Here is a 60,948-nt window from a genome sequence, read left to right as displayed (position 1 = left end):
TTACGTTGCTTAATGCAATAAACTCAGTTTTTAACTATCTGTTAAAGTATGTACTTGTTTTGTTTAGAATTTTGAGCAAAACTTAATAATAATTTCTTGCATCAATGTTGTTGCTGTTAGGTCGAGAGTTTGTTAAAACAATTTTGAATTATGTCAATAATTATAGATAAAACATTGTGAAGAGTAGTTTGTGCTTTTCAATTATTTAACTTAGGTTGAGTTTGTTATGCATAAAACTACTGTCGTAGATATATATACGAATAGCCTTTTAGTATGTTATAACAGTTCAACCCACTGTAGTTTGTAATTAAACTAATTTTTAAAGATTGCCATTATTTTTAATTGAATTTTAATGAAAAGGTTAGAAATTGATAAAATCAATGAAATGCCTTGCATTCACAAAAACTTTCGAAAAAATTTAGAAATAAAATATTTCTATAAGCAAAATAAATATAAAAGAACAAGTAATAAACTTGTGAAGAAGTTTAATTAGTATAATTTTTTTTAACAATTTTGTTTTTTCTGATTAGAAGTTAACAGTTTTCCTTCAAAAAAGTTGTTTTGAGTTTTTAGAATATGTAAAAAGCACCCTCCCTATGCCATTATACTAGAGCAAGATTTTAAGATTAAAATATATTTAATGTCAAGTGTGTTTTAGCATTATTAGACAAGTTTTGTTTAAAATTTTTGGGTAAATTAGTTGTTTAAGTTTAGAATATTTCACATTTTCCAACAATATCCCTTGAATAAAAGTTTTTAAAGATCGTAAAGGGGAAATTCAAAGAAAAAAATAATTTTTAGTTATAAAGGTTTAGTATTTCTTGAACTTTTAGTAAATTACGAAAATGTTGACTAAAAGTTAATCACAGTTTAATATTAATGTTCTAAAGCTATTATTGGCAGTAAATTTTTCTCGTGCTTAAAATTAGTTAACAAATAGTTTTACTGTGGCCTCAGATGCACAAAAATTAAATAAGGTAAGTATCAAATGTTTTTTAAGTATTATAGCTTTGTAGTATTTACAATGTAAACCAATCTACAATGTATGACTTAAGTAAACTTATGATTAGGTAATTCAAAATATTGCTTCGTTTACTTAGATTGTCTCATTGAAACATCTCGTAAAATTAAATTCTTATAGGAAAAAATATGTTTAAGTAAGCAGGTTAATAACTAAAAAGTTGTCTAATTTGTACCTAAGCAGGTATTAGAAGGCTTTGAAATTATTATTTGTATTGTCTAATACGGTTTTTAAATAATTTAAAATCAATTCCTTATGACAAACTTTCGACATAAAATACTGTGGTCACAAAGCAACCAAAGTTGGTAATAATTTCTACACAATTTGAGTGGACGGATTGAATTAAAAAAAAAGTGGCAAGTTTTATATGGAACTAAATTTTTTTGATTTTTTGGCCTTTCAGGGTTGTCGGTAGTTTTTTTTTGAACATTTCTTCCAGGTTTTTGATCTTATTTTACTATAAAATCAAAATTAAGCTAAAAGATGTATCAAATACTATAAAAACATTGAAAAAATACTTAAAATATGTTTTTTGATAACTAAGTTTTTAATAAAACAAAAAAGAATTATCTTTTTGATAGATTTTTTGCATTTAATCGAAATTTTGATACTTTGAATGTAAAGTAGTTTAAAATTCCAAGTTTTCCCAAATTTCCCTTTTTTGTTAATTGTAAAATTCTACGTTTAATTTTATTGCAACCCTGTTCTTTGACATTTATTATCGGTTAAAATCTACAATGAAAGTTTCCACAAGTGCTCAAATATTGACCTTAAAGGAGTTACGTAGCAAGTATGAAAAAATTTGTAGTGCAGCTTTTTATTTACTTTTAGTTGAAGCATATGATAATCAGAATTTCTTTAAACCTAATATACTAGTAAGTAAATATAGATGATTTTAAACTGTTTGTGATTTATGAATATAAAGATATTTTTACTGACTGAGTAGCATTTGTGAAATTTTTACAGTGTTAAAAGAAAGTTTTCAAAATTAAAAAACTTGTCTATCTAAATAGGGACTTGTCATAACCTTTCAAGTATTTAGTTTAAACAACTTAAGTTTCTAAAACTGTAAAAATAAGCTTTTGTACTAAAATATTTATGTATAAGTTACTGGTGCTTTATTATTGCATATTTTATCACATTAGGGATTTAACTTATTTAATTTTAATTAATACAACAATTTTAATCAACTACGGAAGACCTTTTTCCTACAGTGCGGTCAACGACATATGAAACGGACATCTGGTTTTCACAAAAAAAATCCTCGCTAATCCGGCCATGTTGGGCAAGCTTTTTTGTAATTATGGCCAGAAAAAAAATATCGTTTTTTTTAACACTCTATTATGCAATGTGTATATACAAAAACTCACATAAAATATAATTAATTTTTTAGTGTGTTTTGCAATTAGTTTGCTACTAAGTTGTTGAAATTGGAGATATATTAATTTGTAACTAGAACTTTGTTTTAATTACGGGATTTTAAAATGAAAATAATGACTAAAGCTGATTTAACTAAATCTGATTGTCAACTGAAGCCGGATTAGCGAGGAACTGACGACTAAATGTAGTTTTTCCAGGCAGAGTTGTAAGAAATCTGTTTCAGTTGTAGAAAATCACTTACTAGTCGGTCAAGTAAATTCCATTTAATAAAAATAGTATACATTTACAATATTTCATACTTATTATTTCATAGGTAAATTAGAGCTTTAACAAATATATTTCAGTATAGTAATTTACGTTTATATATAATCAAAAAGTAATAAAAATGGTTTTACAAAAACATAATTTAAATCAATCATACACTTGTAGTTATTTAAGTTAAGAAATTGAGCGTATTATATTTGCTAACATAGAATAAAACAACCAATCTATACTTTCCTAAACGTTTAATAGGAACAAAAAGAATGAAAACGAACAAAATACAATTTATTTAAACACAAAAATTTCCTATTAAAGCTTTTGAAAAAGCAAGCTTTAAAACGTAGAAAAGGCTAACAAAAAAGTCAGGAAAAATAATGTACTTTGTATGAATTAAGAATGTCTTGAATAAAAAAGCTTTTAAATAAAATTTCAATACAAAGTCTGTTATAATTTACAATCAAAGTAGATCATTATAATTTTTTTTATAATATTTGAGTTTTAAGTTTTTGTAGAAGTATTAAAAACTACCTTGGAATAAACTTTACAATTTCTTATAAAAAATACATATAAAAAGTTTAAATAATTTTGTAAATATTTAAGCAATGCTAGTAAATCGCTTCCAAACAAACTCTTCCAACAATTGGAATAAAAAACTATTTCAATTAATACTTTAAATGGACGAACTTAGATAGTATTTGGCTAAACAATGACTTACTTATGAAAAATAAATATTTTGAAGTAATTTCTGTTCTTAAACATTGAAAAAATTTAGTATTGACATGTCTTCTACAACAACAAAAAACTTAGTACAGTTCAACTAAGTTTTAAAACTGCATTTAAAATGTTTTTGAATTTCTAATTTAATCTATTTTTATTTAGTAAATGCATTTTAGGACTTTTTTTTTCAACTCATTTCGAAAATTTCGACGTATTGAAGTTTATTTCTAACTTTTCATTAAACTAATTATTAAAGTTCGGTAATCATAATTTACCTTAAAATCTTAAGAAGAATTTTGGTCAATTTCAGAGTAATAGTTTTAGATATTAGAAAATTGGAATTTATTTTTTAAAAATTTAATATCTAGGAATTAAAACAAAAAAAAACATTAGTTTTCACTTGATCGAAAAAACAACTCTAATCTTTTCAATAACATCTATTTAAAAAATAATTACTTAAAATTTCAATAACGACTTATAATAAAAATTATTTGAAACAGGTAGGTATTACTGCAAAACAGAATATTTTGTTTAGTTATATTCAGAATGGAAATTCTTAAATAAATCTAAATAAAACTGCACTTTGAATTTTTTCTGTAAATTCCTGTAAAAATTTTACTAATTTCCAGGAATATCTTCCAATAGTTGATCAAATTCTTCTTTCTATTCAAGATTTCCTCTTAGAGTGTTGACTAATTCTTCTCTGAAATATTTAAGTTTTATAACATAAATAAATTAATTTAGTTTAATCATGCAACTTTTTTTTATAGTAGATAGTTTAACTTGTCTATTATGTTTATTTAGTACAGCTAGTTGTATCTTTTAAATTTTAGAAAAAAAAACTAAAACAAAACAGTAATACACTTTTAATATGAGAATAGTAATTCACTTAAAGCTTGTATTTTGCACAAAACTAGCTCATATAAAAGAATAAAATTAATTATCAAAAAAACAAATAACTAACTCGGTCATGAATTCGTTCATATTTTCCTGAATCACTTCTGTTTCAACGACTTCGCTCTCGCATACTTCCTCATTGTATTTATCAAACTGCACATTACCACCGAAATTCTGATCAACTTCCATCGAGCTTTCTTCTTCAATATTGTTGCTATTTTGCTCAACTTGAATCGAATTTTCTTCCAAAATGTTGTTGTTGTTTTGTTCAACTTCCATTGAATTTCCAACTTGAATGTTGTTCTGTTTTGACATCAACTCTTCGAAGCTCTCTACTTTTCTCACTTCCATATTAGGAGCGTTGAACAACTTGCTTGTTTTCAGTTCAACTTTTGGACTTTCAGAGTGGTTGATGGTCACGTGCCTTTCCGCTTCGCTGACTTCTGCGGGTTTTTCCGCTTCAGTTGTTTTGGCGGGAATCTTCACCTCTGAACTTTCAACCGCTCGAGTTTCAGCTGCTTGGTGGTTTTCAGCCCTGGTGTTTACCACCGCAGCATTATTCTCACTCGTGGGGATTTCCATTTCAGAGTTGTCAGTTGAGTGGTTTTCCTGGAATGATTGCGACGACAGGAGCTTTTTGGCGATGTTGTCATGGCGACTAGGGGTCTTGTTGCCATGAGCTTCTTGATGTGATGTTGTTGTATCTGGGTTGAGATAAAAGTTGTTAGTTCAGCACAGCAAACTATATAATGAATGTTACTGATTGCATTTAAGATGCAAAATATTTTTTTTGATGAATCCTGCACTCGTCAACAATTAAACTTTATAATTTAATAAAACATTCAAAAATTTTAAAGAAAATTTAAATTCTAATTGAATTTCACATATAACAAACAATACATGTCATGGTTTTAACAAATATGTTTGATTTAAACAACTTATGACATCAAATAAATTAAAATATACATTTGTATGATAAACCAACCACTTGCTTTCGAAGCATTCATCTCTCCCTGAGGTTCAACAATTTCCCCTGTTCTCGTGTTAATCTTGTAAACTTTCGGCTTGTTCGATCTTATGAACGACTTCTTTACCGGGATCATCTCAACAACTTCGTCACCATCCGACAACTCACAATCGTTCTGAAACTGAAATGAGAAATATTTTAAAATATTTAAACTGTTAGAAATTTGGTTTTACAGATTGAAAAAATGAAAAGAGAGCTGATGATTTCAAAGTTCCTAGAAAATAATCCTTGGAAATACTTGATTCCATACGGTTGTAGCGATTTTTTTTTATAAAGCTTGTTATATCTCAAAAGTCTTTTTTTTGTTCAATAAAAAGTACCTTTTAGCTTTGAAATTTTAGTTTTTGTTCAAAAAACTTTGGACTCCCCTATGTCTTTAAATATTTTCAACTAGTGTGTAAGGGATTTAGTTGTAGATGAGGTCAACAGGTAAGGATTTATAATTCAAGATTAGACCTAATTTAAAGTCTAATTAGATTTTCAATTTAACTAAATACAGGATGAGTCATATATTTATTATTATTTATACATTTTTCATTTATACTAACCACAGGGTGGGTGATGTGTTTCTTCTTGAACCTGTGTATCTTGACTCCTTCTTCCAAAACGAAATCACCCCTGGTCAGATTCTGATCTTCTAAAACGTGCTGTAGGGGGTAGAAGTTCGTCGACCTGCAATTTGGAGAAATTGATATTTAACTGTTGTTATGTTTACTATGTATTCTTATTAAAATACCATTTTATCTGAATTCAACTTGCTTATCAGTCTCTAACACAGGAATTTTTAAAACGAAATATTATGAATCTACATATAATGATTGAGACACAAATAATAATATAAGAAACTAACTTTAATTCAATATCAACATTGAAAAACAAACATTAACTTTTTGTACTGATTAAACACTTATTTTTGGTACTGGAAAACATTAAAGTTTATATATATAAGAAACAAACATTAATTTGCTTTATATAATAAAAACAAACATTAATTTTATCTACTGATATTTCTACTATGAACTGAATAATAAAATAAACAAACTTTAATTTTTTACTGATATTAAAAACAAACATTAATAAACTAAAAATAACAAAATAATAATTCAAACATACATTAATTTCTTGTACTGAGATTGATGTACCGGATCCACATACGAAGATTGAGATACCGGAGCGTCAAACACCAATATCTCGCATTCGAAATCTTCCTCTCTAGAATCAGGTATGTTTTCAACCGTGTCATAGGGATGGTACCCGTATTCAGTACGCGGGGTTTCTGTTTAAATTTTTTGCTAATTTAATTTTATACTTTTATTCTATGTACATTTCACTTTTAAAATGTAGAAAGCAAAATTTTATTTTAACTAAGCAGCTGCTAAAGTTTCGATTACAATTAATCAAACATTTTTATAGTATTTATAAACAAATAAGTGCTTGAATGACTTTTATTTTTATTTTAAATGACACGTGTACATGACTATATGACGTCAAAATAAAAAAGTTTAAAATATTTCGTCCCATAGCTTATTAGGATTTATCACGGGGTAATCACAGGCTTTTATGGGCAACGGGCAAACTTTATTTTTTTAATAAGCAAAATAATTTTATGTTATATGTGGTCTGTTGACTAGAAAAGCTGGCCTGCCCCAATGCAAGTTATATTTAAAATTAAAAGTTATATTTTATTTTGTTAGTACCTAATAACTTGTTAGGTTTTTATGAGATAATAGACTTATAACGCTTTAAGTAACTACAAATTTTGCTTTGAACAATGCTTAAGAAAAACTAAAAAATCTACTTAACTCACAATTGAGAGCAAGCTTTGTCACATAAGGATCCCTAACAATACAAAATAGCAAACTTTACTTTTTAATACCCTAAAACAAATACATTTAAAAAAAATTACACTTAATGCTTTGTAAATAAAATATACAAACCATCATCATCAGATGGGAAGTTATTTTTCCACAATTCAGTGTCATTGAGATCTTCTAACGTCAGTAATCCCAACTTTTTCAGGTATTCTGTTAAAGATTCAATAGTTTATATCTAGAGTAAATAACAAGTGTTCTTAAAAGATATACAGAAAATTAAATATTGTATCGAATAACAATCTAGAAAAAATTCTAACAACAGGACTTATTATAAAGATCAGACAAACAAAGATATGCAATTATTTACATTAAAAAATAACACTTAAACTTAACATCAAGGATTTTTCATAGCTGTTCTCTTTTTGGTACAATAAATACTTACAATATTTATAAAAAGTATATATAAAAAATTCTATATAAAATCAAACTAACGATCGAGGAAGTTTTTCATGGCAGCAGACTTGTACAACTCCCTGACGCTGATTCCTGAATATTTGGCAATGCTGGGGTCCGCACCGCAACTTATCAGTAACCTGACAATTTCCAGCTTGTCAGCGTGTACCGCGTCGTGGATCGGTCTGTGGTAATTTTATTTAATTTATTATTTTTTACCAATAATTATTATATGTTTTGGTTTTTAGAAAAAAATAAAGAGATCTTAACTACTAGAGGATGTAATGAGTTTATTCTTTCAAGACTTTATTTTACAAACTAAGTTTCGGTCAAAGACCTCGTCAGTGCTTAAATAAATTTTATTCAAATAGAAAAACTATATAGTACTCAAAATTGCCACCCTTTACAGTAAAAACTTGCTAAATTCTTCTAAAGTTTTTCAAAAAATCTAAAAAAGTTCGAGCTAGCCTACATTGTACATAGTATGTTAATTATTTCAAACAAAATAAATAGTTATACACAAACAATAGTAAAAAAAAGGAATAATAACCTTCCACCATCCTCAGTTGATACGTTTACATCAGCACCGAATTCAATCAGGCACCTGACGCAATCTAACTTCCCGTACGCGCAAGCCTCGTGCAACGGCGTGTACCCCGCGTTGTCCGGTTTGTTCACGTCTATCAGCTTGTGTTGCAGGTAGTGACGGACGTTGTTCTGTTTATTATTTTATTTTTTTTATTGATATTCCAAATGGCCAAGGCTTTATGACGACATAAAAATAACATGTTTTTTTAATATAATACATAAACTAACAACTAATCCGAGTTTAGCAGATTTGTGAAGAGCTGTTTCACCATGAGATTTGTTGCATGTCACTTTCTCTGTAATTGTTAATATTTTGTTAGTTTTGAAATAATTTACTAAACAAAGCTTGCAGTAAATTTAAGATACTGCTTACTTTTAACAACTTTTTTTTCAAAAGTTGATGCTTAAAATAATATCATTTAAGGTTGTTTTTATTTAATTGAACATATAAGTTTAAAGCGAAGTCTAATCGATATAAATGGAATCACAGGTAATATGACAAATCAAAAAAAAAACAACAAACTAACTGCAATCGGGCGGCAACTGCACGTTTATCGAAGTATTCTTTCTTCCGCTGTAGGGCGTGTGAGAGCTGGAATGCACTGAACTACTTCTCCTGCTGCTATTCTTGCTCGAGTAAGATTTCCCGTACTGCTTCTTGTACATGTTGGACGTGTCGTGGTGCTTGGATGACGACCCTTCCAGCTTGATCTTCTTCGGCTTGGGCGGGGCGAATGGTCCCTGGACGATGGTTGAAGGCTGCGGTGTGCTCTTCTTTGTGTGCTTTAAAACGTATTGAAAAAACTATTAATTGATTATATGTTTTATTCTAAGTTAAACCACTTTTAAAAGTTATTTAAAATTTAGTTGAAAACAAGTTGAAAGTTTGAAACTCTAACATTTGAAATATTAAAAATAGTGTTATTATATTAATTTGATAATTGGCCTTTTCAAATACTTTATTTTATATAATCGTATGTAACGTTATCCTTTATAATGTTAAAAAAAGACCACAAGTTCTATAAAACTTTTAACAAATCAACTTATATTTGAAAACACAGCTATTATAAATAAAACCTAATAACAGGCCAGTCGATAACCGAATGAGAAACCGACCAAACGCTTTAAAGTGTAAAAACCCAAGCGGTAGAATTCGCTTCATTTTTGACAAATCAAACGTTCTTGTATCGCGTTTTAAAATATATTTTTATCACTTAACACATAACTTGAGTTTTTTTTAAATTTATTTCATAATCTACACTGTGTTTATTAAAGCATCTTTAAAAGTAAAAATAACTATTACAGACAAAACTTAAGATAAATAAATATAGAAACAGTTTTAACTCACATCAAACTGTCCCTTGTAGTGGATGAAGCTGCTTTTGCTCGGAGCCGACGTGCTCGCATGTTGTTGTTGGGGTGGAAGTATTACGGGGGTCATCGCTTTCGTGGGGTCCCACCCCTGCTGCAGCTTGCCGATGGGGGTGATCCCGGTTGTCATGGGCGACGATTTGTTGGAACTGGTTGGCGTGTCGAGTTCGTACGATTTCTTTGGTGGTCGGCCGATACGTTTGCCTTTACTGTTGAAATAAACGTTTTAGTTTACTTGATGCATAAAACTCATATACAACAACATCAAGTAAAAATACATATTTATTTAGTTATTTATGAAATAAAAGTGTTATTTCATAAATTGGATGAACAAATTGAAAATATTTGTTATTGGACTACTATAAAAACAAATCATTTTTTAAATACTATGCCTTACTCTAATAAAAACTTTTGTTTTTGCCAAGTAATATTTTCGATCATAACATTTGAGTCCTTGCAAATTTGAAAAGTTTTAGATGTGTTCTAATACTTTACTTTAAAAATTGAACTTTTTATCTGATAAGCAATACACCCATGTACAAAAACTGTATTTGCAATTGTGTAGTGTTACAAACTTAAGTGACTTTAAAGTTAGTTCTGTTTTAAGCCATGATAAAAAGAGCACTTTATACTACATACGTAGTGAAAACGTTATAGTAGTATTTGTTTTTACTTGCAAAACTATTGCAGTAGTGCTGCAATACATATACACTCAAACGTTTATTTATGACGTGAGTAATATATTGAACATTTTTATTATTATTTGCAACCAGTTCTTATTAGAAGTTAGATAATAAAAACATAATGTTATTAAAGTATTAATATTAGTAAAAAAACATAATTAACAAGCTTACAATGTTTACACCAAATAAACATTTTGTAAGTATTTTGTAAGCATTTAGATAATTTCACTTATCCAATATATTTTTATTTAAACTGATTTTCAACTGGACTTAAACTTTATTAAGTACAAAAGCATAGAAGTATGTATATATTTGATTTTATGTTGTAGCTAAAAAGAAAAAAAATGTTTTTAAAGTGAATTTAAAAATATTTTCTATTAAGCCGTTTCTTCTTATAATTACCACAACAACAACTTATATGAAATTTAAAGAGAGAAGATTTAAAAATCAATAATTTTCGCAACTTATGTTTAAACACTGAAGTTTGTAAACTCATTTCTACTTTCTTAGCGATAATTTTTTCAAGTGTGTGTAAATGCAATAGCCTTTGAACAAATTTCTTAAATGTATGAAATCTTTTAGACTTTCTTAAAGAGATTGTTAAGTTAATCTAGAAAAAAACACTATAGTTTATCCTAACTTTTAAGCCTGTGTAGGTTATTTTTTTTTATAAGTTTGAGCCTAATTTAAATAAATTCTTTAACTTTTTTATAACATAAGAAATACATTTGCCGTTTAAATCATATTCAAATACTGACTTATTGCCTAAAATTAATTAACATTATACTTGTAGCTTTTCTTATCTATTCAATATACCAGAGTTGATTATTTTGCATGTAATTAATTCATAAATGATTTTATTAAACCAAACCTAACGATTACAAATTAATACATTAACTATATTACACTGTAATATTAAATATCAATTCCGAAATAAAACATGCAAGTGCAAAAACTTACAACGTTTTAGTTTACAACTAATTACTACTTAATAGTTTTTTAAAATGGTGTTTTAATTATTAATGTTTTCATAAAAAAATACCATACTTAAAGTTACATACTCAATGATTTTTAAGCAAATATTTGATTTAATAGAACTTCATTATACTTTTATGAACCAAACTAACTCAAAAATTATGCTTTTGAGTATTAATCAAGTGATAAATAATACTTACTCGGAGATTGTGTTATTAAGTATTTTTCCTCTAAATCTATGTATATATTAAAATATATCAAAGTTAAATTACTAACTCGGAGAATCTGTTTTTCAATATTTTTCCATTGCTACCCTTCTGCGCAAGGTACTCATTATTGGGCACGCATCTTATTTTGAGTGGGGCTATTGCCGGTTGCTGATTTACTATGGGTGGTTCGTCTTCGTACCCTATTTAATAAAAACATCAAGTATTGTATGCTGTAGTGTATGCTATATTTAATCAGTATAAAATAAAACTTCCGGTTACTGGTTAAATAATGGTTTATAATCATACTCCTTTTGGACAACGCAATGGTATACTTTATTTAAAAGTACGTTTTAAAGGTAAATAGCAGGTCTACTTTATTTTGGTTCATTAAGTAAAGAAAAATAAACAAAAATTAAAAAGTGCAGTATTTAATGAATATACCAGACTTACCATAAAAAAGTACTTTTACTGCAGTATTGAATTAAATTTAAATTACTTTAAATTTAGCTTCTCCGATTAAGACAAAAACGAAACTATTTGAAAATTTTAAAGGCAGCTGTTTTCCGTCTTTGATAAATGAGTTATAAGATCATTTAAATCAGGGTTTTCAATGGTTTTTTCAAAAATTTTTCTAGGTTTTCCAAATTTCTCCAGGTTTTTATAAGTACAAATTTTTGGGTCTATTTTTAGTTTAAAGTTAAGTTTAAGGTAAGAAGCTGTGTTAAATTGTATAAAAACATTGAAAAGATACTGTAAAGCCACTTAAAATATGTGTTTTGATGAAACATTTTTTTGATGATTACAAATTTTTTTAATTTATATGATAGATTTTTTGAGTCAAATTGAAATTACATTATTGAAAACAAGAAAGTTGTTAAAATTCCAGGTTTATCCAAGTTTTTCTAGGACTCTAGGTAAAGTGGCAACCCTGTTTAAATTAATAAACTTACACTCAACAACCAAAACAAACCCTTCAGGTCGATCTGGAGTTCTCCGTCATCGCTGCTATCTTGTTGTGACGTCATAGTGGAGTTGAGAGCGCCCGACGAACTCTTGTTGGGGCTGAGTATCAACGACTTCAGTATTGACGACTCCCCGTTCATGCTCCCGTTGCTAGGGGTGGAGGGTTCGCCCTTGACGACGGGCGACGACCGGTTGCTGGTGGTCATCCACTTTTTCAGGTGAGCAACCGGCGTGGTGGGTACACTGCTGCTGAAATAAAAAATAATTTAAGAAATATATAAAGTAATATAACAACTCCAGCTGTGATATATAAAGTGGAAGTAACTTTTTTACTATAATATAAAAGATAATTAATTGTTCATAACTGTTTTGAAATACATCAAGTACTATTTTTATGCACTATTATTTTATTTTATAGTGTTTTACAATTCGTGAAATTTAGTTACAAAAACAAACTTATCATAACGTTTGCTTTCAGTTTGAACAGTCTACAATTTTATCAGAGTTATAATTAAAATAAAAACAATTAACAAAAACAAACATATTATAAGGTTCCTCCTTGATATCAGGTTCTTCTTTATGTTTGAAATCAATATTCGCCTTTGCACCCGGTTTCCTTCCCTGAAAATGAAGAAAAAGTTTTAACTATAAACAATAATTTAATTTATATTGACTAAAAAAATATATATAATGGAATTTAAACTTAGATATAAAACTACTAAAGTTAATAACGTTATTTCTCACAATAAACAAGCAAATTTATATTTACTGGCTTTTTTTTCTTGGCCAAAATGAAGGTGTTGGTAAAAGTTTAGTATTTAGATTGGAAATTTAAATTGTTTTGAAAAAAATAAAATTACATTGGAACTTTAACACTTGAAGCTTGTTTCCAAAACCATACTTTAAAACTCAACATTGTTAAATTATTACTGCTGTATTAAAAAACTGTATGTAGATTTAAAAAAATAATACCGACCTTCTTTCTGTAGGCCCACTTGAACTTCTTAGCACACAAGTTGGCGTAATCCGATAGCTGCTTGATGTAGTCGGGATTCGACATCTCGACCCACAAGTCCCTCTTGCCGGGTTGTTGAGGGAAGGACACCTTGTTGACCAGCGGTTCCAATTTGATCTGTTCGCAATCATCCTTACAAAACTATTTTTATTTGTAAAAATTTTTGTATTAACACTTGAAAGATGATGTTTATGCTAAGGTGATTGTAATCAAATATTCAGTAATTTGAAATCTAAAAAATCCTATACATTTAGGTGTTTGAACTTATTTTGTTAGCGGTTCCAATTTGATCTGTTCGTAATCATCCTTACAAAACAATGTTTATTTGGTTAAAAACTTGTATCAGAGTTTGAAAGATGATGTTTATGCTATGGTGATCGTATTAAACACACAGCAATCGGTAGGTAAAAAAGTACTTAGCTGTGGAATCATATTTTTTGTAGTTGAATAGATAGCAAAAATTAGTTGAGTGATCTCAAAATTCTACTTATGAAAATCATTAGTGAGCATTAAAATATGTTATATTGTTTAAATTAACCTCTTAAAAACCAAAGACTTTATTATTTAGTTTATTAGGTCTATTATTGTGATGAAAGAATAATAAATATCTTTAACAATTTAAATAAATTATTTTCAAAAACCTCTTCTTCCTTTTGTCTTTTCTTTCTTGTTTTTTTCGGCTTACTAGCGCTATCAAGCGGATCTTGTAGAGTTATGTCGTCAATTGAGGCGTTTATCGAGGACACATCAGTGTTGTTTGATTGTGGACTGAAAAGTTATTTATTATTAAATTTTTTATAATGATATAACTTTTTTTGTTAAAGATACATTGGCGTTGGTTGATTAGGAGCTAAAAATTTTATTACTATTTATTTCCACTTAGTAATATTTTTCTTTTTTATTTAAGAAACGTCCGTATTACTCTATGTTGAGCTGAAACTCAAAACACAATAATCCATTACCTACTAGTTGTCAATATACTATTAAAGACTAAACTGAAAAGGAGATATAATTTTAGTAAAATAGTCCTTTTTTGCCTTCAATATAGAAACTACTCAAGCAAACAAATTTGACCGCTTATATTTGATAGGTTACAGAGAATTATAAACTGATATATACAAATGGTAGCTTATCAATTCAAAAATAAGACTAATATGAAATAAATATAATTTTTCGCTTTGGTCTTAATTAAGATGTAAAAAGATATGACTTTTAAACAAACTATTGGGTTATATAAGTTTTTGGCCGTGCGAAATATCATGTACAATATTGAAACTTGTGCTTTTTTTTCAAAGTTATGATCGTAGTTAAATTTATAAAAATAAAAGAAAGCATACTTGTTTAGTGTTTATTTCATATGTTTGTTTTTAAAATTTACCATCGCTGTAATAAATACAAATGCCAACCAATATTTTTGTTTCATTCTTAAGATGCTGAATTTTAAATTAGTATGTATACTTTTTTAAGATAAACAAAAAAAAAAATTACTTCCAAAAATGTGTTTCATTGTTAAATGTTTGTTTAATGTGTGAACTTGAAACATAAAATTTCACATTCTAAAAAACTTTAGGACTTCAACAAAATTTGTTTTATTATCAAAATTTATGTAAAAGATCAATCTACCAACATTTGTAAGCCCATGTAAATCAACTAACTAAACACACAGGTCAACTAAATGATCATTTCAAGCAATTACTTGTCAAAACCGTAGACTTATTTGACATATTTACCGATACTTAAGCTAATAAAACGATTTACAAGAAATCAAACTTGTTCTAAAATTTTATGAAGTAACTAGTTTCTTAAGTAAAAAAATTTAAGGGCTAAATTCAATTTAACATTGTTATTTTCAATTTTGAAATATGTTAGTTGTGTATATTAGCTATTCAAAGGTTTTTTTTTGTTTTAGAAAAAGTATATAATAACTTGTTATTCAGCAAGGCACCTAATTGTATTTGTTTTATACTAAAAAAACGAAGTATAATTGCTTAAAAGAAAAGTTTTACTCAAAAAAGCAACGTGTACAAAATATGTTTACTTGAAAAACACCAATTATCTAAAATAAATGGGTCAAATGAATACTTTTTTTTTATAATTACTTGTTGAAACTTAAGTTGCGTCTAAATTATTTATTTTCGTCCTTTTAAATGAAAGGTCATCAGATTTATTTTATTACTTTCAAAAGTTTTTATTTACTTCACTTTTGGAACAATAGTTTAACTTTTTAAAAATTTTATTATTTAATTTTTTCAAGTTTGAAGCTCTTTCTTATGACATCTTTTTTACTGTCTTTCTAATTTAGGCTTTTTTTACTTTAAAATAAACTAAGTTGAACAAACTATGCCCTACTATATAAAAGCTGAACACATATTAAAATTTGAATATATACTTATTTATTTTTAAATTAGTTTTACAAATTCAATAAGTTACTTTTAAATTTTATATTTCACTTTAATCTATATATGTAAGTTTTCACGATATAGTAGTGCCTGCATTAGATAAGGAATTTATACAAAACAGCTTTATAAAAAACTAATCGTAAAACTGACTTTTAGGGTCACTTTATACATAATAAAACATTAATAAACTATAAAATTGATTTACAAGTAGATTCCTTTCACAATATAGTATTGCTTACTAGCCACGCTTAAATAATTGCACGAGTTTTAACTTTTTACTAATCAAAATCTACTAATCACTGCTAATACTAAGTTATTTTTCTAATTACATTTTGCTGGACAAAAACATTGATGGATTTTAATTTTTTTAAATGCCTTTAAACAGTTGTTGTAAACTTAATTTAAAATTTCAAGAGAGACTTTGTTTAAAGTTATTTAGAATCACATCAGCTTTTGCAGTGGTGGTTTCAAAACAAATAAAATTACTTTAAGTTGAATAAATAGACTTTTTAAAGTTTAATAATGTTTATGGCAAAAAAAAAACAAGTAGAACTTAGTTATTGTTTTTCATCTTACAGATTTAATCTTAATTATAACTTTAACACTTAAACATAACTAAGATAAAAAAAAAAAAAATTACACGTAATATGAAGTATTTTACTAATATGTTTTTAAAGTGTTTTGATACCTTGATTTATAAACTTTAATAAAAATAAAAACAAACTTAGTTCTAGTGAGGTCCATTGCTTTAACACTCGGAGAACTCGATACAGATGAAGTATTTGTCATCATGTGCTTTGGTTTATCTATAAAAAATTAATATATATATAATAACCTGTTATTAAAAACTATTATATTCTATGTTAACATCTTAAATTAAAAAAAAAAAACTTATACAGATGAAGTATTTGTCATCATGTGTTTTGGTTTATCTATAAAAAATTAATTAAATAAATCTGTTGAACAAACTATACATCTCATTTAAAACTTATTTTACTTAACTATCTCTAGTAAAATTCTAACGATTATCAAAAAAAAACCTAACTATTTGATTACATTTTAAAAGCTATATTTTTATTAACAAAATTGATAAATTATTTTATATACCATAAAGCTTATTCCGGCTTTATATAAAGCAAATACAGTAAAAGGACTTCTATTATTAAAAGCCAAAACCAGACATATTGTTTGAATTGCTTTAATATATCTAATAATATAATATAAATATGTTTTTATACCATTGATATAAGTGTAAGCTTAGTGCATTAAATTACTCATATATTAAAGAAGTATAAAAAAGTCGATTTATAATAAACAAAAATGTTTAAAATACTGTTTATTGAGTGCTTTAATTACAAATAAAAAAAGAAAAACTGTATCACAATCATTTCTTAATAAAAAAATGATGACGATGCATTTGTCATCATGTGTTTTGGTTTGTCTATAAAAAATTAATTAAATAAACCTGTTGAACAAACTATACATCTCATTGAAAACTTTATTTTACTTAACTATCTGTAGTAAAACTCTAACGATTATCAAAAAAACCTAACTATTTGATTACATTTTAAAAGCTATATTTTAATTAACAATTTTGATAAATCATTTTATATACCATAAATCTTATTCCGGCTTTATATAAAGCAAATTACAGTATAAGGACGTTTATTATTAAAAGCCAAAACCAGACATATTGTTTGAATTGCTTTAATATGTCTAAAAATATAATGTAAATATATTTTTATACCATTGACATAAATGTAAGTTTAGTGCACGAAATTACATTTAGATTACAAAACTTCAAAATAATCAAGTTTTAATAACCAAAAATATTTTAAAATACTATCGAATGATTTATTATTTCATCAAAAACATATAAGAAAAATGTATTACAACCCTATCTTAGCGAAAGTTTTAATCATAGCTGTATTTTAATTTAAGGGCTCTTAATTTAAACTTATATTTTAATCCAGTTTAACCTATTATTGAAATAGAGCCAAAACTAAATTTACCATAAAAAATTTAGATGGACAAATGAAAAATTTTTATAACTCAATAATTTTTTAATATTAAACTAATTCTAAATATTTGTTCAAGTTTACAACAGTTATTTTTTTTAATATTTTAAACTATTAAATTTATTTTGAGTGATTTATAGTAGCAATACTTTAAATTTATTTTAATTAAATGCACATTTCAATCTCTTATGCTCGCAGTTTATATATCAATATCTAGCTATGGCTTAAAAACTAAAATTAGATCAAAGTATCATTTAGTCTGCAACTAATCCATGTTTAAAAATATGTTAACATGAAATATTTTCCTGACAAATTAAAACCCAGTTAAAATCTAAAACGAAACAAAACTTACTTTAACAACTTCTGATATAAATGTAAGTTTAAGTTTTGGATATTAAACGTTTTAAATAACAATACAATAAAACACAGTTAATTACTGTGCAAAAATCACATGGTTTATTGTAGTTTTTAAAGCAAATGAGCTTTTATTGTTTGAAATTTTAATACTCGAATTACGACATAGCTGGTTTTCAACTATAAAGAATTACAATTCAAATGGTAAATAATTGATGTGTGAGACTTTATGTACCTTCGAAACCATACAGCTTAATTTTATAGAAAACTACCCTAATCTGAAGTGTAATTTATAAATATTTAAACTTTGTTCTGCAACAAAGAGCTTTTTTGTAAAAGGTCACCTAATCCTTACTTTCATGTCTAAAATAAATTTAAAATAAACCCAAAACCAAAATCACACCAAATTGTTAAAAATTCAAAGTTTAATCGACTGGTTAAATGGCATTAAGTTTATTTCGGCGAAAACGTCTTAGAAAAACCGACACAAAAAAAACTTTAACTTTTACCGAGGCAAAGTTCAACTTGAATAAAAAAAACGAACTTTTCACAAACTTTCATAAAAAAGCAGCCCACTATGAAAAGCACAGCCCAGAAAACGAGAGAGATGTGAAAAGCGAGAGAGGCGTGACGTATTTTTGAGAAAAAAAAGAAAAAAATGAATTCCTCACCGCTTGCGGCAGTAGAGAGCCGTCAAGGAAGTTTATGTAATGAGTTAAAGTTGAGCTGTTTTTTTATTCAATTTTTCAACTTTTTGTGATAAATTTTTAACTTTTTTCGTGTTTTAATTAAAAAACCCACCGCTAAAAGTTGTAAGACAATGTCTCATTGTTTATTAATTACGAGTTTAATTATGAAAGAGCTAAAAACGTAGCTTTAACTGGCAAATATTAATTGTTTCAAACTTTCCTGTTGAACAGTATTTTAATTAATTTTTTATTTGAACGCATTTGACTAATATTAAATCAAAATCATCAATTTGAAAGTAAAGCTATCAACTCAATTATTTCTCTTCTAAGAGATTTTTTTCATTTAATACTTAAATCAAGTTAAAGAAACGTTTAAACTCAAAACTCAAATTAACTAACATATCTTAACTTAAGTCAAAAAGTTCCTAAATTTTTGACTCTCTAAAAACTATTCTGATCAAAACTTGTTTCTAAAGATCAATTACATTGTTTCAATCATAAAGCACTTATAAAACTTATGAATCATTATTTAATAATATATAACTAGTATAATAATTTTCAAGTCATATGAATACTGAACATTTTAACTTAAATAAAACAAACAGTTATACAAATTCAAGGCAGTCTAATTATATTATAAACAAACTTTAATTACAAAATTATATTTATATTCTGATAACTTAAAGGTGCTAACTATTGAAACATATTGATTATCTGAAAAAACATACTTTTAAAATTAAAACACACAACAAACAGAACTATGTAAATAATACCTATTATAAAACTTTACAAATAAAAAACATACTTTTAACTTACCTACAATATTTTCAATAATTTCTGTACGAAACTCAAAACTGTTGCTCTCATCTAAAGCTCTTTTCGACAAGTCTAGCGCTAAAAAATAAAAAATAACATATTTTATACTTCTAACATTAACTTGTTTGTTGCAAATAAAGACTTGATCTAAAATTCTCAAATAAAAAGTAGAATTTTCAACAAAACCTTTTCAAAATAAAAATCAAATTTAAAAGTATCTGTAAAAACACGTATGCAAAGCTAAAAATAACGCTTAATTACATGAATAAAAACTTAATTACATCTTGTTGCATAAATTTTGTGTTTTTAATTGATTTAACCTTTAATCTACACTTACTACATCTTGAAATTTATCTAACTCATAACTGAAGTTATAACCAACTATTGACTGACATATTATTATAAACCTGATAAAATTTTATCTTTGTTACTTGCAGTTAAAACTAACAAAAGCGTTTAAAAATAACATAATAACTGAAATACTTATAAATTTGTTACTTAAGGTTCTTTTTGAATAATATTTTTATTTAAGCACTGACGAGGTCTTTGACCGAAACTGAGTTTGCATTAAAAAGTCTTGAAAGAATTAAACATTGTATTTAATCTTTATTGCTTGCTTAATATCTTGTACATCTATATAATAAAAATTTTTAAAAGATAAGTAAACCAAATATTGGTTAAAAATCTTAAGCTATGTTCAAAATAAAACACCTGACATTTTCCAACAACTGTAAAATTTGTAGGTTACAAAATAACCTTTTCTTTTTCTATACTAAATTAATTAAAAAATATCCGTTTGGTCAGATGTACCGAACTGACCTACAAACTTTGTATTGCTTTTACAAAATAACATTTGTAAAAAATAATATTTAAAAACTTCACCTTTTTACTTAATTTATTTATTTTTCTGACTTAAAATATAATCTAAAGAAACTTAAACAGAAAAGCTGTGCACAATATGCAAAACCATTGAAAAAATAAAATAAAAATAGCTCAAACTGTTACAAACTGATGGCTTAAATGAAAAAATAAATTGGTATTGTATTAAAAAAAAAGTATAATTGTTTCTGGAACGAGGAAATACTTCTTTGTTTTTTTAGAAGAAAAAATTATTACGTGCTGTATAAAATTGTATTTTAAATGTAAGACAAAATTTAATGAAATATTTCTATACTGTAATTTAAAACATATAACTAGTTTGATAGACAAACAATAATTTATTTCTTTTTTTTATCTCTAATTTTGACGCTCCTAGTTTAAATATCCGTTTGAGATATGCAATTAGTTTAATTTATTACCATTTTATTTATTTTAATTATCAGATTTTCAGCTAATCACTGCGTATTTTTCATGGATTTATTTGTTAAAAATATTTGCTTTTAATGACAAACAATCTGAAGATAAGCTAAAATTTAATTTATTAGATATACTTAGAAAGTATTTTTTATAGTTAAACTGAGTTAATATTTTTGTTGTACGGAGATTTAAAATTAATAAAATGTTTAAAATATACTTTGTTATTAAGTCCAACTAAATTAAATTCATAAATTTTAAATATTAAACGTTTATAACTATGACAGGATATTTAAATAAATCGTGAAAATATATAAGCACATTTAAAGAAATTTAAAATAAAAATCAAACTTAATTCACTTATCTATAAAAACGATATATTAATAACAGTACTTATTTTAAGATTTACTAAGAAAATTTTGCATATAATCGTTAATGATCAAAATTCAAGACTAATTTGTTAGTTTAAGTAGAGTACAGTGTTATTTATGATTTAAATTACAGCTAAAATGTATACATACAATTTACTATACAATTACAGCTATTGTATAAATAGTTTTTAAAACTATTCCTGCATACTATTTGCTTACACTATAAAAAATTAACCTTACCTAGACAACAAATATATTTTAATTTTCAATGAAATATTTAATTAAAATAAGCGTTATATACAAGTCTAGTGGTTTTAGAACTACAAACTTCATATCAATGAAAGACAATAGCATGATATTTCTCTTTGCATTTATAAATGCATTTATCATAATATGTACTTCTAGCTAGCTCTTTGTTTTTTAGCTAAAAACTTTATGAATGCGTTTTTCAATTAAACTTTTTTAACTTTATTACTTCTAAAACAAGCATAAAGTTTGTTTTTGTGAGATGCTCAAACTGTACCATTGAAAATATAGCAAATATTCATACAAAGTTTATTATTATTTTTAATACAAAATATACCTGTATACTATGCCATGAAAAGGCTAATAATAAAAAGAATAATTTTATTTGCTAATTAATTTTGTAAGGTATAGTTTGTTTTGTTATAAACCTATTTTAACATTTTTTAAATAAACTTTTAAGCAGCACGTGTGGTGAAATATTTATGGTGATTTTGTTTGTATAAGGAAACTTATTATAATTAATATTTTCATTAAAATAAGCTTGAAATCAGATTATGGCATATAAACCATATTATTCTTTTTGTTGATCTCCACCGTAAGAAAATATGTTTACCTTATTTGTATCTTATTCGATAAGCTTATTACTAAGCAAAACACCTTTTTAATATGAACAAAAAATTTGTTTAAAGTTACTCACTTTAAATTGTTAAAAATAGGTACAAAAGATTATTACAGCATTATTTCAACGAATTTTTTCATAATTAAGTATTTAATTTAATTAATTGAAAACAATAGAAATACGAGCATTATAAATTCCTAACCTTTACCAGTCCAAGTGTTTAAAAGGTTAGTTACTAAGGTCTGTAGTTACAACTAATTTAGTTTTAAAACTGCGAAACTTTCGTATACAGAAACTTTGAAAATATAAATAACTAAAAAAACTTACGTGACTGTATTTAACTATAAACTAAATATTTATTTTAACATCTAAGAAATAGTTTAGTTTTTAACCCCCTTTGAACCTTAAATCTAGCAATTTTCGCAAACTATTTTACTTAGATGATATTTTAACTTAATTATTATTTTTATTACAAATATCCATTACATATAAAAATTGTGAATTTTTCATTGTCTACCATTGAATTTTCGTAAAGCAGACATTAATGCAACATAGTTATTTCTAACTTTTAACTTCGTATGAAAAATATTAAAAACAAAGATTACATAACAAACAATTAACTTATAAAGTCAAGTATGAAATTAAAATTTAGAAAAAAAAACGTTTTTTCGGCTTCCGTTAGTCTAGTTTTGTTATTACCAGTTCAATTTAATAAACAACGAGTTTTTTTACTTTATATTCAATATTTGTTATGAACATTTTTATTCTCATAAACCATTCACAGCAATTAATAACAAAAACATAGAACGCATATACCATTTTCAGGTAGATAAGTAGCCTTGTATAATTTTGAATACAAATAATATAAATAACCTATGAAAATATATACAAACAACAATTTTATACAGCTGTTTCATATATGTCGAGCACTATTGACCGAAACTTTCGAAAAACTAGTAAATAAAAAATCTAATATATATATTTATTATTAATTATTAATCTAAAAATAATTTAACTTTTCTCGTTATCAGCTGAACCACTATTATTACTATGAGCAACTATTTAAAAAAAAATATTCCAGAACTTAAATTTAAAAAAAAAAAAAAGAAAATTATTAAAAAGTTCAAACCTTTTTCATTGGTATCAATGTGTATGGTTGTGGGCTTGGGAACGGTGTTGACCAATGATTTCAGCTGACTGATCTGGTTGCCAGGCATTATCTGGTGGTTGCCATGGTGATACAGGGAGCTCGACTGGTGGGGAGATTGTTGCTGGGGAGTATGACCGAACTTCTGGGGTCCCCAGGGACTTTTTGATCGATTTTGGTGTTGGGTTTGGGTTGGTCGGAACTGCACCAATCCTGAAGCGTCTGTTGAATTTTATTTAAAATTTTTATTGAATATTAGATGATATTTTATTATAGTATGAACTGCTGAAAGTGAAAAAAAAATTATAATTGGTTAAAGTTAATAATTATGTTAAAAATTATTAAGAAAAAAAAAATTCTATATATTTTATTATATTACGTCTTTTTGAAATTGTTGAATGAATACATAAAGTAAATAAACATGCTAAACATAAAACTGAAAATTACTATGGTAAAAATTTCGGATAGGACTAGTACATAAATTATACAACTAAGTTTGTTTATATTTTCTTCTTCAAAAGAAATTGAATATTAGATTGGTGTAAAAGTTTATTTATAATGAAAGGTAAACTATTTTCAAGAAAACTGTAATTTTTACAGTTTAGAAAAGTTTAGTATTAAGTCATCTAAATTATTTAAAATAAAACTGCACAAATAAAGTAAGTTTAAAAAAAATTTTTTTGTAAGAAAATTTTATCGATGACATTTTTCGTGCTCACTGTATTAGCAAGATAAACTCAACGCTCTTTTCAAAATACATTTTAAGATTTTATTATCAGTTTTAAGCAGACTACTGCTATACAACTTACTTTCCCTCTAAGTTTATTTTAGTTTGAAATATTAAATAATACTTCAAGTAGGCATTTACAACTTACAACTAGCTATAAAACTGTACACTGTAATTTATTATAGAAATTTTAGTTTTATAATTTATTTTAAAACATACTTTCATGATATACCAATGTATCTTTATATTGGAAATAACTTTTGCAGTTGAAATAAACCATTTCTAATTAGTAATTTTTGTAAGTAAGTCAGAATTTCAAAGAGAAAGTTTATTTTGTTAGCAATGAATAATTCTCACATAAACTTCATCACTTTTTATAAATAAACTGTTCCTTAAAAGATTGATCATTGTATTTACAAAACCGTAAACCGTTTAAAGCTGTTTCTACCCGTTCAAATTGCCTTGTTGAATAAATTCTCTTGCACTGTGTGCTAAAGGTAAATCACTGATTTTGTACAAAGTTCAAATTGTAGTTTTGATAGGAAATGATCTCTTAAGAATACTGCATTCAACTATTTGCCTAAAATCTACCAAACTGCCCTTTTGCTTATAACATATATTTCGAATTGAGCTTATTGCATAAAAAATTAAGCAGCAATTTTTTACAGATTTGAGTTTTGTTTTTTCAAAACTTAATTTTTGACTATAACAGTATATGAAAATAAATCTGAAATAATCAAGTTCGAGTAGTTTTACTCAATGCGGGCAAAAATAAGTGTTTTAGAAAAAACATACATGTGAAAAAATACTTTTTTGTTTTCACTAATTTACTTATACCGGAAGTTAACTTACAATCACATAATTCAATTAAAGCTTTAATCGTTTTCTCTTACTTATAAATAATAATTAGATAATCCGTTAATAAAATAAAATCTATTAAAAACTGTAAATAAATTAAATACAATTAAGTATGGTAAATAGGTTTAATAACAAATAGACTTTTAGAGTAAAACTAAATAAATAAAAAACAAGTCGTTTAAATAGCCTACTAATACCTGAATGTCATGAACTTTTATGTACAAATTTAAGTTGTTAACAAAATAATTCAATCAAAAAACTAATTTAGTTTAACATCTAATTTTATTAATTTCACAACTAATTACTATTCAACTCAATAATAAAGTAAAACAAACTACTAGTTCCGAAGAAGTTGTTTTTGGTCTTGGGAGTTATTTTCAGAGGAACTTTTATTTGCACCATTCCCCTCTGCCTGGGCTGCACCTGTGTTGGGGTGTGCATCAAGTTGCCATGGTGATCGTTGATGGGGCGGAAGAGCTCGTTGCCATGGGTGATTTGTTGCCGTGGCAACTTCTTTTGAGGGGCGGCGATCCCAAATTTCCTGGGTTGCGGTTTTGCACCTGAGTTTAATTTATAATGTTTACCACATTTCTGGTTTTTGTTACTTTAAAATAAACAATTACATTTTTGGCTATATTTTCCTATTTTGTTTTTGACATTTTAATACTTACTGTTTTTATTTACAGATGGAAAAACCCCGAATTTCCTGAGTGGCTTATGTGTAGCACCTGTGAGACAAGAATACAAAAAAACTTTGATTAGTTATAATAGTCAAAAACAAAGTTAGTATTTTCACATATTACATAAAAAAATAACAAACAAACTAATAACAGTTACAAAAACGATCAAGCTATTGTTAAATTTCTGGTTAAGCTGTTTATTATCCTAAACAATAAATTTGTTAACACTGATTGCTTATAAAGGTTGTTGTAAAACTATTTTATATTTGAATGCTTTATTACTAAACTAGTATAATATCTAAAACTGTACAATGGCAGTGTTTAATTCAATAGCAAAACGTAACAGAATGCTAAAATACTAGCTTAATTTTTTCCGAAATGGTTTTCAAAAAGTTTTGTAGATAAATGTTAATTATTTAATGACCAAAACTATATCAACATAGCCTACAGGTTAGAAGTGAGCTATAAGTTAAAACTAAAAAAATCTTAACAAAAACAACTTATTTTGTATTTAAAGATAAGTTGGTATGATAAGCATTTAATTGCCACTTAAGTTGTTTTTGTTACGATTTACTTCTTTTAGTCATTTTTAGTTTCTAATTATGTTTCAAACTTTGTACACGCATACAGTTTTTTTTTTTTTTCAACAAAAAATCAGTTTTGGTTATAAAACACAAGCTAAAGCAAAGATTTCAAATTATGTTATTTAAAAACATAAAATTATAGTTAACTTTTAATAACAAACTATATATATATTTTTATACTATTTACAAGCTTTATAACTGTTTTTTACCCCAAAACAAGTTAGCACAAATAAGAAAACTTTTTTAAAAACTTACAAAGTGAAAAAGCACATCATAACAAATATAATTCAATCTAAACACAGTCGGCAAAACGTTGAGAAGTATAAGACAAAAGAAAGATGTTATCTCAGTCTAAATATTCACAGCTTCACACACACAAAAGTTGGTGAAATAAAACCTCAATTTTGTCACTAAACTTCCAGTGTGGTACGCCATAATCTAACTTTTCACTCAAACGTTTTCACAAGTTGGCTTGAAGCGAGCGTTTGGATTTATTGGTCGAAATGTAATAAAGTTTTGCAGAGAAAGTTTTCTGCAGTACTAAAAATTTGACATCAAAACAATTGAGTACTTGAAGCCTGATTTTATTGTAGATAATGTAATACATTATCTTTAATCCATCAAACAATTTAAGTTTTCTTTAAGCAATGTTTTTTAAGCTTAAAGTTTTTAAATAGTATGTAAAAAATTAAATATTCATATTTTATAGAAAAAAAATATTTCTAAATCAATCTTTTATTTTTTAGAGATACGTTTTAGAGTTAACATATTAGTTGCTATAAAATTCTATGCATTTAGGCGTAAACTGTTCTATTTTTAAATTTTAAAGCTGAGTTTATGAGAAAGTTGGAAAATTTATTCTAGGTAAGCTTTTTGAACAGAATAAAGTATATTTTTAGAATTTTAATGTAATCTTGTACTGGTGGAAGTAAACTAGATTTCAGATACCAGTTTAAACAAGTGTAAACATAAAACAAATTTATGTAATTATTTGCATTTCAAAAACTTTAAAGTTTTTTAACTAGTGACAAAATTTATCCTCATAAACCCTCATTTTAATTAACATTGCCTTGTCAAATTGAACCGAATCAAACAGTTTAAACAACTTACTAATTCTATACAACAAAACAACTTGTGTATAAACCATCTTTAAAGCACACACATAACAGCGCGCATATAAAAGCTTATCATCATGAAAAACGCTCGCTCACAACAGTTCACTTGCTTGTAAATTTTCACTTGTGAGCTTTTACTTTTGTGTTTGGTGTTTGTGAAAGATTGGAATTTGTTCGGCTCGTTTCAGCGTTGCAAACAAAGTTAGATCATTTTTTTAAAAACTACAATTTATATTTTTCGTTAAAATAACAAGCTTAAGTTTTATGTCATACTTTTTTTATTTTCAATGCTAACAATTTAAGTTACTAAATAACAACAAAAAAGTAAGTTGAATTTTACAATTGTTTGCTCGATTTTAGGTACTTTATATACTTTTAAAAACTGTTCAAAATAATTTGAGTGTTTATGAAGTACACTGTGTAAATATCATACTTTAAGTTTTGGGCACAAATTTAAAACCAATATACTTAGATTTTTTACTTTTCAAAGGTTGGTATTGTCTTGTAAAGAAGTTAAACTATTCATTATTATTAGTGAACTGTACTATATGTTAGTCGTTTCAAGTATGCCTTATATAATGTTTAAAAATGTTGTGCATTGGAAATGTTTATTTTAAACAATTAAGCTGCTTTAAACGTTAGTAGCTTAAAAGTTCATACCAAACTATGTAAACAATTGCTAGTGCTTTTAGTTTGTACCAAGTTCATAAAAACATACTCGAAGTTGCAATATAAAATTTGATGTAGTTTATTGCATTTATAAAAATAAATTTACACTTTATGACAAAAACTATGTTGAAATGAAAATTTTTTTTGTTTACTTTTTAAAAACTATTGTATGAAGAAGGTAGAAGATAGTTTTCACGTATTGATTAAGTAAGTATATCCAAAGTAAGCTACTGTATATTCAGATAAAGCAAATGGCTACATTTAATATATATCTTTGTGAAATTTCAAGAAAAATCGAAGGCGAAACTGCTCTTAGCAGTATAATTTGATAAGCTAACAAATAAATAAACAATTTATGTATTCCCTACAGAATTGGTTATAACTCAGGTAGTTAAACTAAAATACTTGTTTTCCAATCTAGCTACTTTTGTAAACATTACATATTTTGATCTATCTTGATAACTTTTTTAAATATCAAATTTGTAAAAATTTGCAATAAAATTTTATTAAATGTAAAAACACAGAAGTTTTTTAGTATAACACTCTGTATAATACATAAAATAAATTAAACAATACTTATTAATGAACTCATAAAACTCTTTTTTTTTTTGATAAACTAATTTATATTTACTTTATATATTAAAGACACCAAAACTAACCATGGTTTGAGAAGTATTTCTGATAAACTTAAAAATGTTTTTTTTTTAATAAAACTAAAAACTTTTGCTTGAAAAATTACTTGTTTATATCAGCATCATTATAACTTTTTATATTAACTAATTTTTTACTTAATTCAAATTTTATTACTGTGAAAAATATATAAACTTTTAAGTTACATGTAACCCTCTTTTTGTTAATTATTTATTGCCATTTTTAAGTGCTAAAAATACGCTGATTTATCAACTAAAAAAACTATATTTTAATAAAAATTGGACTAAAGAGCTCATTTTGATAAAAAACGTTTCTCAACTTGAATCACATGTTTTAACATAAAACAAATTATCATACTTTTTTTATTGTTATTCACAAGTGTACAGTACATTCAATAAGCTCATATCTTTAAATTCCTTGTAACCCAGCTAATTTTGATAACAACTACCCATCATGTAACTTGGTCTTACATAATTGAAAAATCAAGTTTTCACTTGTTACATGCTCTTTTAGTTTTAAAAACTAGTGGCAATAAGCTACAACCAATTTTGTATGTACAGGTACTGATATTATGTTTCTGAGCAAGATACTTGAAAATATGAAGGTGCTTTTATGAAAATTTAAGGCAAATGCCATCCATGATAGTAAAACAATTTGAATGTATACAAACAGGCATCCTGTACTTAAAACATTTCAGTTGCTGCTTATTACACTGCTCAGAAATTACTAAAACAACTAAGCAACTCAGTCACAACATTATAACTTATAAGCAATCATAGCTTACCAAAACGTATTATTACACCAAAACATCATTATTTAACTAACTAATATTCATTGCAGTTATTAAGCTTTTATTACCAATTACAAACTATAACATCAAGAGATACTAAATACTTTTTTATTAACATATTTATAATCAACTAATTGTTTATCTACAATCATAAGTAACCTTATTATTCTACGATTTTATGTTTCAGCTTATATTAAAAAACTATGTTAAATACTGTTTTTCAAAAAAACACATTGAGTATACACTTGAAACACAATGTGGACTTGAATATTATCAGTCAGTACTTATTCTAAATACACTGTAAAAAATCATAACTAACCAGTATTCATTGCAGTGAGCATGTGCTTCAGCTCGGGAGTGCTGCATCCCTCGTTACTGCTGTGCCTGCTCCTACCATCAACACTTCCCTGTCTGCTGCTCTGGGATGACGACCCGCTCTCGTACAAGTTGTTGCTCAACGGGCTCACCATCTGCGCAAGCTGGTTGCCCAGCTTCAGTCCCTCCTTGTTGGGCATTTGAGGTTTCACCGGGCTCAACGTGACCAATTTGCCAGAGTCGTTCGAGTCAGTGTTGGTTGGCATGTTGTCGGTGATGGAGATCTTTCTTAAGGTCTCTCCATTGTGGGGGTTACCCGTATTTGGGGTGTTGTTCACAGGGGTGTAGCTGTTGTTGTTGCGGTTGTGCTGATCAGCGGTGGCGGAGCTGAACTGTTGGAATGTGGAGAATTGGGTGTTGAAGCCACTGGGTTGCGGCTGGCCATTGAACTCATTGTGGGGTGGAAACTGAAATAAAATTGCTATGAATAAAAATGTTACCTTATATAAATTTGGTAGTTAAGGGCATTGGGGGGGGGTTACACCTTCCATAAGGAACCTATTGTTGCCTCTGACTTTGACCGGCTATATCTCAAAAGTTATTAAAAACTTTTAAATTTGTAATAAGCATCTTGTAGCATAGTAAAAATCATGTAAAATAAAATCAAGTTGTAAAAAGAGTGTTTACCCCCTGATGCTCTTAACTTGATGACTATATAAGTATTTTTCTAAAAAAAATTCAAAGTATAAGAAATATTGTAACCAAAACAAATATGAAATTAGTTGCACAGACAAGTTAAACCTGTTTTGCAAAATAAAACTTTAAATACTTGATGCTTCAAATCCATATAAGGTCAAACATTAATTTTACGTAGTAAGTGGTTTACCCCCATGACCTTAATATACATATTTTATATAAGCCCAGGTATTCAGTGTAGAATGTACATTTTTTAAATTTCTTATGAAGCTGTGAAGAAAAATAAAATTGTATGAGCTTGTGCTTAATACATACAAATAACTTTGTATGAACAGCAAAAAGTTTCTTAAGCAGAGACTATTCAAGGCCACATGGAGCTGAAATGGTGTATTTACAACTTGATTTTAGTGTGCACATTTTTAACAAGCTATCAGTTGCCTTACATGATTTCAAAATTTTAAAGGTAGTAAACAAACCTCATATTATATATATTTTTGTTTTAATTGGTCATTAAAATTTTTTACTTTATATGTTTGTATTATAAAAACTTTTACATAAGTAACCATATCTTAAAAGTTTTTATATTGAATAAAAAGTATCTTACAGTTTACACTAAGCTTTTGAATTGAGGAAATGTTAAATTTTGAAAAAAAAAATTGAGCCGCTTTGACCTTAAAATTAGGATGCATAATTTAAATTTAATATTTACTCTTTTAATGTCATTGCATTTTATTTTTGCTAGAACACTTTAAAAATACCTAGTTATTTTTTGGTAGTGGATATTTTTTTGAACTATTTTAATAAACTTAATTTCTATTTTTTTGACAAACTTAAACAAAATTTTGTCAGTTTCATTAAACTAAAAATTTAATGTTAAACATAAATACAAATGTATTTTAATAAATACCAAAGTAGTAGAATGAAACTTGTTTAAAATCATTGTACACAAAGTATACAGTAGACTTTAGTTTAAGCCAGTGGTAATATTTTTTAATAAAAATTATCATTGAATCTTATTTTAAAGCTTGAAGTATATAAATTAAGAAACTTTATATACAACAAAAAAACTTTTTAGATATAACCATTTTGTAAAAAGTTTCCTATAAGAACTTATGAAATATAAATTTTTCATGGCAATTAAAAAAAAACAGAAAAAAAAACACAAAAAAAAATATATCCTTCTTTATTTTAAAAGCTATTTACTTCAAATTTATTTATTTTGAAATAAGAAACAACTTGTTAAAAAAAAAATCTACAACTTTATGACCAAATTGTTAAAATATTTAATCATTTTGTTTTTTATTTTTTTTTAATTTGTACTACTAAGTTAAAAAAAAATACTTTCTACAATTTGTTCATAATTCAGTAAAGATTAAACTGAGAAAGTTTTGATGTAATTGAGCAAAAATTGTAATGGGAGATAAATTTGAGTGAAAACTTTTGATTTCGCTTTTATAGTTTGTGAAATTAGAAGCAATCAAACTCTCTAGCTTTGATCACTCATATCTCAAAAGTTACTTGAAATTAAAAAAAAAAGTAAAAAATTGGTAGCCCAGATTTTATCATAAAATTAAGACTTCCTTTGAAAAATATTTACCCCTACCCTTATGGCCTTACTTAAAAATTATAACAAGTTTTAATAAAAAATTTAACAAATGACACTTTTGTTGACAGTAACTATGCATTTTTCAAAAAGAGCCATCTTTTTAGATTTTTTGTTTGTATGCATTTCTGCTTCATGTTTAGTCTGTTTTATGATGATTAATGTTTACTTTCGCAAAAGTTTTTGCTTAGTGGATATGGCATAATAATCTCTTAATTTTTGTTGTATAGTAATGACTTTATTTTTTGCAAACTTAAAACCCATTTACACAAACTTAAAAAAATATTTTTTGTCAATTTGTAAACAGTGACCCTTTAAATACTCCTTTATTTCAAAACATCAGATAATAGCTGGCTTTAAGTAAACAAGTCAGAATTTGCTTAGGTAAACATATTTACCTTACTTAAAACTGCTGCATTTTTTGAAATGAAATTAATTATATGCAATAAAACAGAACATTTATTTAATAAAATAAGAACTTGATTAAATTTAAAAATTAAATAAGTTAAAAATAATAAAGTTACTAATAAATTCAATAATACAAGTCTATAAGTAAATATAATCATCTACAACTGCTTTACTTGCAATACAAGAACAATGAAAACCAACTAAAACTATTACTTACCTTACCGTTACCATTCATTGTACAATTCTTTTCAATGACAAGATAACTATTTATACAGTTTAAACTAAATATAAAACCTGTTAGAAAAATTCCTTTTATTAGTTATTTAATTTCAACAAATAATTAACAAAAACTACTTTGAACTTTCTTTATTTTTTTGTACTTAAGATGGCTATTACTTTATAGCTTACACAACTGTTTGATACCAATCAATCAAATTAAACATTTTATACATTATTATAAAATGAATTTCAAATTAGTAAAACCAAAAGTAAGCACATAAGTAACAAAATAAGTTAAACTGTTTAAAATAATCAATATCTTTTTATAAAAAAATAATTAAATATTTCAACAACTGTTATATTTAAAATAATAAAGTTGTTTAAACTTGTAAAACAATAACCTAAATTTAGTTAGATAAACATTTTCAAAAAAAAATTAAGCCTAAGTATATACATAAATTATTACAGCACTAAATATTTGTAATGGCAACCTTAAACAATTGCCTTTCCTTGGTGGCATAGTTGCCAGATTACTCTAATAAAACCACCACCCAACTACATACTTGTGCATGACATTTTAAGAAGTTAAAACAAACAATGTTTAGTCAGTATTCAGAACTCTTTATTTCTGGAATTCTGTTAACCCACGCTGAACTAATTATAAGTTATAATGTTTTTTTTTGTTATGAATTAACCCTCAGATAAAACTAGACTAGTTTTAATGTAAATAACTACAAAATCAACTAAATAAATACTTTATTACAACAAGCTATAAATAATTTAAAAAGCACATTTTTCAAAATAATTTCACCTGTCATACTCAAATAGAATGTATATAGTTTTTGTACTTACAAAAAAATTAATACTTGTCTAAAAAACTTAAAATCTTACATTAAACTTCATAACATTCTTACAGTATGAATCATTTTAATAGTAACAGTTTTATACTTGAACTGTTTTTTAGCTGAAACTAAAAACACAACGTACAAAAACTCCATGAAAGTATGAGAAATTTTAAACTTGAAAAAATTTTTATAAATTAAATAATCTATTAATTTAAATCAAATACTCATATGTTCTTTGTTATAATATCCTATTTGTAAATGTCAGACTGAAATAACTTTTTAAATTCTGAAACCCACCCTTAAACCCTATGTATGTAATTAATGTATAATTTTTAAAAGTAAACATACAAGCATTAAAACAGTTGAATTAAAACCTGAATTTAAAAACTAAATTTTGAAAATAATTTTGGTTTAAAAACACATTTTTCAACTCATAATAAATGTACTAATAAAAAAATTAACTACATATATGTAAAACAATTCAAATGTAAAAAACTATTTCTTAAAAAATAACTATATAAACAATTGTTATAAGATTAACATTAACTAATAAAACAAACTTATAATTTTTTATAACTTTCATTTTACTAGGTAAACTTGTAGTTAATAAAAACTAAATTCACGTGGAAAATTATCATGGTGATGAAAAAATAAGTCAAATGACAAATGCATTTATAATTTCATACGAAAATGCATTTTCTTAAAAAGTAGCAAACTTTTTTTAAATATTACTAGAATGAAAATTTCATACAAGTTAATTTAATAAGCACTTTAATTTCTTAATTTAAATCTGAACAATGGTTATAAGTTTCTATAGATATATTGATATGAACAAACCATTTTATTTTTTACAAGTTTTCATTTAAGTAGTTTCGAGTTGAAATGGTGTCGTGAAAAGACTAATACAATTAATTAAGTAATTAATGATACAATTAGTACAATTAAGTACTTAAACTCTGAAGATAAATATTATAGAAGTATTAAAGTTTTAAAAGTGTATAATTTAGTTAAATAAAAAACTGAATATATGATCATACAAAACAGAAAGATTAATCAGATTTTTTTAATGACTTTATTCACAAAAAATTTCCAAATTATTTTAACAAACTTTATACAAATATACTGGGCTTTTTACAATGGACTAAATAATTCTATAACTTAAATGGTGTATATATGATTTTGTAAAAGTAACAGTTCTCAAATCGGACTGTAGAAATGTTTAGAAAATATATGTTTTGTTAAAATAAATGATGAAACAAAAGTTGTATAATCAATTTTAATACAAAACCTATCTTTATATAAAATTGTATACAAAAAATAAAATAAAATTTAAAATGTATGAACTATTTTCATTAATTTTTGTAGAAAAACAATTCTTTTTTAACAATCTTTTTATTTAAATCTATTCAGAGTTGGATATCATAAAATGTTGTGTTATGAATGGAAAAACTTAAAAAAGGTTTAAAAAAAACATTTTTTTTTGTTAAGGGTAAAAGTAATGACATAACAAATTCTTTTACACAAAGTTCAAATCTTTTAAAGTGGAACTGATTTTTAAATTTAAGATAAAAAAAATGATAAGCAACTTTTAAACAAACTATTTTTCTGCTATGTATTACAAAAGCCTTATAAATAAGACTAATACTTAACATTAACTAAGTTATTTTGTTTTAAATAGTGTGGCCTGGTAACGTAGGAATAAAAAATTTTTGAGCTGAAAATTGCTAGATCAATACCCAGTGGACAAATACATGCTATATACAAAAAAAACAAAGTAAAATATAATCTATTTGTACTTTGTAAAAAATTACTTACAAATTTATACTTAAGTTTTTAATAATGGATGTTTTGTACTACATATAAAAATGAAAATTAAGTTTAAAGAAATTAAATATTCACACTCAGAAGAGTGTGAATATAATAAACTTACCAAACATTTAAGTTTCATTTTTTAATAATTAACTGATATAATATAATATACTGTTAAAACCTTATTAAAGTTGAATGTCATAATTTTTATATAAAAATTATAAACAAGGTATAAACTTTGTATTTATTGACATATTGTTTTCTGTCTTAAACTGTTTGACTAAAGAACTTGAAGTTTATTACATACAAACTAGTTTAACTCTTGATAAAGGCAAAAAAATTCTGCCCACAATATTTTATTATGATAATTATAAAGAAACTAAACATATCTAATTTGAAACTTTTATTTTATTTATTATGCTTACTATTTGGGTATTTCGCCCTACAAAAAGTGTGAGACTGCAACTATAAATTTGAAAGTTTGGACAATTTTTGATCTTTTTATTATTAACGTGAAAGATTGAGGATTTTTTTGTTTTAGCCCACAGTAAAACTATATTCTAATTTTTTAACTAAAAAGGTTGTTTGTTTGAAAAAAATACGATTTAAGGAAGATGGCTTTTAAACTATTTAAGTAAATGATCATGGTATTTATTTAAAAAACTTTAAAACTAACAAGCGTTTTATAAATTTTGTGTTATATAATTATCTGTCTTAACTAAAAAATATTTAACTTTTAATTATACTTGCACTTTGTATTGAAAAAGATGAACATTCTAGAAAAAGTTAAACTTCAATTATATAAGACATTAAACATAGTTGCCAGAAATAAACCTGCTCTACTTTTAGCTATTCAATCAAGACTTGTTTTTTTTATTTCTTTGTTTTGTTATATACAAAATTCAAAGTTAAGTTTCTTCTTAAAGTTTTTAGAAAATATTCTAAAATACATTAATAATAGTTCAACTGCCAACTTTATTAAAGAGTTTAGTTATTTTTTATTCAAAAACCCCCAGTTTCATACTCTACCCTCTGCATTTTTAATAACAATTATAGAAATAATATATAACATCTTTTAAATTAGCAGTTGTTTCTTAAATTCAACTTTATAAATCTATTTTACCAAATAAGTTATTTATTCACATTTAATTTTTAAGCTAATTTTGATGTAACAGTTAATGCTGTTTTTACATTTTTATTGTCAATAATATATTTTTTGTAACAAATAGCATGTTTTTTGTACTGAAATATATTATAGGCATTAAACTGAACTGGCTAATTAAATATTATTCTTCAATTGTAATTTTTAATTTTTCTCATGGCCTCATAAACGCTTTAAATCAAAACATACAAACTTTAAAAAAATGTTTTGCTTAATTTGAAAATTTATGGGAACAAACATTTATTAATAAATCTTTTATATAAATTTCAAGAGATGAAATAAAAAAAAAATATCAATTTTTCTGGAAATTCAAAGAACTTTAAAGTAAAAGTTGAAAGGTTAAAATTGGGTTCGTTGTAGACAAATAAAAAGGTTTAAAGAGGTCAAGGCTTGAAAAACCACAACAGAATGCAAAAAAAATCTATTGGTAAAAGAATTAATAATTTTTGTTAGCAAAGCTAAAAAAAAAGTTTAAAATTTAAAATTTTAAGAGTACAGAATTTTTAGCTGTAATTGATCAGCTAAAATTTTAATTTTTATTTCTTCAAATTACCTAAAACAGTTTGTTAGATTTCATCACATTATTACAAAAAAGTTAAAATATTTTCGTTTGCCAACCAAGTGTATTTGCTTATTTGATATTTTACTTATTTTAATTATTTGTTTTTAATTAATTAATTATAATCAATTGATTTTAATTATATTAACAGGCCATAAAAAATATTAATACCTTTTTTAGTTTACAAAAAATATAATCAATACTTTTTCAAGTTTTACTAAAGTGTTTAATAAACTTTTACTATAAAAATCTATTAGCTGCTATAAACTATGATTATAAATATTTATTAATGTAGGCTAAATAATTTTGTAATAAAATATTCAAGCTTTTGAATTTTTTTTAGCATACATAATGTGGTGCACAAGTTCATATTTAATGCAAACTGAAACTTTAAACAAAACTGTAAATTTTCATTAAAAAAAAAACATCATTTCTGCCACTATTACTCTGAAAATTTCTTAAAAAATCATTTTTACCGCAACAAAACCCTAATAAAATCAAAAAAATCATCAAAACTCAAGCAGCTTATTCTGAGCGCGCACCAACAAACAATTGGCAAATGAAGACTGTGAAGCGCACAAAAGTGAAAAAGCCGTTTTCGCCTCCATCGCGCACACACCAGCGCCACAAGCATAAAGCGCTAGTCACGTGACTTTCAAGCTTGTGTGCGCTGAGTTTTTCTTCGCGATTTGAAGCTGCTGTATCGGTTTATGAACGCGCAGCTTTTTTGTGAATTTTTTCGGTTGCGTTGTTTTTATGAGCTGATAATAAGTGTCGCTTGCAATTTTGTTGCTGAATTTGTCGAGTCATTTGTAGAAATAATTGTTCTCGGTTTTTAACTTTTAAGCTTAAATTAAACAAGGTGCGATTGATTTAAAAAGATACAAAAACAAAACTTTTTTAAAATAATCATTGTTGTCTTTAAGTTTTATTTGGTTTTAAAGTCTCGTAAATTCTTTCGCATTGTTATAAAACCACAAGTAAATTATTCATTTTGTTCTTGAAAGTTTGTATTAAAAGTATAAAACTTACCAAATTTGCTTGAGATGTCATTTAAAATGCTTTGTTAGACTTTTACAAAAATAATTATTTTAAAAAAGCTTTAAATAAAGTATTTGTAGATTTAAAGGTTAGTTAAGTGGTTAGTAAAAAAATAGTCAAAACCTATTACTAGCAACAATCAAGTATTTAGTTTAATTTTATAAAATGATCAAACTTAAAAAAATAAAATTGTAATTTATGTAACAAAAATAGAAATGCTTTATCATTACGAAAAAGCATTATATGATCATCCTTAACATTTCAATTAATTCTATAAGTAGGTGTATTTTAATAAAACTTTAAATATGTATATTAATTTTTCTTTTAGTGTAGTTACAAATATTTACTTTTATTGAAAAGCTACTTTTTCAATTGTATTTTTTGTAAATACCTGAAGACTTCCTAAAAAAACAAATTTACATAATTAAATTAAAATAAGATAATTTGTTGGTAAGAATTAAATACAATTAGTATCGAATAAACGTTTCTTTAAATATTATTTAATATAAGTGGGAAATTTGTTGATAAACGCTTGTCAACTACTATTGTGTACAACTAAAATAAAGGTAGAAAAATATCAGGTTTTTAATTTGATAAAAATATCTATCTAAAACTTTATTTAAAGTATTTTAGATAAGCATATTTTTATCAACTGTTTTTAAACTTTATAATGTATTTAAAAAATAATTGTATTATTGAAACACATACTGAAACAATCATAAACAAGTATAAACTATTACTTTTAAAAAAAAGATAACCATAACATTACATAACATATACCAATAATATAAAGAAAATAATGTAAAAGGTGCCAATGGAGTGAAAATCTTCTATACAAACAAATTTACAGAAAAACCTTCATAAATGATACAAACGACAGTTTAAATATGGTTAACATACCAGGCAATATATTGATTAGTGCAAGTTCTAGAATGCGATGAATATAGATGTGTAATGTGAAACTTTAGTGTTAGCTTGCTGAAATAAACCTTAAGTGTTAACAAAATGTTTGAAGATTGTTGGTAAGTATTTTAAAGAACTTACAAGCTAGATTATGTCAGAAAAACTTAACTTTCAAACAAACCAACTTAGACTGTTAGCATCAAAATACTAAAAATACTTTATGAACATTTTATGTAGAAAGTATAATTTAAAATTAATAATGATTTATTCAAAATTTAAACGTTTATCGTTGTAGAGGGAAAAACTAGATTTATGTGTATCTACCATAAGATAAAACAAATTCAGAACTTATTTATAAAACAACCGTTATATAGCTACTTTACACCGTATGTGTTAATTCAAAAACAATCATGTAACACATAAGAACCAAAAACGTCACAAAATAAATTTTAAAAACAAAAACAAGTTTCTTAGATTAGATTATAAAAGAAAAGAAATTAACAGAAATAAACATTATAATCAAATCGACAACATATAATTTGTTTTGTTCCAAGTGTTTTTTAAGCAAGTACTGTTCAGCAAATTGATAATATTTAAGAAAACTCAAGTACTTTGAACTGAAGTACATAAGTAATTTAATTAATTTAAGTTTTATTGCAAGTTTTGTAATTGAATTACCAATGCCTTCAGATAAATTTCTTTCTTTTTTGTTTTTGCTAGTACATAAGAAATTGAAAAAGGTTATGGAGGTTTTTTTAAAGGAAAAAAATCAATTCTTTAAGAGTATTTTAATAAAAAAGTATAAACCGAACATAAGTAATAAAAAAACTAAGCAAAAGAAAGTAGTATAAAAAAGAAGAAAGTGTAAGCAACCAAGTAGTTTACAAATTACCACAAAAAGTGAAATAATTGTTTCGAAAATAACTTTTCGAACAAGCTTGATAAGCTTTTAAAACAAATAAAATTATAATAATATTCTGAAGAGTCAAAGACTGATAGCAGATAGTTTAACGCTAATAATTGGGAAATGACTATTAATTGAGGTATTTATGTGATAGAAAGCCTCGTTTTTGCTTTAGTTTAAAAAGAAGATCTTTAATTTAACAAAGGGGTTGGTTGTAGAGGTAAAATTATTTAAAGGAAACTATTTCTCAGTGTTTATCAGCTTTTTATTCACTAAAACAAGCCAAAAAACAATATTGTAGTTTTCCTTGTTTGAGCTTTACTTTGAAGATAAATTTTTACTAGAAACTGAAACCTGGATTGCAATTTCGATTAATTTAAAATATAAATCATAAATAAATATTTTATTTAAATATTTAAACTATTGCAAATAAAAACACTATTTGTTTTTAAAGTATTGAAAATAAATAAAAAAAGGTAATTTTTTGAAACACTTGCTTATGGGTATAGTAAATTACTACAAGAATATTTCAAAAACATAAATTAAATAGCTTTTATAGGACAGAAAACACTCTACTTAAGCTTAAAACAGTTTTTTTTTGATCAACGTATTTGTACTTTTACGCGAAATTATATCAAACTTTTACAAAAGTTTCAAACACAAGTTTAATTGACAGCTGTATGCACTTGAGATGATCACAATATAAATAAATTGTTAACAAATGTGCAACAGTTTGTAATATCTGGTCAAAAGTAGAAAAACTGGTATTTGCCAGGTTAAATTTTAAATTTAATAAAAAGTAATTCATGCATATTTACAGATAAACGAAAAACACATTTCATCGTTTACTAAAAATTTAAGTGTAAAGACAATTGTAAGCAACTTAATGATAACAATGTCATCATGTTACAGAGCAATGTCTCATGGTGTAGACTGTAGAGTGTTAGTTTCAAGTGATCTGTTTAATGGTTTTAAAAACAACAAAAATTACTGCTCAAACTTTTATTTAAAATAGAGCAATGTTGCAAAGTAGTAAAAATATAAAAGAACAATTTTATAAGTTTAAACTTATATAACTTAACCGATTTAAACATGTTCAGACTAATTTCGAAGTGTTAGTTTGCAAATACAATAAACTAAATTTATTTATGAATTTAACCATTGGTAAACCAATTTTTTGAAATTCTTGTTTTTGTTCGATAGTCTTAAGTAAGATGTCAGATACTAGAATTATAAAACCTTTCGTTTCTTATTGTCACAACTTTAATTAAAACGCTGTTTAAAAATAAAAACTTTTGAATATTTTAATTGTGGCTTTCCAATGACTGTCAAGCACAATTGAGAAATAAAAAAAGCATTTTGCCACCTAGAAAGCGGTGAGAAATTAAATCTGTTTTTGTTATGCCTAGTGGCAGTTATTGCAGTAGAGCAAATAAAAATTGAATTTTGTAAGTATCTGTACATAAGAATTATACTTGCAGCTTGCTTTAATGTATGCTAGTAAGTTTTGAATGAAAGAGTTTTATTACATAAATATCTGTACTTGTTAAAATTTTGTAGGAAGTTTTTATTTTAAAATTTGTAATTTTAAAAATATTTAAGTTGATAAATTGTAGTTGCTTGCTAAGTATTTATTTTGATGTTATTTGAAAAAAGACTTTACACAAGTTAGTTATACAAAAATGTTATAAAAATATTTAATTTTGTAAAATATAAAAAAATCAAGAAGCTTTTGTAAAACTATTTATGATTTGTCGATTTTAATGGGAAGTATAATCACATGACAAAACATTACTTAAAAGAGAAATTATAAAATAAACTACACCGATCATTTTGTTAGTAGCCATGTTGAGTGTATAAATTGATGTAATTATGACGTATACAATAAAAACTTATATTTTTTTTGCCATAAAAAAAGGTCTTTGTTCATTTGAATTTTAGCTAGTATTTATTTCGGCCATCGTCAACAAGTTGAGATGTTTTATGCCATCGAATATAAACGAGTATTTTATGCCATCGAAACCGGTCGTAGGATTGTCTCGGATGCTGTTGTTGTAGATCGTGCGGTGAAGTTCATTGTTTATATTCATTTGAATTTAAATTGCTCTTTAAATCCCTAATTTTTATGATTAAGTATGTTTAACTGTTGAAGTTTATTTCAATTCAGGGTCGGCAGCCTTTTATGAGGAACAGGTATGAAAAGAGTTTTGCGGGCCACATTAAAAAACAACGTCAACAGTTTTGAGCGGGCAACAGTTTTTAAAAGAAATTACTTGAAAAAAGAAGCAAGTGTAAGATTAAAAACGAAATGAAATAAATTTAAAACAGGCAGCAGTTCACTCAAAAGCAAGAAAATAAAAACCTATTTGTAAAATTTTATAACAATAAAAAATCAAGCTTACCTCTTTAAGTTAAAAACAACGTCCAGGCAAGATTTTCTTTGGCGGGCAGCAGTTTTTGAACTTATAATAGTTAATTGTTTTAAATAGTTTTAAAAGTATCAACTTCGAACCTTTATAACTTTAAAACTCTTTTATGTACACTAAACAACATTGTCTTTCATTAAACTCTTAAAAACAAGGTTTTAAAGTTATTTTAAACTTGATTGAGTTTCAGATATAGTCTTCACACGAAATTAGTATAGGTTATATAAAAAGTTATTTTGCATAGTTCAATTTATTCAAGTATTTAACACGGTTAATATATACCTAAATTATATGGAACACTTCTATACTTTTAATTTACAAAAACAAAAAAACTTTTTAAACTTATAAAACCTCGCAACAAATTTTTAGAAGAAAAAAGTCTTGAAGTTTTATAGTTAATTATTGAAAGTTATAGTACATAATTCATCAAATTAAATCTCTGATATATAATATTTATGTTTTTTATCAAGTAACTTATTTTTTGTAGAATTACTATGTATATGTTGTATTATAGCACAACTAGTTTCCTTATACATGGTTTTGCCTAAATATAACTAAAACAGTTTAAAAGTTTAACTGGACTAAAAGTTTGTATTATAGCACAACTAGTTACTTATACATGGTATTGCCTAAAAAAAAATAACTTGACGAAATCAAAGACATCAAATAGTAAAGTGTAGAACTTTTAGTTTATTTAAAATAGTTGTTTTTTTGATTATTAAGTAATTATATAAAAACGTATGAAAACTAAGCTTGTGTAGTAAAGATTGACGTGTTTTTCTTTATGCATCGCTACATTACCCGGATTGGCTCGAATTTTCCAAGGTTCTGTAAAGTATCAAAGTTACAGTTACTTATATCATTTAATTCAATGTGAAAAACGGAGAATAGTTTAATTTGGTAATTAATATTTTATAATTACTAAATTAAGGTAATACTTGACTTATGTTTTTCTGTCTAGTTCTTAAATGTGTGAAACATTTAAGTATCTCAGAATTTTATTCAGGAATGAAGAAGAAATAAACTTGTTATTATACTAATAAAAACGTTGAAGACATGTAGAAAAATAATGTGCTCATCTTTCACAAAATATAAAATTCAGATCTTTTTTGACGTTTTAAAAACTAAACTTTAAGTTAAACAGGAGTTTAAGCTAAAAAGAATAAATTAAAAAAAAACTGTTTTTATATTTACAGTTAGTATTCAATAAATAACTACGGCATATGGTATTAAGATACTACATAAACCTTGTAAACATAAAGCTGGTGTTCGATGTGAAGAAAAAAAGAACTAATGAAAATTTTTATGTTTAACAGCTCGGAAAATTTTATTTAAATATATAAAAGAAAAGGCGTTTCACTTAAACATCTTTAAAATTTTTTTGTTTTATTTGTTCAAATTTTATAACCACCGAGTAAAAATAAACAAACTTTAATTTTTTCAATTTTTTTCAATAAGCTATTGTTTTGATAAGGTTTTTTAAAAATTAGTTAGCTATGACTATTGTATAAATATGCAACACTTTTTTTTGGACTTAAAACACTTTTTAGGATAAAATAAGTATAATGTTTAGGTTAAGTTTTATAACGTTTGTTTTAAACTTACGTTAAGACGCACCAACGATCAAAAAAGAACATTCTATATGATAATGAGCTGTCTCGTTTTCACTCTCTCGTTTTCTCGCTCTCTCGTTTTCGATTTGTTTCTCCTATTGATTGACTCTCTCGTCTTACGTAGATTCTAAAATGTCCTTCATGGCAAACCTAAAAATTGTTATACTCAAATAAGTTTCTCGGAATATTTACACGCATATAATGCTATGTTATTTGTTATTTAAACCTTAAACATTAAGATTTAACTTTAAAACTATTAGTATCTTTCCGTATAATAATCTTTTACCTTATAAAACTCTAAATACAGAGGTGTATTATTATTCTGGATGTCATTATTTAGACCATTACAAATAAATGATTACATCAACACTCATTAAGATGGTACAGTTAATTTTGTCACAACTTTTGCTAAATCCTGCTTTAGTTTTCCGTAGGACGTTACTAAATTTTCTTAACACGAAAAAAAGCTTTAAGTAAGGAACTATTTGAAACTTTCAAGACTAAGTATATATGCCTTTATATGTACTTTTAAAACTACTGATTTTTTAGTCTACTTTAATTCAGTTAAAAATAAAACTATAAAAACCTAACAAATTCATGGGTCAGCTAAAAATATCTAATTATTCCAAACGATCAAAGCAATCACAAGCTATTACTTATCAATTCAGCATTATTATGCATGTATTTTAATTTTTGTTTATAAAAGCAAAAAATTTCTATTTGTACACAGTTGTTATTTTTAACTTGTTTGGCATTCACATGCTTGCTTGTATTATTGTTAATTATTTTGAAATTTAGAAAAAGTTGTATTATTTGTTCCATTGCGTATTTATAAGGAAAACTACTGTATATAGGACTTTATTTATTGTAAGAAGAACAACGTAGATACTAAAGCACTACAAAGCATTTGCTATTTTACAGAAAAATAACAGTATACTATAACTGATAAAGCATATAATATTAACATGGTATTGAAATAAATATATAGTGAACTTCTAGTAATTCTAAAGATTTAAAAACTAATAAAACTTACATTGTTTAAAAAGAAAACTTTAGGTTCAATACAACTAAATGAAATATATTATTTTAATGTTTCGTAAATTATAAAGTAATGTTTATATTATAATTATTAACCGAAGTTAATGAGTTTTATATCTTATTTTTTGTTGGAAATTATGATTAATATGTACCATTCTAATATAGCGCGAGTTTAAACAATGGATTTATTTAAATGAGATAAGTTGATTAAAATTGAGCTAATCGATTAATTACTTTATGCGGTTATAACTAATTACACAAAATAAACATTTATAGATTGTTTAAAAATTATTTAAAGTAAAGTTCTAATGAGTAAACTGAAATAGACGAAAAAACTTATATTATAAGCTTAAAAAAAGTTTTTTTTTGTTAGTATATGTAATTAGTCTTTAATGATGTAAAAGAAATATTAATAATATCGCAATTATAAAAACGCAATATTAATAAAAAACTATCTAACTAAATAATATTACAAATTTTATTCAATTTTCAGCTAATATTTGTAAATGAACAAAAACAATATATACGTGTTGCTAGCCTTTAATATACTATAAACATGTAAAGTTTTATCAAAATAATCTAATGAAATAATGCTATAAAACTGTTTAAACTTGCACTTAATGCTTGTAAACAAATAGTAATGCTTGTTTTTTTTATCTGATAATGTTTAAAACCTCACAGATATTAGTATCTTTTAAATATTCTTAAAACATACAATTTTTAATGAGTTTGAAAATTAGTTTTGTAAAAAGCATATAGTATATCAACCTTTGAACAAACTAAGATGTTTATAGTTTTTTTAAACTAGCAATAGTAGTTTAACTATTTTTGTGAAATTTGTTCCATCAAAATTTTTCAGGTTTCAAGAATTGTTTTTATTTGCGGCTCTAAAAAATTATGAATACTACAATTATGAATTGAAAAAAAAAACAATTTTTTTAAAATGGTTCTTTTAAAAAAGACTAAAATATTTTTAATAACATAAGCTAATATTTATTTGATAATAAGATTTTAGTAAAAAAAAACTAGAAGTAAGTAAAAACTATGCAGACTTAAAGAACGTGTCTAAAAGTTAAAACATAAAGTTAGATTAAGTCTATAAGCTTGTAAAACATAAGTTTAGAAATTTTCTGCGAAAATGTTTTAGTTAATGAGAGAATTCAACAAACTTAGGAAATCAAGCTTGTAAAATTCATGTTTAACATCATACTTTAAATCATAATTTTTTAAACTGTGTCTATATATACAAACAGGAACATTGAAAAAACAGTTGTAGTAAAGGATTAGGATAAATAGTATAAAATGAAGATATAAATTGTTTTAAGGCCGTAATAAAAATAGATATTGTTAGCCTGTTTAAATGGTGAACAGTAAACTCGTTATTAATACAACAAATATGATGAGATGTATAGACCAATAAGTTTTAAAATTAGTAGTTTTTCTTTGAATTAAAATTGTACAACATTTCTGCTTTGAAACTTTAAATTATTGTAAATTATAAAGTTATAACAACAATATTTTTATAAATTAGAATTAATTTATAAATTAAGCTTTATAAACTAATTCTTGTATGTAAATGAATTAATCATTTCATATTTAGAATAAAGACAAAAGCGACTTAAATCTTAAAAGTAATTTAATATTTTTTAATTACCTAGAAGGTAAAGTTTATAAGGATTTTGTTTTGAATAAGATTTTTAAATAAAGAGAATAAAATAAAAGGCTAAAGCTTTTTTATAAAGTTTTGTAATCTACACATCTGATCTTGTGATCTTTTGCTTGTTATCGTTACGTATTACAAACATTGATTACATCACAATGAAACATACAAATAACACACAGAAAGCAAAAATTAAAAAAATTAAAAACAGTTTGTAAGGTATTTTAGTAACAATGCAGTAAAGTTGTTTTTATTTATAAAACAAATTGATGTTATGCTTTGAAAGTATAACAGTTATTGATTGTAAGTAGAAATAAGAATAACTTTGTTCTAAGGAGCTTGTGATCATACCTCATAATTGTATGGTAAAGCTTTAACAAAATAAAAGTTTCTTCATTGGCTACTATTTGTACAACAAATTATAGGCATTGCAAGTGAATATTTTAGTTTTGTTCTCTCTTTGTGTATTTTTTCTTCTTAGGTAGTTGTCTCGATTTTTTTTACTGAAATATTTTCTGTTTACCTAGCAAGTATCCATATATAAAAACTGGCAATATTAAACACTAAACAAGCATATATGAAGGAAGATCTTTTTAAAAACGTACTGTATAAAAACTATAGCCTAGCTTATGTGATATTGAATCGCTAACATTAATCGTTTAGTTTAGATTTTTTAGATATGACAAAAAGTACTGTTTAAGTACTTATTTGATTACACAGTTACAAAAGTACCTTAGTTGCACTATAACAACTCATAAAATTTATAACAACTGTTGAAGAAAATTTAAGCATGTTTTATGTTATTTTATTTTATCCAATTTTCTATACACTTTTTGCCTACTTTAGACGACATTTTTAGGTAAAACAGTCCCGCAATGAAATACAATGAAGATAACTTTAAATAAAAAATAAAATAAATGTTATAAACTCTCATTTTTTATGTTTGTAAATGATAAGAGTTATGTATTGTATTCAAGTATTACACCACTTTTTCAAGACATTTAATTTCTTTCTGAGCCAGTGCGTCAAACTTGTAAACAAGCAAAAATGTGATCAATAATACTGAGACCTATAAAAAACAGTGAGAAAAAGAATCGTATAATAAACTAAATGGTAAGCTTCTACTTATATATATTAACAGATGGAAGTTAATATATAGAATTGTTGTATATACGACTTTAAACTTATTCCAAAAGATTGGTCTAAAGGCATTTAATTTCTTAATAGTCTTTTAATGAGTCTACTAGGCAAAGTTATAAATGCACAAACTTTTGTTTATGTTTACTGAAAACAATAAAATGATTCTGCTTAAATCGGTTTGTAGATAGCAGTATTTAAAAGTATAAACTGTATTTACAATTTGATAAAAAAAACTTTTATTTAGGAAAAATAACCAATTATTTCAAGATTATAAGTAGAAAAACTTTTAGAAAAATAAGAACTATATTGTTATTTTAAATCAAAAACTGATAAAAACTTGGTAATTCTGCTTAGTTCATAAAGATTTAAAACTTAACCGTATTTATAAGCTCAAGTAAAATAATTTTGAGACAAATTTATACAACTATCAAATATATATTAGTGAAATATCTCAATAAACGTAAAACGATTTCAGATGCTTTATGACAGTAAGTTTTACCTAAAAAAGTCTTTGGAAGCTTTCAAAATGATTTTTCTTAGACTTAATGAACATATTATACTTATTTATAATATTTTATTTATCATTATCTTATTTAGTATGTAACAACTAACCTTGAGATGAAACTAGTATAAGCTTTGTTGTTTTTGACTGTTTGTCTGTATAGAGTTTGCTCCTCACAGTAGCTGTAAAATTTATAAAAATATAGTTTTTACTAAAAAAATTTTAAAAAATTAAATATACTACATGCTACGTTCAAAAATGTAAAATATATTATTTTTAAAAAACTACTTTTTTACTAAAACAGTTGATAAAGACTTCAGATTTTATTTTAAGTTAACATATTTACTTCTGTAGAATACATATATTTATAATACTATTTTTGAAATCAAAACCTAATAACGTTATATGGCTATAACTTTTAAGTTTTACCTTTACATCTATGTCTTTAATTAAATATTTAGCACTTAACATTTTTAACTAATTATTTTTTAATAAATTAAATTATGTAAATTTTTAATGGCACTGTTTAATGATCGACAAAAAGTCCCTCAAATTATTTCTTCCAAAGACTGCGAAAAACTTTTCGGTTATCGAGTCAGGTTACAGAGTTACACATCTTGCAGTATAACTTTATTTCAATTTGTATTCATTCCAATTCAGTAGAAAACTATTTCTGACGAGTCCTACTTGAAAGTACTTAAATAAATTTAAAGAAAATGAAATGTATTCTGTTATATATTTTTAGTACAACATTTTTAACAGAACATTAGTTTTCATAGACACGTTAAAATCATTACACTTGTAAAACTGTAGTAGGTAGAATGATCAACTAAATAAAAATTGAACGAAAATTATATGATTTAAACGGAATATATTTACCCCAAAATGAAAAAGGTAGATTTACTATAGGTTAGAATTATGTCATACAGACTTTTAACCTGATTGGATAAAAACATTATAACACTTATTAGTTTAAAAACTTAGACAACCACAAATACAAAGTATTGGAAAGATTAAAGTCTTAAGACACTATAAATAAATCAAATGTTCAAAAACATTCAGTTCTTCAGTTTATTAAGTGTGTAAGTATGGGTCATTTTTGAGCTGTGTAAAGAAATGGACATCTAAGTTTGTAACAGTAACATCTGAATTTACAAAATTACAATTTCGTTGAAAAAGTCTCTGAAGTTGTCTAACTGACGGTTTCTAATAATGTATTTTATAACCGTTTGGTAAAACGAGGCTTAAATTTTTAAAGGTGCCATTTAGAATAGCCTAAGTCACAAGCAGTTGTGATGTCATGAAGCAATAATTTGTTTTACGTTTTAAATTTAACATATAACAATTTAAGTTGAGCTGATTTAAACCAAGTTTAATTTTTTAGCGTGAATTTTTTTTATATGGAGATTTTATTTGCCCTACTGAGAACAAATGTAATACTTTTTGTGTATAAAATATTGATGTAGATTACGAAAAACTCAGTTGCTTCATCGACCTATTTCACGAAAGTAAAGTATCTAGTTCAAGCTAAACAGTATTTGCTTTTGTTCTCTCATACAGTTTTTTACTATTTAAAGAGTTCTCTTAAATATGCCTTTTTCTGTATTAACAATTTGTATTGTTTTTACGCACGCACTAATTTACCCCTCTTTTTATAAAACTCCAACTTTTTCAAGATAATGTTTTTGTTCTTCAGCTTTTTATTTACAGCCGTTTAATAAATTATATTAATTGTATAAAATTTCAGTCAATTTCAAGATTTAGTGCGTGCCTTGCTGATGTCTCTACTGTACTACAAAGCTAATTTATTATTTTTTTATAAAAATTTTCATTATACTACCCTTTTAAAGAATATGAAATACTTATGGCGTCATTCTTATGCTGTGCAGTGGTGTAGTAAGAATATTCGAATACATGTTAAATTAAACCATAGCGAAGATAAATTTTATTGACTAAACCAAGTTTACATCAATTTTGATTATTTTACTTAGTCGGATAAATATTAAGGTAACTAGTTGCTACTACAATTTACAAACTAATATATTTTGTTTCTTAGCATAAATAACATGGGTAAGTATCCCTAAAATGTGATTAATAAGTAAAAATTGGATATTTATTAAAGTTCTTTTTTTTTGCAGAAGCTACTTAAAGTCATAAGTAAAAACGATATATAGAGCTTGTTTCTATGAGCTATTCAAATTAAGTTAAACTTATTAGGATAGAAGAAAAAAAAATTCTCAGGTAAAAATAGTTTGCTACGTATTCAATAAAAGTTATGACATACAAATAAAGAAGTAATAAGTTAGCTTTTTAGCAGAGACATCAATAAGGTACGCACTAAATCTTGAAAATGACTGGAAAAAAAGTTTAAAAATTTTACTAAACGGCTGAAAGCAAAAAAAAACTGAAGAAAAAAAAAAACTTAATAAAGTTAATGCAAATACAACACATTTTATTACAGAAAAAATGATAATGCGAAATCTGTTTGTATTGTACTAAAGAAAAAGCATTTATAACCTTTTATTTATTGTAAAAAGATATGTTTGTCTTAAAACCGAAAGGTGACGTAGTTTTGCCAGGGTTCAAGAAGTTACGAATTGATGGTAAACTAACAATGCACAACCGCGATCATTTCCCACCCGCACAACTATCCCCAAAACTATTTGAGTTTTATTTTTTACCTTTGGTTAATTTTTATTTATTTTTTGTATCACTCTTACCCTTAACCCTTACCTTACCCTTGGTCGGTAAGCAATTTTTGGATTTTATCGGGGGGGGGGGGGGGAATTGTGCGGATGGTAATTTTGCTCAGGTGGGAAATTTTGCAGGCTGGAATTGAGTAGTTCCTGTATTTAAGATATCTACTTCAACAGTTTGATTTTGATAGATACAGAAACTTGATAATTTCTAATAATCAGTGTTCACATGACGTAATAAAAGATTTTTTAGATTGAAAAACGAAAGCCTTATTCCTTTTGAATAACATAACCATTCCTTTTTAACATAACCTTTAAGTTTAGTTATAAGATTTAGCTTTATTTAGTTTAGCCTTTTAAGTTTTGTTAAAAATCTAGATTGTTTTAGGATAAACTAATAAAAAAAACATACTACATATTACAACTTTTGCTTATAATAATGTAACTTGCTTTGCTTTAAATTTTTCTAAGATTAAGAGGACTTTGAAAACTACATTAACACGTTAATTGAAATTTATTACTAAATGTTTAGTTTTATACTAAACGTATTGTCTAAAAAATGTTCTTAAGCAAAGTAAAAGACTTAAAAAGCTTGCTTTACGATTGGTTATAAAAACAAACCAACTAAAAATACCTAAGACTTTTTACTAAACCTAATAAACTAAACATCAATAGTTTTTACTTTTTTTTTCTAAAACTAAAATAAATGTTTTAAAGTTTTAAACCAGCAAATATCAAATGTCCTAGACAACATGTTAAAATGTATCTGTAGTGTGCGACTCGATAACTGAAAAGTTTTTTGTGCACCAGGTCCTAGGACCAAATAATTTGAGCGCGTTTTTTGTCACTAAAAGTATAATAACTCAGCATGCAATATGTTTGTTAACTAACCTTGTAACGAGTGTGTAAACTATTTGAGTCTTGTGCCTGCCCTGATTTTTGCGTTCCTGATAGCTGTTAAAAATACTTTAAAAAAATATCAAAATAAAAGAGAAGTAAACGTTAGACCTGACATTTTTACTGTAACGAAAAAAATTCAACTATCTTTTAATATAAATTAATAAGAAAACAGAGTTATTAATAAAAATAAGACACATATAGAAAATACAAGTTAAATGCTTCAAAATACAATAAAAGATAAACTGAAAATTGGACGTTACAACGTTTTAGTAATGGAGTAGTGTAAAGTTTACAAGTTACAAATGTTATCATAACTTTCAAATTAAACTATTGACCTTGATTGTTAAAACTTTGTTTTCGTAGCCAAACGCTCAGACTGCATATAAGTTTAAAGAGTTAAAATAAACAAATTGTTTAAACTTGATAGCTTTATAACAACTAGAGATAAAGAGTTTAAACGTTTTTTATTATTTGTTATAGTTTACAAAATATAGTTTTTACCTTATAAATACAACATTTTGTTCTCTGTAGATTTTGTTCCCTATTTTATATTTTACAAAAATTTAAGATCAATGTGAGATATTCTGCACTTTTGCAAATACTTCATGAACAAAGTCACTGTGCTCAAAACAAAATATTTTTGATCAAAAGCCAAAAAGTAAGCTCGTAGAATTTAAGTTTAAAAACAACAAAAGGGAACTAGGGGTTTAACAAAAATTTTTGATTTAAACATTTTATAAATTTTTAAAATACTTTGTATTACATCATTTAAGCTTTTAAAATATAAATTACTTAATGATAAGGTATTATGTAATATAATTTAAAGCATGAAAAGTTTAAATTAGTAATTAGTTGCTCAAATTCTTAATAAAATAATTTTCATAACTTAAAACAAAACAGTATTAGTATAAGCATTATTTATTCAGTATCTAACCAAACAACGGTTTAAGTATTGAAAATATAATACTTTAATGAACTTTCGTAAACTATATACTTTACTACAATTTATCAAAACTATATACAATTTACATAAGATTAACTTATTTTTATCAGTGTTAACGTAACTCCTATCTTAATAAACTAAAACAAACTACAATTATTTAGATTTAAGTGAAAAGACGTACTTAGTATTATAAATAAACTAAAGAGTATATAAGTTAATTTATTTGTGTTTTACTCAGTTTAAAAACTTTTTCAACCTTACCAAAAAAAAAAAACTATTCTATTATGTATTGTACATTGGAGGTGCTGTTTAATGATTATAGTATAAAACTTTTCGTGTACATAAAGTAACCAAAAATACATTTGAACTGAAAACAATTTCAAGTATTTCTTTTAAATATAAAACATTTTTAATTAACCAAACAGAGAATTAAGCAAAGTATTTTTGTTTAAAAATTACGTGCATTTCACAATTATTTTAGCATTAAGGTGTTAAACAAACATTTAGAACTGACCATTCTAAGTTCTCTCGTTTGTGCCTTTCTTCTACATCCCAGTTGTCTCGTTTTACTCTCTCGATAAATAGCGGTGGTGACCATCAAACAAAAATTAAAACGATTAAGAAGGTTTATGAAGTGACCTAAATTGTTTGAAGTTAGTGTTAATTTAATGTTCCAAAATATGTTGCTTTACTATTTAATTTTTTTTCAAATTAAAACAATCTTTAAATCTTTCGGTTCACTTAAAATAAGAAAGTTGTTTAAAAATAAGTTGGGTCGGAAAGCCACATAATACCAAAAAATTAAGGAAAAATATCGACGACTATAGTATGCAAAAATATAACTTCGCATCGACATATACAAAACAAAAAACAAATCATAAAAGTACAGTGCAATGCTTTCAGTGAAACATAAAGATGCAAAGCATTTGTTCATAATAATCTTGTAGACATTGTAATGATTTCATTCTGAAAAATCAAATTTATCACGCTACTCAGGTGGGTTAAAAAAAAGTACAAAACTTCATAAACTTAAATACAGTACTCTATAACGAAAAAGGAAACAAAATGATATCTATTAATCAAAAAATAAACGTTTCATGACGTCATAAAGTGAACAATTGTAAACGATTCGAGCGGTCAATTACAAGTTCACTAGATGTTAAATTAATCAGTTACTGTTTAATAAAAAGAAACCTATAATTAAAGTTTTGCTTGTTTTTATATGAATAACAACTTTCATGTAATAAGAAAAAGTATTAGATATTTCAAAATGTAATAAAATGCCGAAAATATTAAGCCAGAAGAAAGTTATTCGTTTTTACCTTAAAGCATAAGTTAGATTAATTCAATTAATTTATAATTTTTAGTCATGTTCTTCACAACTTAAAAATCGAATGTAAATTTAAATCATATTAGTCCTGGACAAGACATTAAACTGTATCCATGATGTATGACTCGATAACCGAAAGGTTTTTCGTCTTTGTACAAGTTCTATGTACCAAATTGTTTGAGCGCTTTTTTTTGTTGTTAAGTAAACAATTTCACGTATACTACAGCAGTTAAGGTTTAACTTAAAAAAGGTCAATTCTGTAAAGCTATATAACCTATTAAATATATAACATAAACAATGCAAATTATAAGTAAGCAATAATAACAAGAATTTTTTCCTTAAGGTTGTTAAAGAGTTTCAACATCCATAAGTTTACTTGGCGTTACAGGCATTGTGGTATTGGTAATGTGAAAAGGTTGTAACTATAACATGCTAACAAAACTTTAAATTAAACTATTGGCTTTTGGTATTTAAGTTTGACACTTTTAAACTATCCGTACAAGTTAAAATACAAGAAGTTTAATTTGAAAGCTTTATATCAAAAAAATACTATAACAGCTATCCAGTGATAAAGAGCAATAGTACAAACTTTCCGGTTATCTTTTATATTAAAATGTTTATAAAATTACAAACTAAAGTTAATACACAAGGTTAACTTTTAATTACTACTTGAATAAACCAGTAAAGTAAATTACGAGCATAAAGTTATTGTTATAGGAAAATTTATTAATTTTTCAAAAAACATAAAACTTTAATGTCAATTATTTTCCTTATCTAAAAAGCTATCTAAAATTTTTTTTTTTATTATAGAGAACGCACCTTTGCCTTTAATTTAAAAAAAAATTATTTAATTTGGGGTTGGAATTATTTCATGGGGTCCCTCCAAAAATAAAGGTTTTTTTTCGTTTTTTTTCATCAAATGGTATTAGAACCAAAAATAAATATTTTTTTTTAATTTTTTTTTTTGATTTCCCTTAGTTTGCATGTTATTAAAACTCGTAAATAGTTATTTTATAAATAATGTTAATATCTTTTACGATTTGGCCCAAAATCAAAATGTAGTATATAACACTATCACTTGCCCTGGCCATTTCCTAGATAAAAAATTGATAAAAGGAAAAAAAAAGTTATTAAGAATGTGAATATACAACAAATTTAATTAAATTATTTTATTTTAATTTAGTTTGATGTAATTCACATTCTTATTAACTTTTTTTTCCTTTTATCAATTTTTTATCTAGGAAATGGCCAAGGCAAATGATAGTGTAATATACTACATTTTGATTTTGGGCCAAATCGTAAAAGATATTAACATTATTTATAAAATAACTATTTACGAGTTTTATTAACATGCAAACTAAGGGAAATCAAAAAAAAAAAATTAAAAAAAAATATTTATTTTTGGTTCTAATACCATTTGATAAAAAAAAACGAAAAAAAACCTTTATTTTTGGAGGGACCCCATGAAATAATTCCAACCCCAAATTAAATAATTTTTTTTTAAATTAAAGGCAAAGGTGCGTTCTCTATAACAAAAAAAAAAATTTTTAGATAGCTTTTAAGATAAGGAAAATAATTGACATTAAAGTTTTATGTTTTTTGAAAAATTAATAAATTTTCCTATAACAATAACTTTATGCTCGTAAGTAAATTGATAGTTTTATATAATAAATTTGTAAAACAACTTTAAGCGCAGACATAATTACGTCAATATGCTTTAAAATGAAACATTTTTGAAACAATGCCAAAAGTAAAGTTTGTAAATTTATGCTAAATATAGCTGTTGAGAAAGGAAAGACAATAAAACAATTTAATGTTTAAATAAAATATAAAGTATAAAGCAAAATAAAGTTTACCTCTTATGAATACTATGGTTATGAATTAAAAAAGTTTAAGGACGAATTTAAAACTTTGGTAACATTAATAATTTAGTCATTATCATTTTCTGTATAGATAAAAAGTAAACTAAATAATCAAAACAAAATTAAATCTCTTCGAGAAGTCTTACTTATTCACGTGTTTATGAAATTACAAACTAAAATATTTTCTTTATATTTGTCATTTCAGGAATAAAATTTTTAGATTTAGCTAAAATATTGTTTCCAAAATACTTAACAGGTCTGTTTTTTATGATAATATTATATAGCATTGTTTGAAAGTTTGTAAAAAGATAATAAATAAAATATCTCGAACTTAGTTAATCTATTTGCAGTTATTTTTAGTTATTATAAGTTTTTATTAAAAAAGAAAGTTACATCGACGAAAACTAATTACTTTACTGATATTAGAATTTGTATGAAAATTTAAATTATAAATATTGTATTCTAAAAACTATATAAATGGTTTTAAACAACTTTTAAAATTACAAATAATTTTATAATTTGTTCAAAAAAAGTTTTGAAAGAGTTGGTCATAAAATATATTTTTAAAATTACAAAAATTGTTATAAGTTAAAATCATGAACCTAATAAATTTACCATTCTCTATAAGTACTAAAAGAACATTGCCATTGAGTTAAGATAAGAAAGATGATATATATTTAAACTATAGTTCTTAAACAAGCCTACACGTTTTAAAACTTACAAAGAAATGTCAACGGTAGATCTCTACAAGTGTTTCGTTTTAGGTCAAGTCAATTGGCCTCCATGGTAGTATTGGTTATTCTCAAACTCGTGCTACCTAGAAGTAGCATAAAGAAAATTAAAATACAAAAAATTACAAAAAAGTATACAAAAATTTGTACAAGTATACTTTGACTGTTCCTTCATTAAATTCTGAATAAAAAAAGCATTAAAGGTTGTTCTTAAACACGTCATTAATGTTTGTAGTGCAACATGTTATTATTTTTTGTGTATATATTACATTTAAATATACTAAATGGAGGTGTAAAATCTAGATATGTTTGTCAGACACGTAATCTAAAAAGATATTGAAATTTCAAAATAAAACAAGTAGAATGTCACCTAAGTTAATGAAAATAGTTGGGATAAATAGCTTTTTGAAGGTTATGATAAAAAGTTATTTTAAAAGTGGTTACTCAAATTAATGCAAATCACAAAAATATTAGCTAAGACCAAACTTAAATATTTTCTAAAAGGTCTACTTAAATTTTTTTTAAATAGAAATGCGAGTATAGTCTCAAATCATTCTAAGTATTAAAAGGCTCCTTACAGCTTAGCATTTAATGTAAAAAGAAAATGAAACCTTTCAATTTATAAAATATTAATTTTAATAGGTTTGAAGTTTTGTTATATCTTCCTTAGTTTTTATATAGTTATTAAATTTCCTTAAGCTTCAAGATCGGTTTTAAAAATAAATTAAGCATTTAAAAAAATAGTTCAAGTTTAATTTAAAGTTATCGCTGAAAATAAAACAAAAACTTAGTAAAAAATCGTGCACTCAGACGATACAAAAACATTTTTTTATAATGTATATTGTTGTAGTTAGAAAACAATTGTTTTATATTTTTAAATTAGCTTTTTAGTTTGAGAAATAAAAATGTAGATTTGTAAAAGCTGTATACTTAGATATTTTAAATATTTCTTGTGATAAGTATAAAGCTTTAACTAGTACTAATCATACTAATCTGTGTATTTAAAACTATAAGATTATGATAAAGGTATTCTAAAAAACTTTATGACGATAAAAAACCAAGTGCTATAGAGCTAAACAAATTGAATTCAAAATATATAAAATTCCTAGTTTACCAATTGTACTCAAAAGTAGACTTAACTAAAGGTTTGCTATAAATAAAAAATTCTAACGATTAAGTTAAAAAAACTTATAGTTAAATTTAATCAGAAAAAGCAAGTTTTATAAGTACACAGTTATAAACCTTGAAAGTTTTGAACTAAATTATATTGTTCAATAAGAATGATGCTCAATACTAGATTATAGAAAAAAATTAATTGAGTTTAAAAGAAGAAAGTATTCTTAAAAGTAAAAAAAATAAGTGAAATTTTAATTATTTATACTATAAATTATGATAAACCTTATAAACTACAGTTTTTAGATAAAACTATTCTAACTGAAATATAATAGATCACATGAATTTAAGTAGACTTTAAGAGACATCGTATGACATGTTTATATTCCAATTGATCTTTAGGTTTTTTGATTGATATACATGACATTATCGGTAATATAAAGCTTTTCATTATGTGAAAATATATAGTTTTAAGCAAATTTTCATTATGGTTTATACGTTTAAAGACAATATTTTTTACAACTTAATGATGTACAAAGAAAGTTTATTTTATGTGTTAATCAGTTACAAACTGAGTCTTTTGTTTTTATTATGTGGTAAAAAATAAACCTTAACAAAAAGTTGTAGGGTTTAGATTAAACATAAAAAGAGAACATTTATTAGAATTAAAAAGATATTTTTCTTTTTAGTATGTGTATAATTTTGTTTTCAACGGTACGTGTTAAATTTTAGTGTTATTAAGAACGAATAGTATTCAGAATTAAAGTTCCAATATATGTTGCATATTATGATAGTTTGAAATGCACAACTAGTGTTAATTAATTGAAATACATAAAATTATTAAGATACCCTTTGTGTATTTTTTTCGTTACGACTAGTAATAGTAATAATATATAAGTATATTTTTATTTCGCTAATGTTAATTAAAACAAAATAATTTACCTGCTTATAAGTCCTTGGTGTTTAAACTCAGTCTGATCAGTGTGAAAATCTTCTTTGTTTGTTTTATCGATAAGAATGTTTCCAAAGTTCTGAAATAATAAAATCATGATTAAAATTGAAATTTTTAGTATTAATAAGATCTTTACTTATATTATAAAAAACCTTTAAACCTTTTTTCTACAACAGATTTTTGTTTTATAAAAGAATTAACAACTATTGTTCAAAAAGAATTAATATGGAAATTAATCTAAAACACACTTTTAAAGTATAACACTTTGAAAGATCTTGTATAAATCATTTACTTAGGATTAGGTTTGTACCGCATATAGTAATAAACCTATTATTTTGCATATTGCTTGTTATATTAATTTGTGGTGTACAATCATCAGCTAACAAAATTAAATACTTAAACTTTTTTTTGTTTTGTTGAAGTATTGAAATAACAGTTGTAAACAATTACTGTTGTTTTTATACTTTTAACACTAAAGCGTTTTAAAAACAATAAAAAACATCTATATTGAAACAAAAACAATTTATTTAAGATAAGATATACAAAGTGTTTACTTTTTAAAACAGTCTATAGATAGCAATTCGTTCCATTTAGAAATGTTTGGAATATTTCACTCCCTTTATGAAAATAAACATGATAAAATTGTTATTTAATACGTAGACTAAAAAGTTTTATTTAAACAGAGATACGTGAATAAAATAAATATCGTATGTTAAGATAAATTATTAAAAAAAGTTTAAGCAAGTATGTGTCTTTATTCAAATGTGTCTATAAATTTGTAATGCTGTTCGTTTAAAAGCAAGTTTATTACTATAATTTAATTTATTTGTTAATAAAAAATGACAAAAATATACAAAACAGATTTTAGTATTTTTCTAAGATAGAGGTAGGAAAGTTTTTTAGTCGGTGGGCTAGATTTACCATAAAAAATATTTCTAGAACCAGAATTGTTATAAGTAAGTCCTTGCGGAACGAGTAATTTTGAAAACTTTTAATTTAAAAAAGTTAAAAAACTTTCTAAAGTTTAGTTACAATGAAGTATTTATCAAATAAGCACTATTAAGTCCTAAAAATCGAATCAATAGCACATATCATTATATTTCTTATGGAAAAACTCAATTTAGTTTGATTTGTACAATATGTGTTCAAGGTTAAAAAATACGGGTTTGGCCTGATATTTTTGTTGATGGGCTGGATTCGGACTGCGGACCATACGATTTTCACCCCTATTCTAAGACTTAATACTAAATGGATTCGTCTAACTATAATTTAAAAGATAAGGAACAAAAATCTTAAAAGTTGTGATTCATGCTAGACAAATTATCTTCAACAATCAATATTTAATAAAATTAAAAATGTTTATTGAGTAGCTAACAGTAGCTTTACAACAAGACGTTTCCACTAAAATTATAAAACTTAAGCTACTTTATGCCAACAAAAACAAATGCGTACAAAAAAGTTATGAAGTCAATATAAAGACTACCAATAACTAAAAAAAATCTAATATTGAAAAGTCATAAAAAAAATAATTGAAACACATACAACTTAATACTGAAAGGTCAGTTTATAATAAAATAGTTAATTTATTCAAAAACAAACCATTGATAATAAAATTGAGTTTTTAGGACTATAAGTCCAACTAGAATTTTAAATATAAGTGTAAGTTTGTCTGTTTCCAACGTTTTGTTATCGTGCTTAGATTATTTAAAAACAGAAAACTAATAAGCTTAGATAAGTTTCCAAAGTTTTGAATCACAAACTATAGAAAACATAACTACATGTGTTTTTATAAAATAAATTCATCAAACAAAACTCCTAATAATAAATTTATAACTATAAGCCATTGCATACTTGTTGATGAAAAATTAACTCAATTAAAATTTTTTCAATACGGTCTACTAAAGGAAGTAAAACTAAACTATGGTTCAAATGAGAGCTATATTTTCATTAATGTGAAATTGAACTAAAAACGATTCATAATTTTATTTTTGAGAAAGCGAGCTTTTCAAAAAAATATTATTCTATTGAGGTAGTTGTAACGCAAAACACAATTAGTATTTAGTCTTATAAAATAATAAAATAGCATCATTAGTTCTATACGAGCAGTATAAGCAAAGCTAATAACTAAGACATATAGATTACCTTTTTTAAACTTGGTTTTTACTTAAATAAAACTAC

At 25.1% G+C, this 60,948-nt stretch overlaps 1 protein-coding gene across 3 annotated transcripts; it reads right to left on the bottom strand.

The window, feature by feature from the left end:
- Positions 1–3,112: 3,112 nt before the first annotated feature.
- On the bottom strand, positions 3,113–32,712 carry LOC145834129 (uncharacterized). Of its 3 annotated transcripts, none has more exons than XM_082941485.1 (21): positions 32,640–32,712; positions 29,720–30,182; positions 25,247–25,471; positions 23,309–23,548; positions 16,498–16,579; positions 14,016–14,142; positions 13,336–13,491; positions 12,901–12,980; positions 12,367–12,608; positions 11,464–11,596; positions 9,507–9,738; positions 8,686–8,941; positions 8,387–8,454; positions 8,121–8,287; positions 7,610–7,755; positions 7,241–7,327; positions 6,417–6,579; positions 5,852–5,975; positions 5,262–5,424; positions 4,344–4,980; positions 3,113–4,082 (listed from the first exon to the last, which is right to left on the bottom strand). In XM_082941485.1, exons 1-21 carry the CDS (start codon positions 32,655–32,657, stop codon positions 4,043–4,045), a joined length of 3,849 nt encoding a protein of 1,282 aa, XP_082797611.1. In that variant the 5' UTR covers positions 32,658–32,712; the 3' UTR covers positions 3,113–4,042. The 3 variants fall into 3 exon arrangements, with proteins under 3 accessions (XP_082797611.1, XP_082797613.1, XP_082797612.1); XM_082941487.1 differs by having other exon boundaries at positions 12,367–12,605; XM_082941486.1 differs by having other exon boundaries at positions 25,250–25,471.
- Between the last annotated feature and the right edge of the window lie 28,236 nt (positions 32,713–60,948).

This window comes from Thalia democratica, chromosome 4 (genome assembly GCF_965202585.1).
Source record: "Thalia democratica chromosome 4, ktThaDemo2.hap1.1, whole genome shotgun sequence".
Classification (NCBI taxonomy): domain Eukaryota; kingdom Metazoa; phylum Chordata; class Thaliacea; order Salpida; family Salpidae; genus Thalia; species Thalia democratica.
Note: the sequence above shows the minus strand (reverse complement) of the source record. Positions and strands in the feature narration are given on the sequence as shown.

Bases quoted from the DNA above. Each gene is read 5' to 3' on its own strand.
- LOC145834129 (XM_082941485.1), bottom strand. The intron at 9,739-11,463 runs GTTAGTAATTTA...TTATTTCAACAG, and splicing joins TTGAAAAACAGATTCTCCGA to TAAAGGCAAACGTATCGGCC. The intron at 8,455-8,685 runs GTTAGTTTGTTG...TAACAATTACAG, and splicing joins GCAGTTGCCGCCCGATTGCA to AGAAAGTGACATGCAACAAA.